This window comes from Dendropsophus ebraccatus, chromosome 6, assembly GCF_027789765.1.
Source record: "Dendropsophus ebraccatus isolate aDenEbr1 chromosome 6, aDenEbr1.pat, whole genome shotgun sequence".
Lineage (NCBI taxonomy): Eukaryota > Metazoa > Chordata > Amphibia > Anura > Hylidae > Dendropsophus > Dendropsophus ebraccatus.
In genome coordinates, this window is record NC_091459.1 from 146,145,633 (window position 1) to 146,206,580 (window position 60,948).

The following is a 60,948-nucleotide window of genomic DNA, read 5'->3' on the forward strand; positions in this document are numbered from 1 at the left end:
GCTGCCCCTGGATCACTGCTGCCCCTACATCACTGCTGCCCCTACATCACTGCTGAACCTACACTACTACTGACCCTACACTACTGCTGCCCCTACATCACTGCTGCCCCTACATCACTGCTCCCCCTACATCCCTGCTGCCTCTACATCACTGCTGCCCCTACATCACTGCTGCCCCTACACTACTGCTGCCCCTACATCCCTGCTGCCCCTACATCCCTGCTGCCCCTACATCACTGCTGCCCCTACACTACTGCTGCCCCTACATCACTGCTGCCCCTACATCACTGCTGCCCCTGGATCACTGCTGCCCCTACATCACTGCTGCCCCTACATCACTGCTGCCCCTACACTACTGCTGCCCCTACACTACTGCTGCCCCTACATCACTGCTGCCCCTACATCACTGCTCCCCCTACATCCCTGCTGCCTCTACATCACTGCTGCCCCTACATCACTGCTGCCCCTACACTACTGCTGCCCCTACATCACTGCTGCCCCTACATCACTACTGCCCCTGGATCTCTGCTGCCCCTACATCACTGCTGCCCCTACATCACTGCTGCCCCTACATCACTGCTGCCCCTACACCACTGGTGCCCCTACATCACTGCTGCCCGTACATCACTGCTGCCCCTACACTACTGCTGCCCCTACATTACTGCTGCCCCTACACTACTGCTGCCCCTACATTACTGCTGCCCCTACATCACTGCTCCCCCTAAATCCCTGCTGCCCCTACATCACTGCTGCCCCTACATTACTGCTGCCCCTACACTACTGCTGCCCCTACATCACTGCTGCCCCTACATCACTGCTGCCCCTACATCACTGCTGCCCCTACATCACTGCTCCCCCTACATCCCTGCTGCCTCTACATCACTGCTGCCCCTGGATCACTGCTGCCCCTACATCACTGCTGCCCCTACATCACTGCTGCCCCTACACTACTGCTGCCCCTACATCACTGCTGCCCCTACACTACTGCTGCCCCTACATCACTGCTGCCCCTACATCACTGCTGCCCCTACACTACTGCTGCCCTTACATCACTGCTGTCCCTACATCCCTGCTGCCCCTACATCCCTGCTGCCCCTACATCACTACTGCCCCTACATCACTGCTGCCCCTACATCACTGCTGCCCCTACACTACTGCTGCCCCTACCCTACTGCTGCCCCTACACTACTGCTGCCGCTACACTACTGCTGCCCCTACATCACTGCTGCCCCTACATCTGCTGCCCCTACATCACTGCTGCCCCTACCCTACTGCTGCCCCTACACTACTGCTGCCCCTACACTACTGCTGCCGCTACACTACTGCTGCCCCTACATCTGCTGCCCCTACATCACTGCTGCCCCTACATCACTGCTGCCCCTACATCACTGCTGCCCCTACACTACTGCTGCCCCTACATCACTGCTGCCCCTACATCACTGCTGCCCCTACACTACTGCCCCTACACTACTGATGCCCCTACATTACTGCTGCCCCTACATTACTGCTGCCCCTACATTACTGCTGCCCCTACATCACTGCTGCCCCTACACTACTGCTGCCCCTACATCACTGCTGCCCCTACATCCCTGCTGCCCCTACATCACTGCTGCCCCTACATCCCTGCTGCCCCTACATCACTACTGCCCCTGGATCTCTGCTGCCCCTACATCACTGCTGCCCCTACATCACTGCTGCCCCTACATCACTGCTGCCCCTACACTACTGCTGCCCCTACATCACTGCTGCCCCTACACTACTGCTGCCCCTACACTACTGCTGCCTCTACATCCCTGCTGCCCCTACATCACTGCTGCCCCTGGATCACTGCTGCCCCTACATCACTGCTGCCCCTGGATCACTGCTGCCCCTACATCACTGCTGCCCCTACATCACTGCTGCCCCTACACTACTGCTGCCCCTACATCACTGCTGCCCCTACATCCCTGCTGCCCCTACATCACTGCTGCCCCTACACTACTGCTGCCCCTACACTACTGCTGCCTCTACATCACTGCTGCCCCTACATCTGCTGCCCCTACATTACTGCTGCCCCTACATCACTGCTGCCCCTGGATCACTGCTGCCCCTACATCACTGCTGCCCCTGGATCACTGCTGCCCCTACATCACTGCTGCCCCTACACTACTGCTGCCCCTACATCACTGCTGCCCCTACATCACTGCTGCCCCTACATCACTGCTGCCCCTACACTACTGCTGCCGCTACATCACTGCTGCCCCTACATCCCTGCTGCCCCTACATCACTGCTGCCCCTACACCACTGCTGCCCCTACATCACTGCTGCCCCTACACTACTGCTGCCCCTACATCACTGCTGCCCCTACATCACTGCTGCCCCTACATCACTGCTGCCCCTACACCACTGCTGCCCCTACATCACTGCTGCCCCTACACTACTGCTGCCCCTACATCACTGCTGCCCCTGGATCACTGCTGCCCCTACACCACTGCTGCCCCTACACTACTGCTGCCCCTACATCACTGCTGCCCCTACACTACTGCTGCCCCTACATCACTGCTGCCCCTACACTACGGCCCCTACACTACTGCTGCCCTTACACTACTGCTGCCCCTACATCACTGCTGCCCCTACATCTCTGCTGCTACTACATCACTGCTGCCCCTACATCACTGCAGCCCCTACATCCCTGCTGCCCCTTCATCACTGCTGCCCCTACACTACTGCTGTCCCTGGATCACTGCTGCCCCTACATCCCTGCTGCCCCTACATTACTGCTGCCCCTACACTACTGCTGCCCCTACATCACTGCTGCCCCTACACTACTGCTGCCCCTACATCACTGCTGCCCCTACATCACTGCTGCCCCTACACTAATGCCCCTACACTACTGCTGCCCCTACATTACTGCTGCCCCTACATCACTGCTGCCCCTACACTACTGCTGCCCCTACATCACTGTTGCCCCTACACTACTGCTGCCACTACATCACTGCTGCCCCTACACTACTGCTGCCCCTACATCCCTGCTGCCCCTACATCACTGCTGCCCCTACACTACTGCTGCCCCTACATTACTGCTGCCCCTACACTACTGCTGCCCCTACATTACTGCTGCCCCTACATCACTGCTGCCCCTACACTACTGCTGCCCCTACATCCCTGCTGCCTCTACATCACTGCTGCCCCTACATTACTGCTGCCCCTACATCACTGCTGCCCCTACACTACTGCTGCCCCTACATTACTGCTGCCCCTACACTACTGCTGCCCCTACATTACTGCTGCCCCTACATCACTGCTGCCCCTACACTACTGCTGCCCCTACATCACTGCTGCCCCTACATCACTGCTGCCCCTACATCACTGCTGCCCCTACATCACTGCTGCCCCTACATCCCTGCTGCCTCTACATCACTGCTGCCCCTGGATCACTGCTGCCCCTACATCACTGCTGCCCCTACATCACTGCTGCTCCTACACTACTGCTGCCCCTACATCATTGCTGCCCCTACATCACTGCTGCCCCTACCCTACTGCTGCCCCTACACTACTGCTGCCCCTACATCACTGCTGCCCCTACATCACTGCTGCCCCTACACTACTGCTGCCCCTACATCACTGCTGCCCCTACATCACTGCTGCCCCTACACTACTGCCCCTACACTACTGCTGCCCCTACATTACTGCTGCCCCTACATTACTGCTGCCCCTACATTACTGCTGCCCCTACATCACTGCTGCCCCTACATCACTGCTGCCCCTACACTACTGCTGCCCCTACATCACTGCTGTCCCTACATCCCTGCTGCCCCTACATCACTGCTGCCCCTACATCCCTGCTGCCCCTACATCACTACTGCCCCTGGATCTCTGCTGCCCCTACATCACTGCTGCCCCTACATCACTGCTGCCCCTACACTACTGCTGCCCCTACATCACTGCTGCCCCTACACTACTGCTGCCCCTACACTACTGCTGCCTCTACATCCCTGCTGCCCCTACATCTGCTGCCCCTACATCACTGCTGCCCCTGGATCACTGCTGCCCCTACATCACTGCTGCCCCTACATCACTGCTGCCCCTACACTACTGCTGCCCCTACATCACTGCTGCCCCTACATCCCTGCTGCCCCTACATCACTGCTGCCCCTACACTACTGCTGCCCCTACACTACTGCTGCCTCTACATCACTGCTGCCCCTACATCTGCTGCCCCTACATCACTGCTGCCCCTGGATCACTGCTGCCCCTACATCACTGCTGCCCCTGGATCACTGCTGCCCCTACATCACTGCTGCCCCTACACTACTGCTGCCCCTACATCACTGCTGCCCCTACATCACTGCTGCCCCTACATCTCTGCTGCCCCTACACTACTGCTGCCCCTACATCACTGCTGTCCCTACATCCCTGCTGCCCCTACATCACTGCTGCCCCTACACCACTGCTGCCCCTACATCACTGCTGCCCCTACACTACTGCTGCCCCTACATCACTGCTGCCCCTACATCCCTGCTGCCCCTACATCACTGCTGCCCCTACACCACTGCTGCCCCTACATCACTGCTGCCCCTACACTACTGCTGCCCCTACATCACTGCTGCCCCTGGATCACTGCTGCCCCTACACCACTGCTGCCCCTACACTACTGCTGCCCCTACATCACTGCTGCCCCTACACTACTGCTGCCCCTACATCACTGCTGCCCCTACACTACGGCCCCTACACTACTGCTGCCCCTACACTACTGCTGCCCCTACATCACTGCTGCCCCTACATCTCTGCTGCTACTACATCACTGCTGCCCCTACATCACTGCAGCCCCTACATCCCTGCTGCCCCTACATTACTGCAGCCCCTACATCCCTGCTGCCCCTACATTACTGCAGCCCCTACATCCCTGCTGCCCCTACACTACTGCTGCCCCTACATCACTGCTGCCCCTACTTTACTGCTGCCCCTACACTACTGCTGCCCCTACATCACTGCTGGCCCTACACTACTGCTGCCCCTACATCACTGCTGCCCCTACATCACTGCTGCCCCTACATCACTGTTGCCCCTACACTACTGCTGCCCCTACATCACTGCTGCCCCTACATTACTGCTGCCCCTACATCACTGCTGCCCCTACATCACTGCTGCCCCTACATCACTGCTGCCCCTACATCACTGCTGCCCCTACTTTACTGCTGCCCCTACATTACTGCTGCCCCTACATCACTGCTGCCCCTGGATCACTGCTGCCCCTACACTACTGCTGCCCCTACACTACTGCTGCCCCTACATCCCAGCTGCCCCTACATCACTGCTGCCCCTACATCACTGCTGCCCCTACACTACTGCTGCCCCTACACTACTGCTGCCCCTACATCACTGCTGCCCCTACATTACTGCTGCCCCTACATCACTGCTGCCCCTACATTACTGCTGCCCCTACATCACTGCTGCCCCTACACTACTGCTGCCCCTACACTACTGCTGCCCCTACACTACTGCTGCCCCTACATCACTGCTGCCCCTACACTACTGCTGCCCCTACATCACTGCTGCCCCTACACTACTGCTGCCCCTACATCACTGCTGCCCCTACACTACTGCTGCCACTACATCACTGCTGCCCCTACACTACTGCTGCCCGTACATCACTGCTGTCCCTACACTACTGCTGCCCCTACATTACTGCTGCCCCTACACTACTGCTGCCCCTACATCACTGCTCCCCCTACATCCCTGCTGCCCCTACATCACTGCTGCCCCTACATTACTGCTGCCCCTACATTACTGCTGCCCCTACATCACTGCTGCCCCTACATCACTGCTGCCCCTACACTACTGCTGCCCCTACATCACTGCTGCCCCTACACTACTGCTGCCCCTACATCACTGCTGCCCCTACATTACTGCAGCCCCTACATCCCTGCTGCCCCTACATCCCTGCTGCCCCTACATCCCTGCTGCCCCTACATCACTGCTGCCCCTACACTACTGCTGCCCCTACATTACTGCAGCCCCTACATCCCTGCTGCCCCTACATCACTGCTGCCCCTACATCACTGCTGCCTCTACATCACTGCTGCCCCTACATTACTGCAGCCCCTACATCCCTGCTGCCCCTACATCACTGCTGCCCCTACATCACTGCTGCCCCTACTTTACTGCTGCCCCTACACTACTGCTGCCCCTACATCCCTGCTGCCCCTACACTACTGCTGCCCCTACATCACTGCTGCCCCTACTTTACTGCTGCCCCTACACTACTGCTGCCCCTACACTACTGCTGCCCCTACATCACTGCTGCCCCTACATCACTGCGGCTACTTCTCCTCCGGTCCCCCCGGTGAGTGTGGTTGTCACTCGCCCTCCTCCCCCGGTCTCCCCGGTGAGTGTGGTTGTCACTTGCCCTCCTCCCCCGGTCAGTGTGGTTGTCACTCTCCCCCCTCCCCTGGTCAGTGTGGTTGTCACTCTCCCCCCTCCCCTGGTCATTGTGGTTGTCACTCTCCCCCCTCCCCCGGTCAGTGTGGTTGTCACTCTCCCCCCTCCCCCGGTCAGTGTGGTTGTCACTCTCCCCCCTCCCCCGGTCCCCCCGGTCAGTGTGGTTGTCACTCTCCCCCCTCCCCCGGTCAGTGTGGTTGTCACTCTCCCCCCTCCCCTGGTCAGTGTGGTTGTCACTCTCCCCCCTCCCCTGGTCAGTGTGGTTGTCACTCTCCCCCCTCCCCTGGTCAGTGTGGTTGTCACTCTCCCCCGGTCCCCCCCGGTCAGTGTGGTTGTCACTCTCCCCCCTCCCCCGGTCCCCCCGGTGAGTGTGGTTGTCACTCGCCCCCTCCCCTCACAGCGCACTGCCTTATATGGCCGGGGCTGGCGGTGCCGGAGCCTCCTCAGGGTGGTGCTGAAGGGACAGCTCCCCGGAGCCGCCGTACACACAGCGCAGTCGGTCCCTCATGGAGTCGGGGGGCAGCCATGAGCTGTCCGCCAGCCGCCGCCGCAGCCCCTGAGCCGCCCCCCGGAGCCCCCGCAGCACCATGAAGCGGCAGAACGTGCGGACCCTGGCCCTCATCATCTGCACCTTCACCTACCTGCTGGTGGGCGCCGCCGTCTTCGATGTCCTGGAGTCGGATGAGGAGACAACTGAGAGGAAGAAGCTGGAGGACAAGAGGGCAGAGCTGCGGGCCAAGTATAACCTGACCGAGGAAAACTACCGCCAGCTCGAGTGGGTCGTGCTCAAACTCAAGCCGCACAAGGCGGGGGTGCAGTGGACCTTCGCGGGATCCTTCTACTTCGCCATCACTGTGATCACCACCATAGGTAGGAGCGCCGCTCCGGAGGCAACACACTGCTGCGCTTCTTACAGCAGGAGATACAGTGGGGGATACGGGGTGGGGGATATAATGGGGGATACGGGGTGTGGGATATAATGTATGGTACGGTGTGTGGGATATAACGTATGGTACGGTGTGTGGGATATAATGTATGGTACGGTGTGTGGGATATAATGTATGGTACGGTGTGTGGGATATAATGTATGGTACGGTGTGTGGGATATAATGTATGGTACGGTGTGTGGGATATACTATACAGGCTGCGCTGTCCTGGGAGTCGCTGCTGTGGGGTGAAGGATTTCTAGGTCCTGTGCAGGAAGCGCTGACACTGAAGAGGTTACAGATACAGCAAGTTATAACTCCTAAATGTGAGGATGGAGATAGATAAACAGCAGAATGGAGTGCCAGCAATAGGGACTGGATCCACGTCCCCTCCTCAATATAAGTAAGAAGTTGCAGCACATCCAAAATCGTGAAAAAACTGGTGGTGGTTTTTTTTTAAATCATTAGCAATCATTTTCATAACACCACCAGTTTTTTCACGATTTTGGATGTGCTGCAACTTCTTACTTATATTACTTAGATAAATAGATAGATAGGAGATAGATAGGAGATAGATAGGAGATAGATAGATAGATAGATAGATAGATAGATAGATAGATAGATAGGAGATAGATAGATAGGAGATAGATAGATAGGAGATAGATAGATAGGAGATAGATAGGAGATAGATAGATAGGAGATAGATAGGAGATAGATAGATAGATAGATAGATAGATAGATAGATAGATAGATAGATAGGAGATAGATAGGAGATAGATAGATAGGAGATAGATAGATAGATAGATAGATAGGAGATAGATAGATAGATAGATAGATAGATAGATAGATAGATAGATGATAGATAGATAGGAGATAGATAGGAGATAGATAGGAGATAGATAGATAGATGATAGATAGATAGGAGATAGATAGGAGATAGATAGATAGATAGGAGATAGATAGATAGGAGATAGATAGATAGATAGATAGATAGATAGGAGATAGATAGATAGATAGGGAAATAGAGGAGATAGATAGGAGATAGATAGAAGATAGATAGATAGATAGATAGATAGATAGATAGATAGATAGATAGATAGGAGATAGATAGGAGATAGATAGATAGATGATAGATAGATAGATAGGAGATAGATGGATAGATAAATAGATAGATAATAGATAGATAGGAGATAGATAGATAGATAGATAGATAGGAGATAGATGGATAGATAGATAGATAGATAGATAGGAGAGAGATAGATAGGAGATAGATAGATAGATAGATAGATAGGAGATAGATGGATAGATAGATAGATAGATAGGAGAGAGATAGATAGGAGATAGATGGATAGATAGATAGATAGATAGGAGATAGATAGATAGATAGATAGGAGATAGATAGATAGATAGGAGATAGATAGATACTCTGGGGGTCTCAGGGGTTACATGGTGCAGCGCCCCCTATGGTCCTCCAGTCTGGGGGTCTCAGGGGTTACATGGTGCAGCACCCCCTATGGTCCTCCAGTCTGGGGGTCTCAGGGGTTACATGGTGCAGCGCCCCCTATGGTCCTCCAGTCTGGGGGTCTCAGGGATTACATGGTGCAGCGCCCCCTATGGTCCTCCAGTCTGGGGGTCTCAGGGGTTACATGGTGCAGCGCCCCCTATGGTCCTCCAGTCTGGGGGTCTCAGGGGTTACATGGTGCAGCGCCCCCTATGGTCCTCCAGTCTGGGGGTCTCAGGGGTTACATGGTGCAGCGCCCCCTATGGTCCTCCAGTCTGGGGGTCTCAGGGGTTACATGGTGCAGCGCCCCCTATGGTCCTTCAGTCTGGGAGTCTCAGGGGTTACATGGTGCAGCGCCCCCTATGGTCCTCCAGTCTGGGGGTCTCAGGGGTTACATGGTGCAGCGCCCCCTATGGTCCTCCAGTCTGGGGGTCTCAGGGGTTACATGGTGCAGCGCCCCCTATGGTCCTCCAGTCTGGGGGTCTCAGGGGTTACATGGTGCAGCGCCCCCTATGGTCCTCCAGTCTGGGGGTCTCAGGGGTTACATCATGTCACGTTACATAATAAGTGCGGATCCCGGAATATTCTGCAGGAATACGAGGGCTTCTATATTTAGCGGTGTTTCTCTCACCTCTCGGTACTATGTAACACATTAGCAGGGTAGGGGGGTCTCAGGGAGGGGCTGCCGGGCCCCGTGTGAGGAGAGGGCGAAAAATAGAGACAGCCAACTGTCACATCCCAGGGCGACTGCTACACACAATGTGTGACATCTATTCTGAGACACAGGAGGAGACACAGCCTGACCCCAGAGCAGGGAGGGAGCTACAACAGGAGCCCTGAGATGGTGACCAGAGGGGGCGCTGCCTGCACCCCACCCCACCAGGGGACACTTATTATACCAGGGTCTTCTGGGGCAAAAATCCCTCCGCAGGTACCAAGGCCCAGGTGTGACCAACACCTCTATAACCACTATAGCTACACTACCTGCTGAGAGAGAGAGAGAGAGAGAGAGAGAGAGAGAGATGGATGGATAGGAGATAGATAGATAGATAGATAGATAGATAGATAGATAGATAGATAGGAGATAGGAGATAGATAGGAGATAGATAGATAGGAGAGAGATAGATAGATAGATAGATAGGAGATAGATAGATAGATAGGAGATAGATAGGAGATAGATAGATAGATAGATAGATAGATAGATAGATAGATAGGAGATAGATAGATAGATAGATAGATAGATAGATAGATAGATAGATAGGAGATAGATAGATAGATAGATAGGAGATAGATAGGAGATAGATAGATAGATAGATGATAGATAGGAGATAGATAGATAGATAGATAGATAGATAGATAGGAGATAGATAGATAGATAGATAGATAGGAGATAGATAGATAGATAGATAGATAGATAGATAGATAGGAGATAGATAGATAGATAGATAGATAGATAGATAGATGATAGATAGGAGATAGATAGATAGATAGATAGATAGATAGATAGATAGATAGATAGGAGATAGATAGGAGATAGATAGATAGATAGATAGATAGGAGATAGATAGATAGATAGATAGATAGGAGATAGATAGATAGGAGATAGATAGATAGAACACTTGGACATTTGGCCCATTCTCCTGTGGTCACTATGTTGCTGAACCTCAGACCCCGATATCTGGCGTGATAATAATTCAGCAGCACTTTATACACTCCATCTGCTACCTCAAATCATCCTCCTCTACCGCTTCTTGGAAGATGTTATATAGGAGCTGTAGGTGTTATGGAGGAGATGTAGATGTTATGGAGGAAATGTAGATGTTATGGAGGAGATGTAGGTGTTATGGAGGAGATGTAGATGTTATGGAGGAGATGTAGATGTTATGGAGGAGATGTAGATGTAGAAGTTATGGAGGAGATGTAGATGTTATGGAGGAAATGTAGATGTTATGGAGGAGATGTAGATGTTATGGAGGAGATGTAGATGTTATGGAGGAAATGTAGATGTTATGGAGGAGATGTAGATGTTATGGAGGAGATGTAGATGTAGAAGTTATGGAGGAGATGTAGATGTTATGGAGGAGCTGTAGATGTTATGGAGGAGATGTAGATGTTATGGAGGAGATGTAGATGTTATGGAGGAGATGTAGATGTTATGGAGGAAATGTAGATGTTATGGAGGAGATGTAGATGTTATGGAGGAGATGTAGATGTTATGGAGGAGATGTAGATGTTATGGAGGAAATGTAGATGTTATGGAGGAGATGTAGGTGTTATGGAGGAGATGTAGGTGTTATGGAGGAAATGTAGATGTTATGGAGGAGATGTAGATGTTATGGAGGAGATGTAGATGTTATGGAGGAGATGTAGATGTTATGGAGGAGATGGAGATGTTATGGAGGAGATGTAGATGTTATGGAGGAGCTGTAGATGTAGATGTTATGAAGGAGATGTAGATGTTATGGAGGAGATGTAGGTGTTATGGAGGAGCTGTAGATGTTATGGAGGAGATGTAGATGTTATGGAGGAGATGTAGATGTTATGGAGGAGATGTAGATGTTATGGAGGAGATGTAGATGTTATGGAGGAGATGTAGATGTTATGGAGGAGATGTAGATGTTATGGAGGAGATGTAGATGTTATGGAGGAGATGTAGGTGTTATGGAGGAGATGTAGATGTTATGGAGGAGATGTAGATGTAGATGTTATGGAGAAGCTGTAGATGTTATGGAGGAGATGTAGATGTTATGGAGGAGATGTAGATGTTATGGAGGAGCTGTAGATGTTATGGAGGAGATGTAGATGTTATGGAGAAGATGTAGATGTTATGGAGGAGATGGAGATGTAGATGTTATGGAGGAGATGTAGATGTTATAGAGGAGATGTAGATGTTATGAAGGAGATGTAGATGTTATGGAGGAGATGGAGATGTAGATGTTATGGAGGAGATGGAGATGTAGATGTTATGGAGAAGCTGTAGATGTAGATGTTATGGAGGAGATGTAGATGTAGATGTTATGGAGGAGATGTAGATGTTATGGAGGAGATGTAGATGTTATGGAGGAGATGTAGATGTTATGGAGGAGATGTAGATGTTATGGAGGAGCTGTAGATGTTATGGAGGAGCTGTAGATGTTATGGAGGAGCTGTAGGTGTTATGGAGGAGATGGAGATGTTATGGAGGAGCTGTAGATGTTATGGAGGAGATGTAGATGTTATGGAGGAGATGTAGATGTTATGGAGGAGCTGTAGGTGTTATGGAGGAGATGGAGATGTTATGGAGGAGATGTAGATGTTATGGAGGAGATGTAGATGTTATGGAGGAGATGTAGATGTTATGGAGGAGATGTAGATGTTATGGAGGAGATGTAGATGTTATGGAGGAGATGTAGATGTTATGGAGGAGATGTAGATGTTATGGAGGAGATGTAGACGTATTTTATATTAGGGAAGAAACTAAACACAAGAACAAGCAAACACAGTCTCAGATTAGTTGGGGGAAAGATCTGAAACCAAACAAAATTTTTACTTTTCTGAAAGAATAGTAGATGCTTGGAACAAACTTCCAGCAGATGTGGTTGGTAAATAAGTAAATGTAAGGGCGGAGTGGGTAGACCAAGTGGAAAGTTTCCAATGACTTTCTTCTCTTTCTGATGATGACATTCTTCAGTAATTGTGTTGATTGATGTTACATTGATTTTGTCTCCATCAATGACTGGGGATGGCAGCAGCTTACCTTATGCTTTTATTACTCCCTCCTGTGTGTTCAGAGCTGCTTTAGGACAAGAGATTGTTTTCTGCCAGTGCTGGGGCCATAAGAGGGTGGAAATTGTTCTTGAGCAACAATGTAAACTGATGCCAGCATCGATGCATGGAGCCAAGGGAACAAGACCTATCTATGTGTTGGCAGATGATTGCAGGCAGAGTGTCAATCCTTCTATCAGCTTATGTAGAAATAAAATGTGTGGTTGCAAGGGGGCAAGCTGCTTCTTTGGTATGAAGGGTGGAAAGGCTGACACCAACATTTATCTGCGGTGGATATTGCCATGGCTGTGATCTGAGGCCTGAGGCTGGAGCATCCCCCACCCATCCAGTATGGACTTGGTAGAAGCACCAGGTCCAGGAGATGTGTTTTTGTAGTTAATGTAAGGCTAGAACCAGGGGAGGAACCAGGCTCTCTACCCATAATATATCTAAGGCATTGTTCCCCATCCTGTTACTACTCCATCTGTTGCAAAAATAAAGTTCCTAAAAACTTAGCATGTAGTCATGAGTAGAAACCAAAAGTCATGGTGATGCATCAGTCTTATGTGGAGACACAGCCTGAGCCCTTGTGTTGCCTCCACTTACTAGAACATTCTGGGCTACTGCACGCTCCCCCTCTTCTGATCCTTCTGATTAAATAAATGTGAAGTGACCGGAGTGCACCAGTTGTGTGGGCCCCTGGGCTCCATTCATTCTCTTTAAGAACATTGCAGAGTACTGCGTTCATTTGGAAATCCTGATCCACTAGTTATCCCTATCCTGTGGAATGCAAATATACCTTAAGAGCGCCATACTTGTTTAGATGGGTATATATGCAGTGGACTGGACAATAGTTTAGGCCACGTGTTTCCATCTGTATAAGACTGATGGGTGATCATGGCTTTGGTTGTCACTTTTGGCTACATCCATATTTTTTATCAGCCTTTCTTCTTCCTCCTCGTCTCCAGTGTAGGGGATAACCTCCCGATGTAAGAATACCTCCTTTTAGATAATATTGGGTTGTGTGAACCCAATGCCCCCTATAATTGCCACCTTCTCCTGGAGGAGGTAGATCCACCATCACTTGACCTTGTACCTTTAGCTAAAGTAGATGAATATTTAGAAGGTATCTGACCATCCATACACAGCAATATCTACAGAGAATTAATGAGAGTCCAATAAGCATCTGATGTCGGTCCGTATAGAAATGGAATTACAGCGAGCGATTAGCGAATAGTTAACGATGATTTTGGTGTCAGCCCCAAACGAATGATGAACGATTTCTCCTTGGTCGTTTGATTGTTGGCTGCATTAACACAAAACAATTATCCTTTAATGTCAAACGATTTAACAATAATTCACACGATAATTGTTCTGTGTAATCGGTCCCTTAGTGGTTCAGGAAGTGCTGACTTTGCCTGCAGCGCCACCACAGGAAACATCAACAATTACACAGTGTCCTTGCCCATCAATAGGTGTAATGCAGTACGGGACAGGTGACTCTCTTAGTAACCTCTCTGCCATCGTCGGACCACAATTCTCCCTCCTATATACAGCGTCTGCTGAAATTTTCTTAGATATCTGGCAACTACTTTCTCTGTAGACGTTGACACGCAGGCTTTATGGAGGGACCCGGGGTGATAACTGCTGCCCCAGCTTACAGTCTCCGGGCTCCCAGCCCAGACCTCCTGTCCACCCCCAGCCCCCAGACCACATCCAGCCTCCAGACCCCCAGTCACCCAGTCCACATGCAGCATTGAGACCTCCAGTCCTCCCCCTGTCCCCAGACCCCCAGTCCCCATACTCCCAGTCCACATCCAGCATCGAGACCTCCAGCCCCAGACCCCCAGTTCACATGTAGCCTCCAGACCCCCAGTCCTGACCCCAGGTTCTCTCCCAGTCCACATCCAGCCCCCAGATCCCTGGTCCTTTCCCAGTCCATAGACCCCCAGTCCTCCCCAGTCCAGACCCCCGGTCCTCTCCCAGTCCATAGATCCCCAGTCCAGACCCCCGGTCCTCTCCCAGTCCATAGACCCCCAGTCCTCCCCAGTCCAGACCCCCGGTCCTCTCCCAGTCCATAGATCCCCAGTCCAGACCCCCGGTCCTCTCCCAGTCCATAGACCCCCAGTCCAGACCCCCGGTCCTCTCCCAGTCCATAGACCCCCAGTCCAGACCCCCGGTCCTCTCCCAGTCCATAGACCCCCAGTCCAGACCCCCGGTCCTCTCCCAGTCCATAGACCCCCAGTCCAGACCCCCGGTCCTCTCCCAGTCCGTAGACCCCCAGTCCATAGACCCCCAGTCCTCCCCAGTCCCTCCACCACAGCTCTGTGCTATTACTCTCAGGCTTTTAGTCTTCTCAGCCACTTATTATAATGATTGGATCTCGGTAGAGACGCAGCAGAGCTGTAATAGCTGCACTCTGCTTTCCTAGAAGTCTGGATTAGATTACACCGGGCCCCAGGGGCTGCAGGTGTTACAGGATCCTTTATGATACATTCAATAGTCCAGAAAATCCATCAATTTGGAAATTCATTGCACTTGATGAGATAAATGTGGACTCTCCTATTGACTCCTTAGGGTCTGCTGTGCACATAGGGCGGCAGGAGCAGCTGCAGCTAATACCACCCCCATAGCTGCTGATGCCACCCCCATAGCTGCTGATGCCACCCCTATAGCTGCTGATGCCACCCCTATAGCTGCTGATGCCACCTCTATAGCTGCTGATGCCACCCCTATAGCTGCTGATGCCACCCCTATAGCTGCTGATGCCACCCCTATAGCTGCTGATACCACCCCTATAGCTGCTGATGCCACCCCTATAGCTGCTGATGCCACTTCTATGTCTGCTGATGCCACTTCTATAGCTGCGGATGCTACCCCTACAGTTGCTGATGCCACCTCTATAGCTGCTGATGCCACCCCCATAGCTGCTGATGCCACCTCTATAACTGCTGATGCCACCCGTATAGCTGCTGATGCCACCCCTATAGCTGCTGATGCCACCCCCATAGCTGCTGATGCCACTTCTATGGCTGCTGATGCCACCCGTATAGCTGCTGATGCCACCCCTATAGCTGCTGATGCCACTTCTATGGCTGCTGATGCCACTGGGCATCTCTCTAAGCCTTCATGCCAGGGTGATCAGTTGCTTCCGCTGCAACGCTCCTTCACCGACACATTAAAACAAACCTGAAGTGATCGATGCTGTTGGCTGTGATATGGGCAAACATTAGCGTCCGTACAATGAGCGCTGACTGCGGGATCAATAGCAATACATTATATAGATCATTGTGATAATCAGCGTCCGTCCACTGCCACCTGCCCGGGCGTCTATCACTACAGAGTCCGAGGGATGCAGCAAATCACCCCGTCCCCCCGTCATCTGACATAGTAACAGGGGTATAACTCTCACAGAACTCTCACTAAACCCCACAAGAACTAGAAAAACATGTCTGCTATATTCCAAAACAAAACAGCCCCACCACAACTGTCACAGATGGTGTGTGGTACTGCAGCTTAGTCACATTCATCGAAGCTGCAGTACCTGACCCAACCTAAGGACAGGGGTGGCGCTGTGTAAAAGAGAGCAGCCATGAGTTTATAATCCTTTTACGTACTCTTTAGCGAGTCCACCATTACTGATACTGTCCAGTCTGCTCTGTGAATTGGGTTGCACAAGGGGTGTGGTTTATTCTGATTAGTTGTGTTGGGTGGAGCCATGGGCGGGACTTAATAGTCCTGCTTTTGTCCCGAGTTTATAGCAGGTACTGTGCTTTACTTCCAGCTCTGAAGGTAGAACCTTGTCCATCAAGTTCAACCTATGACCCTACTGTGTTGATCCAGAGGAAGGCAAAACCCTTATGAGGCAGATGCCAATTGTCCCATCACAGGGAGAAAATCCCCTCCTGACTCCAATAGGACGATCAGAATAATCCCTGGATCAGCGTCCTATCTCATGTAATCTAGTGCCCATAACCTGTAATATTATATTTATCGGGAAAAGCATCCAGCTCTCCCTTATACAGTTGTGCTCAAAAGTTTACATACACAACTCCTTAGCAGTCTTGTATGAACTGTGCACTTGAGATGTCCCCGGAGTGGCTCAATGATATTTAGTGGCCACTCCAGAACCTTCACTTTGTTCTGCTGCTGCCAATGACCGTCCCACTTGACCTTGTCTTTTAGTTCATTGTCATGTTGGAACGTCCAAGTACGTCCCATGTGCAGCTTCCAGGTAGATGAATGCACATTTGCCTCCAGTATTTACTGATAACCGGCCGCATTCATCTTTCATTCACCTTTGACCACGTTTCCTGAGCCTTTGTAGCTCACACATCCCCAAAATATCAGCGATCCACCGCCGAGCTGTAAGTATGAATGGTGCTCCTTCCATCACAGGCCTTGGTGAGTTCTCTCCAAATATAACGTTTATGGTTGTGGCCAAAAAGTTTGATTTAGGTCTCATCCCTCCAAATGACCTTGTTCCAGAAGCTTTGCGGCTTGTGTCTCTGTGTTGTTTGGCGTATTGTAGGCCAGATACTTTGTGGCACTTGCGCAGTAATGGCTTTCCTCCTCCTTATTCTGCATCCTGAACCAGCCGCACCGCTAGTTTTCAGAGAGTCCGTCATTTCAGCCGATGTTATTTGTGGGTTTTTCTTTGCATCCCAAACAATTTTCCTGGGATGCAAATTTTTGTTGGTCTACCTGACTGAGGTTTGTCTTTTTACAGAGCCCCTGATTTTCCATTTCTTAATCACAGTTTGAACACTGCCGACTGGCATTATCAATTCCTTGGATATCAGAACAAAGTGAAGGTTCTGGAGTGGCCATTTTTGCTGGATAACCTATTTAAGAACTGGGGTATGTAGCTGATCAGGGTCATTTGAATAATTTTGTTTGTCATCATGATTTACATAGTAGTGTAAATGGTGTCACCCGACCACTAATTATGAGGGGGGGGGGGGAGTTTTTGTGTTATTATTCATATTCTCTGAAAAAAATTCTGCTGTGGTATGAAAACTTTTGAACACAACTGTGTAATATATATATATATTTGTATAATATGTACACAGAACACTAAAAAGGACCAATCCTGACAGTGAGAACTACTATATAGCAGTATATGTACACTGAGCAATTCTTTGCGGAATTCCACAGTAAAAAGCTTGCGGAATCCACATGGAATTACTTCCGTTTGAATGCAATATTTCTCCTTTCCATAGGGTAAAATGGGATTTCCGTCTGTCCGTGCACACAGCGAAAATTTCTGTCGGGCATCCTATCCGGAATCCATACAGAATTGCGCTGGCAGAATTCCATAAAACTGAATGGGAGCCTATTTTTCATGTGGAATTCTGCATCAATTCCGAAAGCGCCATAAAATGCGCAGAATTCTGCGTGGAATCCGTCAGCACGGAATTCCGTGAGAATTGCTCAGTGTGCATATACACTAACTTGTACAAAAGTTATGACAACAGTAAAGTAAGTTTGGGAACGCGGTCATGCGGAAACGGTAAAGCATTTGTGCCGCCCCATTGGTTTTGCCTATAATAGATTTTTTTTTTATTTGTTTTGTGCTTTTCCTTTGGAGTTTATGATTTATGACTTCTGGTAAGCGTTGAGTAATGAGGCGCGTCCTCAGCCTTTTCTATACTGGCGGTAAATGGCGTTTTTGTTTCTTTTTATATAGCCGTGTGTATCGATCAGAGCCCCGACTCTAAATGACTCGGAGCAGAACGAAGGGCAGGATATACCGACTCCATCAGATCCCGTCTCTAATGTTACGTAACAATAATCCTGTCAGAGAGAATTTGCTCAGATAGAACAATTCCAGGATGATTTAGCGCATCAGTAAGTGTACGGGCGCAGCGTCCTAATAAGCTGCTCACATTACTCACGCGGCCGCCATGGATGTGGGGCAGGGTGGGCGGCCCACGCAGCAGTGGATTTAGATTTGGGCTGACAACAATTTGTTTTGTTATTTTACTTACAGAAAATATTACGTCCGAGGTCTAAATATAAACAGAGAAACAAGAGTCCAGGGGCTGGATATGTGTATGGGTTATCCTCTATGTATCTGAGACAATACCAGGCCCTGGCCTCAGGAGGTCAATGGAGGCCGACGGAGCTGCTCCTCCCCTGCAGCTTCCATTCACTTCTGTCCATTCTTCCCTCTGCTTGCTCAGCCAATCACAGGCTGTACAGCGTCCTGTATTGGCTAGTGATTGGTCTTGGTCTTGTAAGCAGGATGAAGAGAGAAGATCAGGCACTGGAGGAAGGCGATCGGGAGAATCGGGGGAACAGGGATAGATTAGTATCTTTTTTTTCCCATTCACCCCATCCCGGCAGTATGAAATATTTTACGCTATATATATATATATATATATATATATATATATATTTATATATATAGGAATATATATCTATATATGAATCCAAATGTAATCCATGTAATTGGATCCGAAATGACCCGAAGCTCCATTCATTCTCTATGGAGCAACTGGACATAGCTAAGTACAACACTTTGCGCTTTCTGGCGGCTCCATAGGGAATGAATGGAGCTGCAGGTCACGTGCCGACCTGTAGCTCCATTTATAACACAGGAGATGGGCTGCCCATCTAGAGATCCTCAGGGGGGGCACGGAGGTCGGACCTCCCACAATCTCAGACCTGTCCCATATACTGGGGAGAGGAGACGAGTAAGTTTAAATCGGAAAACCCGATTCTACTTCTAAAATGACACCAAGGCAGAAGGGGAAGGGGTAATTCTGCTCCCAGATAACCCCTTTAAATTTACACCAGCCCTGTTGTCTCCCTAGACCTCTTAATCCCTACTGATTTATAGATTGAGATGGTGTCCTGTGGATTTCACTGAGCTTCGGTTCATTCTACTAGAATCGGCACATCCCACTGACAGTCATAATCCCCGGCTGCAGGACTGGAAATGCTCGATAATCCAACATTGTAATGAGCAGCTCAATGTCAGGAGGCTGCTGGGAAAGCTGAGCACTGCAGATGGTAGAGTTTATATTGAAGTGATGTATTCTTTCTAGTCTGACACAGTGCTCTCTGCTGCCACCTCTGTCCATGTCAGGAACTGTCCAGAGCAGCAGCAAATCCACATAGAAAACCTCTCCTGCTCTGGACAGTTCCTGACATGGACAGAGGTGGCAGCAGAGAGCACTGGAGACTGGAGAGAATACACCACTTCATGCAGGACATACAGCAGCTGATAAGTAATGGAAGACTGGAGATTTTTAAACAGAATTAAATTACAAATCTGCATAGCTTTCTGACACTAATTCATTTAAAAGAAAAATGCGGGAGTACCCCTTTAAATTCTGATGATGAATTAGAGGACGGAGTCTGTAGATTGGGAACCATGACGGGTCGTCATCCAGCGACGTGGAATCCCCCATCTGGCTGCCGGTAGTAAGGCGCATAGGAGACCTTGATAGAGAGGGTCCTGAGATGACTGACAGTAACAGCGATGCAGGGTCGCAATGCATTCTGGGTCACCACAGTCCAGTATTGACTCTTGGAGATATACTGTATATTAGGGAGGTATCCCGACTATCATATGACCAGGGCTCTGTATGCTGTATATTAGGGAGGTATCCCGACTATCATATGTCCAGGGCTCTGTATACTGTATATTAGGGAGGTATCCCGACTATCATATGACCAGGACTCTGTATACTGTATATTAGGGAGGTATCCCGACTATCATATGACCAGGGCTCTGTATACTGTATATTAGGGAGGTATCCCGACTATCATATGACCAGGGCTGTGTATATTGTATATTAGGGAGGTATCCCGACTATCATATGACCAGGGCTCTGTATACTGTATATTAGGGAGGTATCCCGACTATCATATGACCAGGGCTCTGTATACTGTATATTAGGGAGGTATCCCGACTATCATATGACCAGGGCTCTGTATACTGTATATTAGGGAGGTATCCCGACTATCATATGACCAGGGCTCTGTATACTGTATATTAGGGAGGTATCCCGACTATCATATGACCAGGGCTCTGTATACTGTATATATAGTCTTAGTCCTTGGGGATGACGCTTGTTGTGAAATCATCAGGTTTTGCCAATAAGTCTGAACATCGTGAAAAAGACAAAACCTTCGATTTACTCTGAGGTCGTCATCATTTCCATTACTATCCCGCTGAGCGATGACCCCATACAGGAGAACTCCGCCCCACGTACACAGTGACCGGGATGTTCTGGGGATGGAGTCCTGGTCACACCGAGCACACAGAGTATTATCCGGCGGGGTACAGCTAATCCACAGAGAGAGAGCAGGGGTAATAGAGATCATACAATGCTGTGTACTCTAGGATGATAGGGGATCACATCTAGAGTGCCCCCATAACAGAGCCAGCTGCAGGGCCCCCATAACAGAGCCAGCTGCAGGGCCCCCATAACAGAGACAGTCACAGAGCCCCCATAACAGAGCCAGCTGCAGGGCCCCCATAACAGAGACAGTCACAGGGCCCCCATAACAGAGACAGTCACAGGGCCCCCATAACAGAGACAGTCACAGGGCCCCCATAACAGAGACAGTCACAGTGCCCCCATAACAGAGACAGTCACAGGGCCCCCATAACAGAGACAGTCACAGGGCCCCCATAACAGAGACAGCCACAGTGCTTCCATAACAGAGACAGCTGCAGGGCCCCCATAACAGAGACAGTCACAGGGCCCCCATAACAGAGCCAGCTGCAGGGCCCCCATAACAGAGACAGTCACAGGGCCCCCATAACAGAGACAGTCACAGGGCCCCCATAACAGAGCCAGCTGCAGGGCCCCCATAACAGAGACAGTCACAGTGACCCCATAACAGAGCCAGCTGCAGGGCCCCCATAACAGAGACAGTCACAGTGCCCCCATAACAGAGACAGTCACAGTGCCCCCATAACAGAGACAGTCACAGGGCCCCCATAACAGAGACAGTCACAGGGCCCCCATAACAGAGACAGTCACAGGGCCCCCATAACAGAGACAGTCACAGGGCCCCCATAACAGAGCCAGCTGCAGGGCCCCCATAACAGAGCCAGCTGCAGGGCCCCCATAACAGAGACAGTCACAGTGACCCCATAACAGAGCCAGCTGCAGGGCCCCCATAACAGAGACAGTCACAGAGCCCCCATAACAGAGCCAGCTGCAGGGCCCCCATAACAGAGACAGTCACAGTGACCCCATAACAGAGACAGTCACAGTGACCCCATAACAGAGCCAGCTGCAGGGCCCCCATAACAGAGACAGTCACAGTGACCCCATAACAGAGCCAGCTGCAGGGCCCCCATAACAGAGCCAACCACAGTGCTCCCATAACAGAGACAGTCACAGTGCCCCCATAACAGAGACAGTCACAGTGCTCCCATAACAGAGACAGCCACAGTGCCCCCATAACGGAGACAGTCACAGGGCCCCCATAACAGAGACAGCCACAGTGCCCCCATAACAGAGACAGTCACAGTGCCCCCATAACAGAGACAGTCACAGTGCCCCCATAACAGAGACAGTCACAGTGCCCCCATAACAGAGACAGCCACAGTACCCCCATAACAGTGCCAGATACAGTGCCCCATAACAGATCATGCTAGAGTGCCCCCATAACAGACCCAACCACAGTGTCCCAATAACAGAGCCAGCTAGAGTTCTCCCATAACAGCCAAGTACAGGGCCCCCATAACAGAGCCAGCTAGAGTGCCCCCATAGCAGAGACAGCCACAGTGCCTTATAACAGAGACAGCTAGAGTGCCCCCATAACAGAGAGAGCCACACTGCACTGCCACCATACCAGCAAGGTAGAGGGCCCCCTATGTAACAAAGGCACACAGGGCCCCATCCATGTGCCAGCTGAGTGACTGTAGAAATAGGAACAAGTGCCCCCCACAGCTACTGCAGAACCTCTTTATAAACCAGAAGAGGTCTGATGATTGATCTGCTCATTGTACACATCCCAGCTCTATAGAACCTCTTTAATAAGACATGAAGCAGCTTGGGGGCCACACTGCTCCGGGGCCCCTATCTCTGGATCTCAGAGCAGGTTTCTCCTTTATATGTGCAGCTCAGACCCAGAACCAGTCAGTGATGCCGGGGTGTTATGTAATAAGACATGAAAGTCCCGCGAAGGTCCTGACCATGCGGGCTGGGGGGGATGGTGGGGCCTGTAAATCTAATGTGACTGTCCTTCTCTATCAGATTGTATCTTTGTAACACGGTTACGAGAAGTGAATTGCTCTCCTGTAATTGCTTCTTAAAATCTCTAGTTGGTTTTGATGAACGGTGCGATCGTGACGAAGAGCCGGAGTGACAGAGACACAGAGCAGGCCGCCGCCTAATGGCTCTTATATAACCACCAGGAAGGGTCCAGCTCCGCTTTATGGGCCACTCTAATGGACGGACAGATGGCCTCTTTATAATTGGTCTAAGTTTACAGCATTTACTACATCGTTGGACCAGATGGAGGACAATGAACAGCAGTGCCATGATGTATCCATCACCTCAATCATTTCTTCATAAAAATCTCATAAAATCTCAGTAAAACCTGGTCTACTAGAAGGATGGTCTTCTCAAAGATACGGCCAATATAAATGAAATGTCTGAACTAGATCAATGACCATCCAGAATCCAAAACTGGTCTATTAGAAGGATGGTCTCCTCAAAGATACGGCCAATATAAATGAAATATCTGATCTAGATCAATGACCATCTAAAATTCATATCTAAGCTTTTAGGGGTCTGGTCTTCTCAAAGATGAAGCTAATGAGAAATCTCATCTAGATCAATGACCATCAAAATCCAGTCTTCTAGAGGGGTGGTCTTCTCAAAGATTATGCCAATGAGAAATCTGATCTAGATCAATGACCACCCAAAACCGATCTTCTAGAGGAGTGTTCTTCTCAAAGATGAAGCCAGTAAAATCTGATCTAGATCAATGACCATCCAAAACCAGTCTTCAAGAGAGGTGATTAGATTAGATCAATGAGAAATCTGAGATCAAAGATTAGATCAATGAGAAATCTGATCTAGATCAATGACCATCCAAAACCAATCTTCTCAAAGATGAAGCTAGTGAAAAATCAAAGACCATCCAAAATCCCAAACTGGACTTTTAGAGGGGTGGTCTTCTCTAACCTAGGGCCAATATAAATGAAACATCTGATCTAGGTCAAAGATCATCAATATGCCGAAAACAATTTTCTGGAAGGATGGTCTCCTTAAAGATGAGGCCAATATACAATAAATGCAACATCTGATCTACATCAATGACCACCCAAAATTCAAAACTCGTCTTCTAGAGGGGTTGTCTTCTCAAAGATGAAGCCAGTGAAAAATCTGGTCTAGATCAATGACTTTCCATGATCTCAGTCAAAACTGGTCTTTTAGAAGGATGGTGTTCCCCAAATATTTCCTTCAATATTAATGATTTTTTTATGCAGGTTTAGACAAAACAACAATCCAAAATGTAAGTGAAAACTGTACATCTAAAGAAGTGTTCTTCTTAAATGAGAGAGCAAAACCCATTAAAAAATGATGTCTAGAGAAGTAACATCCTAATAGTTTAGTAAAAATGAGTCTACTACAAGGGTGGTCCCCTCAAAGTATAGGCCAATCTCAAAGAAAGTTCCAGTCTCAATCTACTACCCTCTAAAACTTACGTAAAAACTGGCTTTCTAGAGGGGTGGTCTTCTCAAAAAAGACACCAATGTCAATGGAAAATGTAATACAGATCAATGAGTACCTAAGTTGTCCAACTGGTCTGCTTGGGGGGTGGGGGGCTTTCTAAAATTAGAGGCCAATACAAGTGAAAAACAATCACAAAAACCACAGCCACCAAACAATGTTAAGAGAAACAAGTCGTCTAAAGGGTCTTCAACCACCCAAAATCACAGTGAAAACTAGATTTGCATTTCCAGGGAAATACATAGTGCTTGAAAAGAGTGCCCCTTTAACCCTTAGAGGACCGGGCCAATTGAAATTTTTGCGTTTTCGTTTTTTCTCCTTCTGCCTAGAAGGCCATAGCACTTGCATTTTTTCACCTAGAAACCCGCATGAGCCCTTATTTTTTGCGCCACTAATTGTACTTGGCAATGACAGGCTGAATTTGTTTTTTTCGTTTTTACGCCGTTTGCCCTGGGATAAAACTGGCTTGTTATGCATGTTCCTCAAGTCGTTACGATTACAATGATATGTAACATGTGTAACTTTTCTTTTATCTGATGGCCGGTAAAAAAATTCAAACCATTGTTAACAAATATACGTTCCTTAAAATCGCTCCATTCCCAGGCTTATAGCGCTTTTATCCTGTGATCTATGGGGCTGTGTGAGGTGTCATTTTTAGCGCCACGATGTGTTCTTTCTATCGGTACCTTCATTGCGCATATACGACTTTTTGATTGCTTTTTATTACAATTTTTCTGGATTTGATGCGACCAACAATGCGCAATTTAGCACTTTGGAATTTTTCGCCTAGGGGTTAACAGTGACTTCCCTTTAAGAGAAACTTTAACCCTTAATACCCTCCCTTTGGTACAGTCCCTTTAAGAGCGATGTTGGTACCGTCCCTTTAAGAGCAACTTGGGTACTGTCCCTTTAAGATAGACTTGGGTACCGTCCCTTTAAGAGCTACTTGGGAACCGTCCCTTTAAGAGCGATTTGGGTACCGTCCCTTTAAGAGCGACTACCCTTTAAGAGAGATTTGCTACACAGCTGCCTCAGCTCTGCTACATAGTGCGGGTATCGGCTCTGCTACACAGCTGGCTCAGCTCTGCTACATCACTGACTAACCTCTGCTACTTATAATGGTAAAGATCATTGCTCGGTTACCATGACAATCTTACTCATGTCAGTGAGACAAAATCGTTAAGGACCTTCCCTCTTCTACATCTTCTATTGGCCAATAGTGGACATGTGACTGTGTGGATGTTGTAGACATTGCCTGACAAGACCTTAGAGTTCCTATTGGCTGCTATATTTCAGCTATTTGCATATGGGCTGTGATTGGCTGTTGGCGGTTAGAGTGTGGCCATTATTTCCAATGGGCCATTATTTCCTATGGGAAATTAGGGGTCTTTAAATGTCAAATCCGATCGAAACCAAAAATAGATAGCACACCTGTCACCGCCGAGGGCTTCGAAATGCAGTTTGAATGGAGTCTGTGTGCAAAGGCGGGAAGAAGTGGAAGAAGAAGAATACGGATTACAATATAGGGATTTTTCAAGCACTATAATTAGTCCTTTAGTTGTTTTTCTAGAAGTAGAGGCCGCTAGCAATGAGGATCTTGGTATAGGTTAAAGTTTTTCCTGCGGAAACTGGCCTTCAGGTGGGGAGGTCATCTAACAGTAGACGCCAACCTCAATGCTACATCTGATATGGAAACAACTACAACCCAGAATCACAGAGGAGAGGTTATCTAGAGAGGTGGTCTTCTGGAAGAAGAGGCCAAAATCCACAGCGTCTGGTCTGTGTAGGTTTGGATCCTTGTAATTGTATCTGTGAACCAGGAGGCTCAGGATGAGCAGTATAATGTTAGGAGGTGGTCTATCTGTGAACCAGGAGGCTCAGGATGAGCAGTATAATGTTAGGAGGTGGTCTATCTGTGAACCAGGAGGCTCAGGATGAGCAGTATAATGTACGGAGATGGTCTATCTGTGAACCAGGAGGCTCAGGATGAGAAGTATAATGTACGGAGGTGGTCTATCTGTGAACCAGGAGCCGAGAGAGGATCTGTGGATCTGTGAGCCTGGAGCCGATTCCCCACCATCTTGTTTGCTACCAACTTTCCACTTTCGGTCTGACGTCTTCTCAAGCTCCTCAAGCTCAGCCAGATCCTGTATAGTCCATAATACCACGTCCTGGTTCTAGGTTTATCAACCTGGTTATTCATGAACCTAGAACATGAGACAGTACAGGATTCTTGGAGTTACTTCCAGTGGTTTGGGGTTGTTTGCTGTATCTGTCGTCCACCCTGGGATGATGAAGCTGTAGAACACGGCCAGTATCTGCAGAAATAAGCCGATTACCGCAGAACCGAGAGATTAGGTGGCAGAACACCGACAACCGGATAATTACAGGTGGAGGATGAATCCCGGGCAGGTGGATGGAGCCGGAAATCACAGATGGAGAAGCCGTATATAACTATACAGGGGGTCAGGAGGTATATACAGGGGGTATATACCGGGGGTCAGGAGGTATATACAGGGGGTATATACCGGGGGTCAGGAGCTATATACAGGGGGTATCTACAGGGGGTCAAGCGGTATATACAGTGGGTATATACAGGGGGTCAGGGGGTATATACCGGGGGTCAGGAGGTATATACAGGGGGTATATACAGGGGGTCAGAGGGTATATAAAGGGGGTATATAAAGGGGCTCAGGAGGTATATACAGGGGCTCAGGAGGTATATACAGGGGGTCAGGAGGGTATATACAGGGGTCAGGGGGTATATACAGGGGGGTCAGGGGTTATATACAGGGGTCAGGGATTAATACCAGGGCCTGCTCTAGGGTTATAGATAATAAAGTATCGGAAGTATTTCGGTCTAATTGGAGTCTGACTATTCATAGCCGCGTCCATGTACTGTATATAACCCCGACCCCTCAGAGACCCCCGGCTCAGATATCACCCTGTGACCCCAACGGAGGTCAGGAGGAGGTGACAGACATTAGGGAAGGGGTCACGTCTCATAGTCTCCTCCAGGCGGCCGCCACTCATCATCGACTCCCAGTCTCCTGTCATTAAGATTTCATGAATTATCCGGATTGTTCTGTCTGTAGATTTCACTGTCCGGAGCGTTCATAGATATACAGCGTATACTGAGAGAGGGGGAGGGGGGTACACTATAACAGCAGGGGATCTCAGCTACCACTGTGTTATCCGTGGTGTTACATAGGACTGCAGGTGACATCTCCTACATTATCTGTACTCTGAGATATCACTGTGTTATCTGTGGTGTTACATAGGACTGCAGGTGACTACTACATTATCTGTACTCAGAGATATCACTGTGTTATCTGTAGTGTTACATAGGACTGCAGGTGACTACTACATTATCTGTACTTAGAGAGATATCACTGTGTTATCTGTAGTGTTACATAGGACTGCAGGTGACATCTACTACATTATCTGTACTCAGAGATATCACTGTGTTATCTGTGCTGTTACATAGGACTGCAGGGGACAGCTACTACATTATCTGTACTTAGAGAGATATCACTGTGTTATCTGTGCTGTTACATAGGACTGCAGGTGACTACTACATTATCTGTACTCAGAGATATCACTGTGTTATCTGTGGTGTTACATAGGACTGCAGGTGACATCTACTACATTATCTGTACTCAGAGATATCACTGTGTTATATGTGGTGTTACATAGGACTGCAGGTGACATCTACTACATTATCTGTACTCAGATATATCACTGTGTTATCTGTGCTGTTACATGGGACTGCAGGTGACATCTACTACATTATCTGTACTCAGAGATATCACTGTGTTATCTGTGGTGTTACATAGGACTGCAGGTGACATCTACTACATTATCTGTACTCAGAGATATCACTGAGTTATCTGTGGTGTTACATAGGACTGCAGGTGACTACTACATTATCTGTACTCAGAGATATCACTGTGTTATCTGTGCTGTTACATAGGACTGCAGGTGACATCTACATTATCTGTACTCAGAGATATCACCGAGTTATCTGTGGTGTTACATAGGACTGCAGGTGACTACTACATTATCTGTACTCAGAGATATCACCGAGTTATCTGTGGTGTTACATAGGACTGCAGGTGACTACTACATTATCTGTACTCAGAGACATCACTGTGTTATCTGTGGTGTTACATAGGACTGCAGGTGACTACTACATTATCTGTACTCAGAGATATCACTGTGTTATCTGTGGTGTTACATAGGACTGCAGGGGACAGCTACATTATCTGTACTCAGAGATATCACTGTGTTATCTGTGGTGTTATATAGTTCCTTAGTATATAGTGTATCCTCAGTATATGCTGTATCCTCAGTATATGCTGTATCCTCAGTATATAGTGTATCCTCAGTATATGCTGTATCCTCAGTATATAGTGTATCCTCAGTATATGCTGTATACTCAGTATATAGTGTATCCTCAGTATATGCTGTATACTCAGTATATAGTATATCCTCAGTATATAGTGTATCCTCAGTATATGCTGTATCCTCAGTATATGCTGTATCCTCAGTATATAGTGTATCCTCAGTATATGCTGTATCCTCAGTATATAGTGTATCCTCAGTATATGCTGTATCCTCAGTATATAGTGTATCCTCAGTATATAGTGTATCCTCAGTATATGCTGTATACTCAGTATATAGTGTATCCTCAGTATATGCTGTATCCTCGGTATATAACATCAGTATATACTGTATCCTCAGTATATAGTGTATCCTCGGTATATAACATCAGTATATGCTGTATCCTCGGTATATAACATCAGTATATACTGTATCCTCAGTATATAGTGTATCCTCGGTATATAACATCAGTATATACTGTATCCTCGGTCTATAGTGTATCCTGGGTATATAACATCAGTATATACTGTATCCTCGGTGTAGCCTCCACCGTCTGCTCGGTCCGGGCCCCTCGGCTTCATCACTCCTGTCAGTCCTGGTATTGGCATGGCTCAGGGCCCCGGGCACCGTCTGGTTATTGGAGTTAATTACCTGCCCGGGACGTGGTGCCAGCTGCTCGCTCCGGCTCTGTCACATGATTGGAGGATCACGTCCGTCTATCGTCTCCCTCACCGCTAATTGTTACTGGAAACAAAAACATTATTAAACATTTAAGGAATTATTTTTGGAGCAGAAACCATTTCCTCCTGTGTGAGGTCTGTACGTGTGTATGCCACCTCCGTCTGCTCAGTTACTGCTCCGCCTATGGCAGTGCCAGTCTATACTGCAATGCTACTGCCATTCTACTCAGGCATCAGGAAGCACAGGATGAGCAGGGATTGTGGGAGGATCCATGGATGATAGGAAATAGACTGGATGATGCTCATCAATATTATAGCAGGGTAATAATGGACAGTTCCTGACATGGACAGAGGTGGCAGCAGAGAGCACTGTGTCATACTGGAAAGAATACACCACTTCCTGCAGGACATACAGCAGCTGATAAGTAGTGGAAAATTTGTACATAGAAGTAAATTACAAATCTATATAACTTTCTGACCCCAGGTTGACATTGCCCATGTGTGTGAGGGATGGGCCGTAGCTGGGACCAGCCATTCTCCGAGTCCGCGGGATACAAGGCCGGAGGTGTTGGAGTAGACGTCTCGTCTTGATCAAAGCTTCTTCCTTAGTTATATGAGTTATATCACTATAACCCCGAGAGGCCCATCCCCGGGGGGGTACAGCCATCACTATGGTGACCATAGGACGACACCCCGACCCCTGCAAACTCCACTCCCATGAACTCTATCACAGGCCGCCATCGCTGCTGCCCACCTAAATATAGAGAAAGTAAAAATAAACATGGGACAGTATAGGAAATAGGAGAAGCGTTATACGGGAGGCCGGGAAGGGGAAAACGGGGGAAGGAGACAACCTAAAGACAGGCCGGATTATTACAGACATCAAGGGGAGAAAACTGGCTCCTAAAACCTTACATCTGATGACTGGGAGTTACAGGCCCAAAGCCTGAGGCTGCACTACTGACACATCCCGATGACGGCCAGTGTTGTCATGGAAACCCTGAGTAGATTCAGATCACTATTCACATCTATTGTACATCTAGTGTACGCATCTATTGTACACATTAGGTCAGTCAGGATGTGGACATTGATGTTGATGGTGCAGCCTCAGGCCTAGAAGTCAGATAGTGCTGCTATTACGTCTGGGGCCTCAGATAGTACTGCTATTAGGTCTGGGGCCTCAGATAGTGCTGCTATTACCTCTGGGGCCTCAGATAGTACTGCTATTACCTCTGGGGCCGGCTGTAGGGCCATGTCACCCATGGGGTTACACAGGACTGCTGATTGTGACGTGATCACTATATGTTAAAGGTATTAGTGCTGTATATGGGGGTATATATTGTGTCATACTGCTGTGTTACCCATCTACTGTATATTATTTCTATAGTATATAGGTGTGGGGGCACTGTATGGGGGTATATATTGTGTCATACTGCTGTTACCCCTGTATTGTATATTATTTCTATAGTATATAGGTGTGGGGGCCCTGTATGGGGGTATATATTGTGTCATACTGCTGTTACCCCTGTATTGTATATTATTTCTATAGTATATAGGTGTGGGGGCACTGTATGGGGGTATATATTGTGTCATACTGCTGTTACCCCTGTACTGTATATTATTTCTATAGTATATAGGTGTGGGGCACTGTATGGGGGTATATATTGTGTCATACTGCTGTTACCCCTGTATTGTATATTATTTCTATAGTATATAGGTGTGGGGGCCCTGTATGGGGGTATATATTGTGTCATACTGCTGTTACCCCTGTACTGTATATTATTTCTATAGTATATAGGTGTGGGGGCCCTGTATGGGGGTATATATTGTGTCATACTGCTGTTACCCCTGTACTGTATATTATTTCTATAGTATATAGGTGTGGGGGCCCTGTATGGGGGTATATATTGTGTCATACTGCTGTTACCCCTGTACTGTATATTATTTCTATAGTATATAGGTGTGGGGGCCCTGTATGGGGGTATATATTGTGTCATACTGCTGTTACCCCTGTACTGTATATTATTTTTATAGTGTGGGGGCACTGTATGGGGGTATATATTGTGTCATACTGCCTTTACCCCTGTATTGTATATTATTTTTATAGTGTGGGGGCACCGTATGGCTGGTGGTGACAGTACTGTATAGTATAGTACCATGGAGGTGTTATTGAGCCATGTATGGCGCTGTTATATGGGCTCCACACTGTACAGGTCTTATAATCCGGCACTGTATATGGGGTCACTACACCCAACTAAAGTAACTGGTCCCAGATCCTTCTGTTACAGCTTATTGACCTATGATACCAAACCACTGAAACCACTCCCCCTAGTGTCATGTGACTCTGGGGGCGGAGTGATGAGTAGAAGTCTCCTCCCCTGAGGATCAGAGCCCTGCTGTACAGGAGGAAATACTATTACTATAGGCTCCATCAGCTTATAATAGATGTGTACAGTGATATATACAGTGATATTATCCTTATAGAGAAGACATTACTGAGCAGTAGTAGTGCCCCCTCCCCATATCTTATTGATATTCCCCATCCCTATCTCCCTGTGTATCAGCCCCATCCATCCTGTGGATAGAGATCTCTCCTTCATGCGCTGACGCATCTTCCTTCATTACATAGAGGAGGTGTAAGGAATAAAGATTCACTTCAGTCTCTTACAGGCGTCTGCTGCTTGTATATGACCCGGGGGTCCAGCAACCTCAGATACCCCCACTGCACATGACCTGGGGGACTGAGCATTGTCTTTAGACAGGACTAGCTATGTACAATGTATCAGTCTAAGTCTAGTTTGTTTAGCTCACAGAGCATTGTCTAGACTGTGTTTGACCCTTCTTGTTATCGCTTGGGGCCCTCATCAGCTCTTAGTCCTTCAGTTATTGAAATCAGAGGAGACGCAGGAAGATCTGTATACGGCTTTACTATTTGGGGGCTCTAAGTGATTATACCTGCAGGGACCCTATGACAACACTTACTGTCCTGGTCACTGCTCTGCTCTATTGCCTTTCTCTTATAGTAGTTTGGGTTGCAGGAGCATTGTACTGACTAGGATTGGGAGAATGTTGATGCCCCCCAGTGACAGGACATGTAGGCTCCTTCCCCTTTAAGGACCGACACTGTCACAGACGCAGGAGCAGCAGTAAAGCTCCCACTAACATGTCGTCCTCCTCCACCTTGCCAGTGTAATAGGGATCTCATTGCTAGGATACTCGGAGTGATAAGTCATCATAACACCCCTCCCCCCCCCCCCCCATTATATCAGGAGATACCGAAAATAATGATGTTTGTTTTTTATAAGGAAAAGTCTTATCATAGAGCGCGGCAAATAGCAGACGGCGACGGGGAACTGGTCACTGACCGGGGACATAATACAGAGGAAGCGCTGCAGAGTAGTTGCAGACTTGTTGCCCGATCCCCCCCCCCCCCCCCCCCCCTTCCCCCGCCGGATCCCCAGTGATGACCGGTGGTCCGAGCCGGGGGGGTCCTGACACCATGCTTCATCCTGTGTATTAGCTGGTGTCACTATATATGTCTAGGTTCCATCTATAGTTAGTCTTTGGCTCTTCTCGTTTCGTCTTCCCGGTGGTGACCCGTAGGGAGCTGATGGGGGACATGTGTCCTCCTCCTCCTCCTCCTCCTCCTCCTCCTCTAATCTACAAGATGTTTAATCTCACTATTTGTTCTTTAACTACAAAGCTGAGTCAGTAATGGGGGAGCGAGGCCGCCACTTACTGCGCTGTGATCACCTGGAATAGGGAGCGAGGCCGCCACTTACTGCGCTGTGATCACCTGGAATAGGGAGCGAGGCCGCCACTTACCGCGCTGTGATCACCTGGAATAGGGAGCGAGGCCGCCACTTACCGCATTGTGATCACCTGGAATAGGGAGCGAGGCCGCCACTTACTGCGCTGTGATCACCTGGAATAGGGAGCGAGGCCGCCACTTACTGCGCTGTGATCACCTGGAATAGGGAGCGAGGCCGCCACTTACCGAGCTGTGATCACCTGGAATAGGGAGCGAGGCCGCCACTTACTGCGCTGTGATCACCTGGAATAGGGAGCGAGGCCGCCACTTACTGCGCTGTGATCACCTGGAATAGGGAGCGAGGCCGCCACTTACTGCGCTGTGATCACCTGGAATAGGGAGTGAGGCCGCCACTTACCGCGCTGTGATCACCTGGAATAGGGAGCGAGGCCGCCACTTACCGCGTTGTGATCACCTGGAATAGGGAGCGAGGCCGCCACTTACCGAGCTGTGATCACCTGGAATAGGGAGCGAGGCCGCCACTTACTGCGCTGTGATCACCTGGAATAGGGAGCGAGGCCGCCACTTACTGCGCTGTGATCACCTGGAATCGGGAGCGAGGCCGCCACTTACTGCGCTGTGATCACCTGGAATAGGGAGCGAGGCCGCCACTTACTGCGCTGTGATCACCTGGAATAGGGAGCGAGGCCGCCACTTACTGCGCTGTGATCACCTGGAATAGGGAGTGAGGCCGCCACTTACCGCGCTGTGATCACCTGGAATAGGGAGCGAGGCCGCCACTTACCGCGCTGTGATCACCTGGAATAGGGAGCGAGGCCGCCACTTACCGCGCTGTGATCACCTGGAATAGGGAGCGAGGCCGCCACTTACTGCGCTGTGATCACCTGGAATAGGGAGCGAGGCCGCCACTTACCGCGCTGTGATCACCTGGAATAGGGAGCGAGGCCGCCACTTACCGCGCTGTGATCACCTGGAATAGGGAGCGAGGCCGCCACTTACTGCGCTGTGATCACCTGGAATAGGGAATGAGGCCGCCACTTACCGCGCTGTGATCACCTGGAATAGGGAGCGAGGCCGCCACTTTCCGCGCTGTGATCACCTGGAATAGAGAGCGAGGCCGCCACTTACCGCGCTGTGATCACCTGGAATAGGGAGCGAGGCCGCCACTTACCGCGCTGTGATCACCTGGAATAGGGAGCGAGGCCGCCACTTACCGAGCTGTGATCACCTGGAATAGGGATCGAGGCCGCCACTTACCGAGCTGTGATCACCTGGAATAGGGAGCGAGGCCGCCACTTACTGCGCTGTGATCACCTGGAATAGGGAGCGAGGCCGCCACTTACTGCGCTGTGAGCACCTGGAATAGGGAGCAAGGCCGCCACTTACTGCGCTGTGATCACCTGGAATAGGGAGCGAGGCCGCCACTTACCGAGCTGTGATCACCTGGAATAGGGAGCGAGGCCGCCACTTACCGCGCTGTGATCACCTGGAATAGGGAGCGAGGCCGCCACTTACCGCATTGTGATCACCTGGAATAGGGAGCGAGGCCGCCAGGTTGAATAGAGAGTGAGTAGAGCAGTAACCAAGCAGCGAGGCAGAGACTGGGATGGACAGACTGCTCCCTGTGCCCCCATCTCTCACAGACTGATCCCTATGCCCCCATCTCTCACAGACTGCTCCCTATGCCTCCATCTCTCACAGACTGCTCCCTATGCCTCCATCTCTCACAGACTGATCCCTATGCCCCCATCTCTCACAGACTGCTCCCTATGCCTCCATCTCTCACAGACTGCTCCCTATGCCTCCATCTCTCACAGACTGCTCCCTATGCCTCCATCTCTCACAGACTGATCCCTATGCCTCCATCTCTCACAGACTGCTCCCTATGCCTCCATCTCTCACAGACTGCTCCTTATGCCTCCATCTCTCACTGATGGATCCCTATGCCTCCATCTCTCACAGACTGATCCCTATGCCTCCATCTCTCATAGACTGATCCCTATGCCTCCATCTCTCAAAGACTGCTTCCTAGGCCTCCATCTCTCACAGACTGCTCCCTATGCCTCCATCTCTCACAGACTGCTCCCTATGCCTCCATCTCTCACAGACTGCTCCCTATGCCTCCATCTCTTACAGACTGCTCCTTATGCCTCCATCTCTCACTGATGGATCCCTATGCCTCCATCTCTCATAGACTGATCCCTATGCCTCCATCTCTCACAGACTGATCCCTATCCCTCCATCTCTCATAGATTGATCCCTATGCCTCCATCTCTCACAGACTGATCCCTATGCCTCCATCTCTCACAGACTGATCCCTATGCCTCCATCTCTCATAGACTGATCCCTATGCCTCCATCTCTCACAGACTGCTCCCTATGCCTCCATCTCTCACTGACTGCTTCCTCTTCACACAGACTGCTCCCCATACTCTCATATCATCCAGACTGCTCCCCATACTCCCATAACACACAGACTGCGTGCTCTTCATACAGACTGCTCCCCATACTCTTATCACACAAACTGCTCCCTATACTCCCATATCACACAGATTGCTCCCTCTTCATACAGACTGCTCCCCATACTACCATATCACACAGACTGCGCCCTCTTCATACAGACTGCTCCCCGTACTCCCATATCACACAGATTGCTCCCTCTTCATACAGACTGCTCCCCATACTACCATATCACACAGACTGCGCCCTCTTCATACAGACTGCTCCCCATACTACCATATCACACAGACTGCGCCCTCTTCATACAGACTGCTCCCCATACTACCATATCACACAGACTGCGCCCTCTTCATACAGACTGCTCCCCATACTCCCATATCACACAGATTGCTCCCTCTTCATACAGACTGCTCCCCATACTACCATATCACACAGACTGCGCCCTCTTCATACAGACTGCTCCCCATACTCCCATATCACACAGATTGCTCCCTCTTCATACAGACTGCTCCCCATACTACCATATCACACAGACTGCGCCCTCTTCATACAGACTGCTCCCCGTACTCCCATATCACACAGACTGCGCCCTCTTCATACAGACTGCTCCCCATACTACCATATCACACAGACTGCGCCCTCTTCATACAGACTGCTCCCCATACTACCATATCACACAGACTGCGCCCTCTTCATACAGACTGCTCCCCATACTCCCATATCACACAGATTGCTCCCTCTTCATACAGACTGCTCCCCATACTACCATATCACACAGACTGCGCCCTCTTCATACAGACTGCTCCCCATACTACCATATCACACAGACTGCGCCCTCTTCATACAGACTGCTCCCCATACTCCCATATCACACAGATTGCTCCCTCTTCACACAAACTGCTCTCCATCTCTCACATCTCATCTCACATAGACTGCTACCTATATGCCCATCTCACACAGACTGCTCCCCATACTCACATATCTGCAGTGATGATAGAGAATGAGTATAGAGAGGACCATCACACAGTCCTCTCTATGATAAAGCAGACACTTTCTTTGGTTCTGATCAGCCTGACCATCAAGGAAAGGGAATTTCCCATCATGCCTGTAGTGACGAGGCTTTCCTTGTTGGGGGTAGTAGTCCAGTAGGTTCTCTGCCCTGGAGGGTCCTTACTCAGTAGCACAGCATCTTCTCCTTTTCCTGATGGATCCTGAGCCGGGATAGAGCGGCCAGCAGCGAAAGCTCAGCCCTCCGTGCCCTCTGGCTCTCCCTCCCCGCTCTCCAGCTCTCCCTCCCTGTTCTCCGGCTCTCCCTCCCCACTCTCCGGCTCTCCCTTCCCACTCTCCGACTTTCCCTCTCTGCTCTCCCTCCCCGCTCTCTGACTCTCCCTCCTCGCTCTCCGGCTCCCCACTCTCTGGCTCTCCCCACTCTCTGGCTCTCCCCACTCTCTGGCTCCCCACTCTCTGGCTCTCCCTCTCCGCTCACCACTTCTCCCTCCTCGCTCTCCGGCTCCCCACTCTCCGGCTCTCCCTCCCCGCTCTCCGGCTCCCAGCTCTCCGGCTCTCCCCACTCTCTGGCTCTCCCTCCCCGCTCTCGGGCTCTCCCTCCCTGCTCACTGGCTCTCCCTCCCTGCTCACTGGCTCTCCCTCCCTGCTCTCCGGCTCTCCCCACTCTCCGGCTCTCCCTCCCCGCTCTCCCTCCCGGCTCTTCGGCTCTCCCTCCCCGCTCTCCGGCTCTCCCTCCCCGCTCTCTGGCTCTCCCTCCCTGCTCTCTGGCTCTCCCTCCCCGCTCTTCGGCTCTCCCTCCCCGCTCTCCGGCTCTCCCTCCCCGCTCTTCGGCTCTCCCTCCCCGCTCTCCGGCTCTCCCCACTCTCCGGCTCTCCCTCCCCGCTCTCCCTCCCGGCTCTTCGGCTCTCCCTCCCCGCTCTCCGGCTCTCCCTCCCCGCTCTCTGGCTCTCCCTCCCCGCTCTCCCTCCCGGCTCTTCGGCTCTCCCTCCCCGCTCTCCGGCTCTCCCTCCCCGCTCTCTGGCTCTCCCTCCCCGCTCTCCGGCTCTCCCTCCCCGCTCTTCGGCTCTCCCTCCCCGCTCTCCGGCTCTCCCTCCCCGCTCTCCGGCTCTCTCTCCCCGCTCTCCGGCTCTCCCTCCCCGCTCTCTGGCTCTCCCTCCCCGCTCTCTGGCTCTCCCTTCCCGCTCTTCGGCTCTCCCTCCCCGCTCTCCCGCTCTCCCTCCCCGCTCTCCGGCTCTCCCTCCCCGCTCTCCCGCTCTCCCTCCCCGCTCTCCGGCTCTCCCTCCCCGCTCTCCGGCTCTCCTCCCCGCTCTCCGGCTCTCCCCACTCTCCGGCTCTCCCTCCCCGCTCTCCGGCTCTCCCTCCCCGCTCTCCGGCTCTCCCTCCCCGCTCTTCTGCTCTCCCTCCCCGCTCTTCTGCTCTCCCTCCCGCTCTTCTGCTCTCCCTCCCCGCTCTCTGGCTCTCCCTCCCCACTCTCCGGCTCTCCCTCCCCGCTCTCCGGCTCTCCCTCCCCGCTCTCCGGCTCTCCCTCCCCGCTCTTCTGCTCTCCCTCCCCGCTCTCCCGCTCTCCCTCCCCGCTCTCCGGCTCTCCCTCCCCGCTCTCCGGCTCTCCCTCCCCGCTCTCCGGCTCTCCCTCCCCGCTCTCCGGCTCTCCCGCCCCGCTCTTCGGCTCTCCCTCCCCGCTCTCCGGCTCTCCCTCCCTGCTCTCCGGCTCTCCCTCCCCACTCTCCGGCTCTCCCTCCCCGCTCTCCGGCTCTCCCTCCCCGCTCTCCGGCTCTCCCTCCCCACTCTCTGGCTCTCCCTTCCCGCTCTCTGGCTCTCCCTCCCCGCTCTCCGGCTCTCCCTCCCCGCTCTCCGGCTCTCCTTCCCCGCTCTCTGGCTCTCCCTCCCCGCTCTCAGGCTCTCCCTCCCCGCTCTCTGGCTCTCCCTTCCCGCTCTCTGGCTCTCCCTCCCTGCTCTCCGGCTCTCCCTCCCCGCTCTCCGGCTCTCCTTCCCCACTCTCTGGCTCTCCCTCCCCACTCTCTGGCTCTCCCTCCCCGCTCTCTGGCTCTCCCTCCCCACTCTCTGGCTCTCCCTCCCCACTCTCTGGCTCTCCCTTCCCGCTCTCTGGCTCTCCCTCCCCGCTCTTCGGCTCTCCCTCCCTGCTCTCTGGTTCTCCCTCCCTGCTCTCCGGCTCTCCCTCCCTGCTCTCTGGCTCTCCCTCCCTGCTCTCTGGCTCTCCCTCCCTGCTCTCCGGCTCTCCCCACTCTCCGGCTCTCCCTCCCCGCGGCCTCTTTTTGGCAGTCGAGACCCTTGAGAATGTTGTTCGCTTCCCCTGCAGTTTTTACTATGTGTTAGGCTGCCATCGTACAATGTAAAACTGCATGAAGTAGATATGTCTGAGTCCCTGCTGGAAAAGGACTTTTGTGGTCGGATTTGGGCCCCTCGCCAGCGGCTGCCAGGGGTCACCGTGTCACTTAAGGTCTTCTGTCTACTCTGTATGGGAACTCGCACACTGGAGTCTACAATCAAGGACATGTACTGAGGAACCGATGGGCCCCTGACCCAATCAAAGGGGCCACAAGGGGTCGCCTCCTGAGAATGCCTCCTAGTCCCTACAGCAGGGATCGGGTACCTCCAGACCTCTAGTTGTTGCAAAACTACAATTCCCATCATGCCTGGACAGCCAAAGCCTTCGGCTGGGGGCCACAGGTTCCAGATTCTTGCCCTATAGTCTTGTTATTTATTGGGGTCCATGAAGGTGACCCCCCGCCATGAACTTTCTAATAGCAAGTATAGTAGGTGTCGCCCCTAGTGATCTCCCTCACATCTATCAGGCAGAATCCGCCAGTCACATGACCTTAATCTGGAATTTAATCAAAATGAACATCTTGGCTGATCCGGCGGGTACACGGCCGCGGGGGAAGCAATCTGCTTACATAAAGCACAACCACTTATTGAATGGAGCAGAAGATTAGCGGCGATTGCTGCAGCACCCCAGGATCCATGTATGTATAAATACTCTGTGCTGCTGTGGAGCATCGTATCTGCTGCACAAGTCCAAGAGTTCTACAACCAATATACTGGACCCGCTGATGTCTGTGATGGAACCTGCTGTAGAGCTCAGACCGCCTGCAGCACCCCCGCAGGGGAGGAGAAGTATTACACAGGGACTGGCGGTGTAATGGGCGTAGGAAAGAAAGGAAACATAGATTCAATAAACAATAACTAAATAACAAACATTAAAAATACAGTTACTAAATAACAAAACAAATACAATAAACAATAAATAAATATTAAATAAAATTAAAAATAAACAGAACATAAATAAATAACTAAAAAGAGAATTTTCCCATCGTGCAAAAAGAGGAGCCTCTATTGCTGACTCTTCAGTGACTCTCCAGCCTGACCCCGGACTCCTCGCCCGGCCGGGGGCGGGGCCTGATCCCATTAGGTACTCGCTCAGTATCAGTACTTACAGATTTTTCAAAGTAACAAAACGTTTAAAAAAGTCCTGGGGCTGTAGGGGGCGCTGTTATGGGGTGATACTGACAGATGTAGGAAGGTGGCACTGTTACGGGGGGGCACTGATAGATGTATGAGGCTGGCACTGTTACAGGGGTGGCACTGTTATGGGGGTGGTACTGTTATGGAGGTGGCACTGTTATAGAGGTGGCACTATTATGGAGGTGGTACTGTTATGGAGGTGGCACTATTATGGAGGTGGTACTGTAATGGAGGTGGTACTGTTATGGGGTGGCACTATTATGGAGGTGGCACTGTATGGAGGTGGTACTGTTATGGGGTTGCACTGTATGGAGGTGGTACTGTTATGGAGGGGGTACTGTTATGGAGGTGGCACTATTATGGAGGTGGTACTGTTATGGTGTTGGCACTATTATGGAGGTGGTACTGTTATGGGGTGGCACTGTATGGAGGTGGTACTGTTATGGAGGGGGTACTGTTATGGAGGTGGTACTGTTATGGAGGTGGTACTGTTATGGAGGTGGTACTGTTATGGAGGTGGTACTGTTATGGTGGTGGCACTATTATGGAGGTGGTACTGTTATGGTGGTGGCACTATTATGGAGGTGGTACTGTTATGGGGTGGCACTGTATGGAGGTGGTACTGTTATGGTGGTGGCACTATTATGGAGGTGGTACTGTTATGGGGTGGCACTGTATGGAGGTGGTACTGTTATGGTGGTGGCACTATTATGGAGGTGGTACTGTTATGGGGTGGCACTGTATGGGAATGATACTGTTACAGCGGTGGCACTGTTAGGGAGGTGACACTGTTGCGGGGTGGTGGCACTGTTACAACGGTGGTGGCACTGTTAGGGAGGTGGCACTGTTGTGGGGTGGTGGCACTGTTATGGAGGTGGCACTGTAATGGCAGTGGTGGCACTGTTATGGAGGTGGTACTGTTATGGAGGTGGCACTGTTATGGAGGTGGCACTGTTATGGAGGTGGCACTGTTACGGCGGTGGTGGCACTGTTACGGTGGTGGCACTGTTATGGAGGTGGTACTGTTATGGAGGTGGCACTGTTATGGAGGTGGCACTGTTACGGCGGTGGTGGCACTGTTACGGTGGTGGCACTGTTATGGCGGTGGTGGCACTGTTATGGAGGTGGCACTGTTACGGTGGTGGCGTTGTTGATGTGTACTGTTCTCAGGAGTAATGAATCAGTGCTGGACACTCTCTGCCAGGCTGGGCATCCATCAGCCGCCATCCTCACCTTATCACTCCGCACCGCCGCCACCGCCGCTGCTTTAATGGATTTCTCGTGCTCTTTACAAGCCGGGGAAAGCAAACATTTATAAAGTGCTCTCCATGCTGCGCACTGTGGCCAGCCGCTCCCTCATCACAATCCTAAGGAAAGGCTTCATAATGGAAGATGGGGGCACAGGATGGCGGATTTATCTCCTCACTCATCAATCATTAACATAGATCTGTATATACCGTCACCTGTCACCTCCAGGGCTCTTCCTGCCGCTAATAAATTCCATAAATTAACCCCTTAGGGTTGTGTTCACACACGTCGTAGTCCCATTGCAGTAATGTCACAATATACAGAATCCAGAGCAGGAGAGGTTTTCTATGGGGATTTGCTGCTGCTCTGGACGGTTCCTGACATGGACAGAGGTGGCAGCAGAGAGCACTGTGTCAGACTGGAGAGAATACACCACTTCCTGCAGGACATACAGCAGCTGATAAGTACTGGAGAGAATACACCACTTCCTGCAGGACATACAGCAGCTCATATGTACTGGAGAGAATAAACCCCTTCCTCAAGGACACAGAGTATACAGCAGCTACTATGTGGGCACTGTAAGGCTGTATTATGTGGCAATATGTTGTAGTGTCTGTCTCCGGTATAGCAGAGCTGTGATGTAGTGTCTGTCTCCGGTATAGCAGAGCTGTGACTGATGTAGTGTCTGTCCTCAGTATAGCAGTGCTGTGATGTAGTGTCTGTCCCCGGTATAGCAGAGCTGTGACTGATGTAGTGTCTGTCCTCAGTATAGCAGAGCTGTGATGTAGTGTCTGTCCTTGGTATAGCAGAGCTGTGATGTAGTGTCTGTCCCCGGTATAGCAGAGCTGTGATGTAGTGTCTGTCTCCGGTATAGCAGAGCTGTGATGTACTGTCTGTCTCCGGTATAGCAGAGCTGTGATGTAGTGTCTGTCCCCGGTATAGCAGAGCTGTGATGTAGTGTCTGTCTCCGGTATAGCAGAGCTGTGATGTACTGTCTGTCTCCGGTATAGCAGAGCTGTGATGTAGTGTCTGTCTCCGGTATAGCAGAGCTGTGATGTAGTGTCTGTCCTCAGTATAGCAGAGCTGTGATGTAGTGTCTGTCTCCGCTATAGCAGAGCTGTGATGTACTGTCTGTCTCCGGTATAGCAGAGCTGTGATGTAGTGTCTGTCTCTGGTATAGCAGAGCTGTGATGTACTGTCTGTCTCCGGTATAGCAGAGCTGTGATGTACTGTCTGTCTCCGGTATAGTAGAGCTGTGATGTAGTGTCTGTCCTCGGTATAGCAGAGCTGTCACTGATGTAGTGTCTGTCTCCGGTATAGCAGAGTTGTGATGTACTGTCTGTCTCCGGTATAGCAGAGCTGTGATGTAGTGTCTGTCTCCGGTATAGCAGAGCTGTGACTGATTTAGTGTCTGTCCCCGGTATAGCAGAGCTGTGATGTAGTGTCTGTCTCCGGTATAGCAGAGCTGTGACTGATGTAGTGTCTGTCTCCGGTAAAGCAGAGCTGTGATGTAGTGTCTGTCTCCGGTATAGCAGAGCTGTGACTGATGTAGTGTCTGTCTCCGGTATAGCAGAGCTGTGATGTAGTGTCTGTCTCCGGTATAGCAGAGCTGTGATGTAGTGTCTGTCTCCGGTATAGCAGAGCTGTGACTGATGTAGTGTCTGTCTCCGGTAAAGCAGAGCTGTGATGTAGTGTCTGTCTCCGGTATAGCAGAGCTGTGACTGATTTAGTGTCTGTCTCCGGTATAGCAGAGCTGTGATGTACTGTCTGTCTCCGGTATAGCAGAGCTGTGATGTAGTGTCTGTCTCCGGTATAGCAGAGCTGTGATGTAGTGTCTGTCCCCGGTATAGCAGAGCTGTGACTGATGTAGTGTCTTTCCTCGGTATAGCAGAGCTGTGATGTAGTGTCTGTCTCCGGTATAGCAGAGCTGTGATGTAGTGTCTGTCTCCGGTATAGCAGAGCTGTGATGTAGAGTCTGTCCTCGGTATAGCAGAGCTGTGATGTAGTGTCTGTCCCCGGTATAGCAGAGCTGTGATGTAGTGTCTGTCTCCGGTAGAGCAGAGCTGTGATGTAGTGTCTGTCCCCGGTATAGCAGAGCTGTGATGTACTGTCTGTCTCCGGTATAGCAGAGCTGTGATGTAGTGTCTGTCTCCGGTATAGCAGAGCTGTGATGTAGTGTCTGTCTCCGGTATAGCAGAGCTGTGAATGATGTAGTGTCTGTCTCCGGTATAGCAGAGCTGTGATGTAGTGTCTCTCTCCGGTATAGCAGAGCTGTGAATGATGTAGTGTCTGTCTCCGGTATAGCAGAGCTGTGATGTAGTGTCTGTCCTCGGTATAGCAGAGCTGTGATGTAGTGTCTGTCTCTGGTATAGCAGAGCTGTGATGTAGTGTCTGTCTCCGGTATAGCAGAGCTGTGATGTAGTGTCTGTCTCCGGTATAGCAGAGCTGTGATGTAGTGTCTGTCCCCGGTATAGCAGAGCTGTGATGTACTGTCTGTCTCCGGTATAGCAGAGCTGTGATGTACTGTCTGTCTCCGGTATAGCAGAGCTGTGATGTAGTGTCTGTCTCCGGTATAGCAGAGCTGTGATGTACTGTCTGTCTCCGGTATAGCAGAGCTGTGATGTACTGTCTGTCTCCGGTATAGCAGAGCTGTAATGTAGTGTCTGTCTCCGGTATAGCAGAGCTGTGATGTACTGTCTGTCTCCGGTATAGCAGAGCTGTGATGTAGTGTCTGTCCTCAGTATAGCAGAGCTGTGATGTAGTGTCTGTCTCCGGTATAGCAGAGCTGTGATGTACTGTCTGTCTCCGGTATAGCAGAGCTGTGATGTACTGTCTGTCTCCGGTATAGCAGAGCTGTGATGTAGTGTCTGTCTCCGGTATAGCAGAGCTGTGATGTACTGTCTGTCTCCGGTATAGCAGAGCTGTGATGTACTGTCTGTCTCCGGTATAGCAGAGCTGTGACGGATGTAGTGTCGGTCCTGGGCGATGATGCTGAATAACATTATGGATCTGGATAATCCTGTTTCATTCAGATAGTGAAGCTGTAATGTAATAAGCAGATAATAGCGCTGATCCCCAGATATATGACCGCTCTGCACCTATTATATGATGATTACACTGACATCAGCGCTGACTCCAGGATAATGGCCTCACTGCCGGCCAGCTCTCTCCTGCTAATAGAACTACAACCCCCAGCATGCTCTACCAGTGCCGGAGAGAGCTTTAAGGACGTGTTCACACTGAGGAATCCGCGTAGAGAACATCCCACAGATTCCGCCGCTCGCCCCTGTCTGCGCCTGTCCGCATCTCCACCCGTCCCATAGGCTCCATTCTATGGTCAGGTGGATTCCGCCATCTGTGGTGAATATTTGTATCCTCATGCACTGTATGGTACTGCTGTGTGACGACTGGAGGAAAGTCTTATATACAACACAGACATATGGCACTTATATACAGCACTGATATATGACACTTATGTACAGCACTGATATATGGTAGTTATGTACAGCACAGACATATGGCACTTATATACAGCACAGATATATGACACTTATATACAGCACAGATATATGGTAGTTATGTACAGCACTGATATATGACACTTATGTACAGCACTGATATATGGTAGTTATGTACAGCACTGATATATAGTAGTTATGTACAGCACAGATATATGACACTTATATACAGCACTGATATATGGTAGTTATGTACAGCACTGATATATGGTAGTTATGTACAGCACTGATATATGACACTTATGTACAGCACTGATATATGACACTTATGTACAGCACTGATATATGGTAGTTATGTACAGCACTGATATATGACACTTATGTACAGCACTGATATATGACACTTATGTACAGCACTGATATATGGTAGTTATGTACAGCACTGATATATGGTAGTTATGTACAGCACTGATATATGGTACTTATGTACAGCACTGATATATGGTAGTTATGTACAGCACTGATATATGGTACTTATGTACAGCACTGATATATGGTACTTATGTACAGCACTGATATATGGTAGTTATGTACAGCACTGATATATGACACTTATGTACAGCACTGATATATGCTAGTTATGTACAGCACTGATATATGGTAGTTATGTACAGCACTGATATATGGTACTTATGTACAGCACTGATATATGACACTTATGTACAGCACTGATATATGGTACTTATGTACAGCACTGATATATGGTACTTATGTACAGCACTGATATATGGTAGTTATGTACAGCACTGATATATGACACTTATGTACAGCACTGATATATGACACTTATGTACAGCACTGATATATGGTAGTTATGTATAGCACTGATATATGGTAGTTATGTACAGCACTGATATATGACACTTATGTACAGCACTGATATATGACACTTATGTACAGCACTGATATATGGTAGTTATGTACAGCACTGATATATGGTAGTTATGTACAGCACTGATATATGGTAGTTATGTACAGCACTGATATATGGTAGTTATGTACAGCACTGATATATGGTAGTTATGTACAGCACTGATATATGGTAGTTATGTATAGCACTGATATATGGTAGTTATGTACAGCACTGATATATGGTAGTTATGTACAGCACTGATATATGGTAGTTATGTACAGCACTGATATATATGACACTTATGTACAGCACTGATATATGGTACTTATGTACAGCACTGATATATGACACTTATGTACAGCACTGATATATGACACTTATGTACAGCACTGATATATGACACTTATGTACAGCACTGATATATGGTACTTATGTACAGCACTGATATATGGTAGTTATGTACAGCACTGATATATGGTAGTTATGTACAGCACTGATATATGACACTTATGTACAGTACTGATATATGGTACTTATTTACAGCACTGATATATGGTACTTATGTACAGCACTGATATATGGTAGTTATGTACAGCACTGATATATGGTAGTTATGTACAGCACTGATATATGGTAGTTATGTACAGCACTGATATATGACACTTATGTACAGCACTGATATATGGTAGTTATGTACAGCACTGATATATGGTACTTATGTACAGCACTGATATATGGTAGTTATGTACAGCACTGATATATGGCACTTATGTACAGCACTGATATATGGTAGTTATGTACAACACTGATATATATGACACTTATGTACAGCACTGATATATGGTACTTATGTACAGCACTGATATATGACACTTATGTACAGCACTGATATATGGTAGTTATGTACAGCACTGATATATGGTAGTTATGTACAGCACTGATATATGACACTTATGTACAGCACTGATATATGACACTTATGTACAGCACTGATATATGGTACTTATGTACAGCACTGATATATGGCACTTATGTACAGCACTGATATATGGCACTTATGTACAGCACTGATATATGGTAGTTATGTACAGCACTGATATATGACACTTATGTACAGCACTGATATATGGTAGTTATGTATAGCACTGATATATGGTAGTTATGTACAGCACTGATATATGGTAGTTATGTACAGCACTGATATATGGTAGTTATGTACAGCACTGATATATATGACACTTATGTACAGCACTGATATATGGTACTTATGTACAGCACTGATATATGACACTTATGTACAGCACTGATATATGACACTTATGTACAGCACTGATATATGACACTTATGTACAGCACTGATATATGGTAGTTATGTACAGCACTGATATATGGTACTTATGTACAGCACTGATATATGGTAGTTATGTACAGCACTGATATATGGTAGTTATGTACAGCACTGATATATGACACTTATGTACAGTACTGATATATGGTACTTATTTACAGCACTGATATATGGTACTTATGTACAGCACTGATATATGGTAGTTATGTACAGCACTGATATATGACACTTATGTACAGCACTGATATATGGTAGTTATGTACAGCACTGATATATGGTACTTATGTACAGCACTGATATATGGCACTTATGTACAGCACTGATATATGGTAGTTATGTACAGCACTGATATATGGTAGTTATGTACAGCACTGATATATGACACTTATGTACAGCACTGATATATGGTAGTTATGTACAGCACTGATATATGACACTTATGTACAGCACTGATATATGGTAGTTATGTACAGCACTGATATATGGTAGTTATGTACAGCAATGATATATGACACTTATGTACAGCACTGATATATGGTAGTTATGTACAGCACTGATATATGGTAGTTATGTACAGCACTGATATATGGTAGTTATGTACAGCACTGATATATGGTAGTTATGTACAGCACTGATATATGGTAGTTATGTACAACACTGATATATATGACACTTATGTACAGCACTGATATATGACACTTATGTACAGCACTGATATATGGTACTTATGTACAGCACTGATATATGGTAGTTATGTACAGCACTGATATATGGTAGTTATGTACAGCACTGATATATGGTAGTTATGTACAGCACTGATATATGGTAGTTATGTACAGCACTGATATATGGTACTTATGTACAGCACTGATATATGGTAGTTATGTACAGCACTGATATATGGTAGTTATGTACAGCACTGATATATGGTAGTTATGTACAGCACTGATATATGGTACTTATGTACAGCACTGATATATGGTAGTTATGTACAGCACTGATATATGACACTTATGTACAGCACTGATATATGGTAGTTATGTATAGCACTGATATATGGTAGTTATGTACAGCACTGATATATGGTAGTTATGTACAGCACTGATATATATGACACTTATGTACAGCACTGATATATGGTACTTATGTACAGCACTGATATATGACACTTATGTACAGCACTGATATATGACACTTATGTACAGCACTGATATATGGTACTTATGTACAGCACTGATATATGGCACTTATGTACAGCACTGATATATGGTAGTTATGTACAGCACTGATATATGGTACTTATGTACAGCACTGATATATGGTAGTTATGTACAGCACTGATATATGGTAGTTATGTACAGCACTGATATATGGTAGTTATGTACAGCACTGATATATGACACTTATGTACAGTACTGATATATGGTACTTATTTACAGCACTGATATATGGTACTTATGTACAGCACTGATATATGGTAGTTATGTACAGCACTGATATATGGTAGTTATGTACAGCACTGATATATGGTAGTTATGTACAGCACTGATATATGACACTTATGTACAGCACTGATATATGGTAGTTATGTACAGCACTGATATATGGTAGTTATGTACAGCACTGATATATGGTACTTATGTACAGCACTGATATATGGTAGTTATGTACAGCACTGATATATGGCACTTATGTACAGCACTGATATATGGTAGTTATGTACAGCACTGATATATGGCACTTATGTACAGCACTGATATATGGTACTTATGTACAGCACTGATATATGACACTTATGTACAGCACTGATATATGGTAGTTATGTACAGCACTGATATATGGTAGTTATGTACAGCACTGATATATGACACTTATGTACAGCACTGATATATGACACTTATGTACAGCACTGATATATGGTAGTTATGTACAGCACTGATATATGGCACTTATGTACAGCACTGATATATGGCACTTATGTACAGCACTGATATATGGTAGTTATGTACAGCACTGATATATGACACTTATGTACAGCACTGATATATGGTAGTTATGTACAGCACTGATATATGGTAGTTATGTACAGCACTGATATATGGTAGTTATGTACAGCACTGATATATGGTAGTTATGTACAGCACTGATATATGACACTTATGTACAGCACTGATATATGGTACTTATGTACAGCACTGATATATGGACACTTATGTACAGCACTGATATATGACACTTATGTACAGCACTGATATATGACACTTATGTACAGCACTGATATATGGTAGTTATGTACAGCACTGATATATGGTACTTATGTACAGCACTGATATATGGTAGTTATGTACAGCACTGATATATGGTAGTTATGTACAGCACTGATATATGACACTTATGTACAGTACTGATATATGGTACTTATTTACAGCACTGATATATGGTACTTATGTACAGCACTGATATATGGTAGTTATGTACAGCACTGATATATGACACTTATGTACAGCACTGATATATGGTAGTTATGTACAGCACTGATATATGGTACTTATGTACAGCACTGATATATGGCACTTATGTACAGCACTGATATATGGTAGTTATGTACAGCACTGATATATGGTAGTTATGTACAGCACTGATATATGACACTTATGTACAGCACTGATATATGGTAGTTATGTACAGCACTGATATATGGTAGTTATGTACAACACTGATATATATGACACTTATGTACAGCACTGATATATGGTACTTATGTACAGCACTGATATATGACACTTATGTACAGCACTGATATATGGTAGTTATGTACAGCACTGATATATGGTAGTTATGTACAGCACTGATATATGGTAGTTATGTACAGCACTGATATATGGTAGTTATGTACAGCACTGATATATGGTAGTTATGTACAGCCACTGATATATGGTACGTATGTACAGCACTGATATATGGTGTTATGTACAGCACTGATATATGGTAGTTATGTACAGCCACTGATATATGACACTTATGTACAGCACTGATATATGGTACTTATGTACCAGGACTGATATATGGTAGTTATGTACAGCACTGATATATGGTAGTTATGTACAGCACTGATATATGGTAGTTATGTACAGCATGATATAGGCTAGTTATGTACAGCACTGATATATGGTAGTTATGTACAGCACTGATATATGGTAGTTATGTACAGCACTGATAAGCATGCTTGTGAATATGGTACTATGTACAGCACTGATATATGGTAATTATGTACAGCACTGATATATGGTAGTTAATGTACAGCACTGATATATGACACTTATGTACAGCACTGATATATGGTAGTTATGTATAGCACTGATATATGGTAGTTATGTACAGCACTGATATATGGTAGTTATGTAACAGCACTGATATATATGACACTTCATGTACAGCACTGATATATGGTACTTATGTACAGCACTAATATATGACACTTATGTACAGCACTGATATATGACACTTATGTACAGCACTGATATATGACACTTATGTACAGCACTGATATATGGTACTTATGTACAGCACTGATATATGGTAGTTATGTACAGCACTGATATATGGTAGTTATGTACAGCACTGATATATGACACTTATGTACAGTACTGATATATGGTACTTATTTACAGCACTGATATATGGTACTTATGTACAGCACTGATATATGGTAGTTATGTACAGCACTGATATATGGTAGTTATGTACAGCACTGATATATGGCACTTATGTACAGCACTGATATATGGTAGTTATGTACAGCACTGATATATGGTAGTTATGTACAGCACTGATATATGACACTTATGTACAGTACTGATATATGGTAGTTATGTACAGCACTGATATATGGTAGTTATGTACAGCACTGATATATGACACTTATGTACAGCACTGATATATGGTAGTTATGTACAGCACTGATATATGGTAGTTATATACAGCACTGATATATGGTAGTTATGTACAGCACTGATATATGGTACTTATGTACAGCACTGATATATGGCACTTATGTACAGCACTGATATATGGTAGTTATGTACAGCACTGATATATGGTAGTTATGTACAGCACTGATATATGGTACTTATGTACAGCACTGATATATGGTACTTATGTACAGCACTGATATATGACACTTATGTACAGCACTGATATATGACACTTATGTACAGCACTGATATATGACACTTATGTACAGCACTGATATATGGTAGTTATGTACAGCACTGATATATGGTACTTATGTACAGCACTGATATATGGTAGTTATGTACAGCACTGATATATGGTAGTTATATACAGCACATATATATGGTAGTTATGTACAGCACTGATATATGGTAGTTATGTACAGCACTGATATATGACACTTATGTACAGCACTGATATATGGTAGTTATGTACAGCACTGATATATGACACTTATGTACAGCACTGATATATGGTAGTTATGTACAGCACTGATATATGACACTTATGTACAGCACTGATATATGGCACTTATGTACAGCACTGATATATGGTAGTTATGTACAACACTGATATATGGTAGTTATGTACAGCACTGATATATGGTACTTATGTACAACACTGATATATGGTAGTTATGTACAGCACTGATATATATGACACTTATGGACAGCACTGATATATGACACTTATGTACAGCACTGATATATGGTAGTTATGTACAGCACTGATATATGACACTTATGTACAGCACTGATATATGGCACTTATGTACAGCACTGATATATGGTACTTATGTACAGCACTGATATATGGTAGTTATGTACAGCACTGATATATGGTAGTTATGTACAGCACTGATATATGGTAGTTATGTACAGCACTGATATATGACACTTATGTACAGCACTGATATATGGTAGTTATGTACAGCACTGATATGACACTTATGTACAGCACTGATATATGGCACTTATGTACAGCACTGATATATGGTACTTATGTACAGCACTGATATATGGTACTTATGTACAGCACTGATATATGGTAGTTATGTACAGCACTGATATATGGTAGTTATGTACAGCACTGATATATGACACTTATATACAGCACTGATATATGGTACTTATGTACAGCACTGATATATGGTAGTTATGTACAGCACTGATATATGACACTTATGTACAGCACTGATATATGGTAGTTATGTACAGCACTGATATATGACACTTATGTACAGCACTGATATATGACACTTATGTACAGCACTGATATATGGTACTTATGTACAGCACTAATATATGGTAGTTATGTACAGCACTGATATATGGTAGTTATGTACAGCACTGATATATGACACTTATGTACAGCACTGATATATGGTAGTTATGTACAGCACTGATATATGGCACTTATGTACAGCACTGATATATGACACTTATGTACAGCACTGATATATGACACTTATGTACAGCACTGATATATGGTACTTATGTACAGCACTAATATATGGTAGTTATGTACAGCACTGATATATGGTAGTTATGTACAGCACTGATATATGACACTTATGTACAGCACTGATATATGGTAGTTATGTACAGCACTGATATATGGCACTTATGTACAGCACTGATATATGACACTTATGTAGGTGTCAATGTTTGGGGTCCAATCCAGGTTTTCCAAAAAACAAATATTGTTCAGAAGCAGCGACAGAGGCCGCACCATGTGACCTGTCCCCCTGATGAAGCTTCAGGCTCCGCTGACATCTGACTTATTACTGTGGAGACAATGGAGAATGTCAGGCCGCTGCGCTGTACGAGCTGTCACCCCGGAGGGATCCGCCTCATCCAGGAGAGGAAGCTTTTGTTTTAGGAAATAACACCTCTCCCTATTCTAACCTATCATTACCATCAGAGAGAGCGAGAGAGAGAGACAAAGACGTCACCGAGGGAGAGAGGCCGTATATACCCTCACTTTGTGAGAAAGAGAGAGACCGTATATACCAACACTCTGCCAGAGCGAAAGAGAGAGGCCGTATATACCACAACTTACATATCAGAGAGAGATAATAGATAATAAACATGCAACGTTTCGGTCACCTCTTACGGCCATTTTAAAAAACAAGGGCCGCGAGAGGCGACTGAAACGGCACATGTTTTTGATGGAATAAATTCACTTATTTATCTTTACGCATATTGGAGTGCTGCGGATGCATATTTATATAGATAGATAGATAGATAGATAGATAGATAGATAGATAGATAGATAGATGAGAGATAGGAGATAGATAGATAGGAGATAGATAGGAGATAGATAGATAGATAGATAGATAGGAGATAGATAGATAGATAGATAGATAGATAGATAGGAGATAGATAGATAGGAGATAGATAGATAGATAGATAGATAGATAGATAGATAGATAGATAGATAATAGATAGAGAGATAGATAGATAGATAGATAGATAGATAGATAGGAGATAGATAGATAGGAGATAGATAGATAGATAGATAGATAGATAGATAGATAGATAGATAGATAGATAATAGATAGATGAGAGATAGGAGATAGATAGGTAGATAGATAGATAGATAGATAGATAGGAGATAGATAGATAGATAGATAGGAGATAGATAGATAGGAGATAGATAGAAAGAAGATAGATAGGAGATAGATAGATAGATAGATAGATAGATAGATAGATAGATAGATAGGAGATAGATAGATAGATAGGAGATAGATAGAAGATAGATAGGAGATAGATAGATAGATAGATAGGAGATAGATAGAAGATAGATAGGAGATAGATAGATAGATAGATAGATAGATAGGAGATAGATAGATAGATAGGAGATAGATAGATAGATAGATAGATAGATAGATAGATAGATAGATAGATAGGAGATAGATAGATAAATAGATAGGAGATAGATAGATAGATAGATAGATAGAAGATAGGTAGATAGATAGATAGGAGATAGATAGAAGATAGATAGATAGATAGATAGATAGATAGATAGATAGATAGGAGATAGATAGATAGATAGATAGATAGATAGATAGATAGGAGATAGATAGATAGATAGATAGATAGATAGATAGGAGATAGATAGATAGATAGATAAATAATGAAGGAATCCGCGGCACAATCAAAATCGTGAAAAAATCCCAAAGTGTATTTATTCCATAAAAGTAAACAAATTCATGCAACGTTTCTGTCTCTTCCCGAGACCTTTCTCAAGCATGAGAGGGAACTGAAACTTTGCATCTCTGTATTTTTTTGCACTTTGCAATAAACCACTACTTTCTTTCACTTATGCTGGAGTGCTTGGGACTTTCGTTTTGTATCTGGGGATCCCTCCTGCCAAGGGAATTACATCCTGCAGCACCCGCTACATCCACTAAGAAGTGCGGCTCCTACTTCTCCTCTACCTAGATAGATAGATAGATAGATAGACCCATCACTGAGCCTTTGCAGAGAGTTAGCCTGCTGTGACGCTGATCTCTAACTGAATGTTTCTGGTTTCCTCCAGGTTACGGACATGCTGCTCCCAGCACAGACGGAGGCAAAGTCTTCTGCATGTTCTACGCCCTTCTAGGAATCCCGCTCACTTTGGTCATGTTCCAGAGCCTTGGTGAGAGGATTAACACCTTCGTCAGGTATCTACTGTACCGTATCAAGAAGTGCCTTCGAATGAGGCGGCCGGACGTATCTATGGCCAACATGGTCATCATCGGCTTCTTCTCCTGCATCAGCACCCTGTGCATCGGGGCTGCGGCTTTCTCCTACTATGAGCAGTGGAGCTTTTTCCATGCCTATTATTACTGCTTCATAACTCTCACCACTATCGGATTCGGAGACTATGTGGCCCTCCAGAAAGACGCTGCTCTCCAAAACAAGCCCCAGTATGTTGCCTTTAGTTTTGTGTACATCTTAATGGGACTGACGGTCATAGGAGCTTTCCTCAACTTGGTGGTTCTTCGATTCATGACCATGAACGCGGAGGACGAGAAACGGGATGCGGAACATCGGGCTTTACTGAACAGGAACGGGCCCTCCAGCATACACACCACCGACTCCAGCTCTTCCACAGGTGGCTTTAGAAATGTGTATGCGGAGGTTCTTCACTTCCAGTCCATGTGCTCCTGCTTGTGGTATAAAAGTAGGGAAAAACTACAGTATTCCATCCCCATGATCATCCCTCGGGACCTGTCCACCTCAGACACCTGTGTAGAGCAGAACCACTCCCCCGGTAGATGCATGGGCACGCCATCCAATGGATGTATCTGTAACAACCAACATTCAGCCATCAGTTCTGTATCCACAGGACTGCACAGTCTCTCGGCATTTCGAGGACTCATGAAGCGGAGAAGTTCTGTGTAGTCCTCATCGGTCCACAGTATAGACTTTTCTTACAAATTGCCTACTGAATGCTGAGTGTTCACACCGACGTACAGCGCTCTTTATGTTCTTAAATTGGAGCCCATCACATGGAGAGGCTGCGGGTGATTGGGGCCGAACAATGGGGGGGGGTTCATATATCAAAGAGCGTATGAGAAAAAGAAAAAGTCTAGTACTAGAAGAATCCAGGTGCCATGGCTTAGATATCATCTCATTGCGCCAATTCTATGTGCCAAAATAAGAGAATGGCGTCATATACACCTAGCTTTACCATTTCCAAAATTGTGTCCAAATTGTGAAAAACTTTAAGGGTAGAGCGTCTTTAATCATGGCCACCAAAAGGTCAAAATGACTCATTTGATATATGACCCCCACCACCACCACCATTTCACACATCATTGATACCAACAGGTTATGACTAGCACTGAGCAAAGTTGGCAAATTGTTTTGGTTCAGCAATGTTCTCTGAACTCGACTCAAATGCTCGGCATTTAATGCCCAGTGTTTGGAGATGTTGGATACCACCAAAGAGAGTCCTGGAAAACATAAATGCAGCCATAGTCCATAGGCTCTATCCACAGTTTCCTGGCAGCCTTAGAGCAGCAACCAATGTCTCCAATCAAATGCCAAACATTTGGCTTTGGAGAATGTTGCCGAACCCGAACAGTTCAGCAACCGAGCTCAACTAGTTATGACCTCTAGGTTGAGCGTTATTGATGGGTCTGCTCTCCCAACATTCATGGTTGACTGAACCCATTTATCTAAAATATGTTGAGATCAGAGATCAGGTCCCTTAAACAAATGTCATGGATCTGCCCCCAAGGGGCAACATTTCGAGGGGTCAATATCAACCATGAATGAAACCCAGATGGCCATTTCCGGTCAAGCACATTCAGATTGCCTTTATTTATTATAACTAGTGTTGAGCAAACAGGTTCGGAGAACATTGCCAAATACGAACAAAGTACTTGGCATTTAATTTCGGGTGGCTGGAGAAGTTGGATGCCCTGCTAGGGGTTGGACATGGTCTATGGCCTATGGCTGTATCCATGTTTTCTAGGACTCATTAGGGTGGCATCCAACTTCTCCAGCCACCGAGAGTCAAAAGCAGAACGCTCAGGTTTGGAGAACGTTGCTGAACCCAATCAGTTTGGCAAGTCTGCTCTATGCTAATTATAATGCTGAGCCATCTTTACCCATCGCTCAGAATATTCCGGCCCTGCGACAGAACAGTCCACCTGAAATGCCGCTGTCCCGCATGTAGCATGTGTATTCTCTATGTCCAATAAGAGCAATCCCAGGGCTAACTTATTTCCACTTGTACTATAAGTATTACACCTCTTTTGTATTCATACCAAATGCCATATCTTTGTACACAAAAACTTAGGTTATGTTTTTTGAAAACTTTTTGATTCTAGATAACAGACGCCGGCATGAAGCTTAAGTGGCACTGTACGCACAACTTTATTAACCCAAAAGTAGATATTTGTAATCTTAAGGAATAGGAAGAGATTCTCAGGGAGAGATGGAATAATAATAATGGAGCGATGTGCAAAAAAAAATAAAAAATCCAAAAATAGCAATGTTTATAAACCATGTCTGATCTTTAGGTTATGGTTTAACTGTAGTCAGGGACAGGCACATTTTGTTGGTACTAACCTCAAGACAATGGCCATACACCGTATCACCAATGGTGGGTTTGTCTTCTCTGTGTCTGTGGAGGTTCCTTTGTATTGTCATCACAGGGTATCGTTCTGCTTCACGTTGTACAATATTGATTCCTTATTCTCATCTAACGTCTCCCTCATGATCCCGGTCTTGGTGGATTAGGTTGGACGCTGGTTGAAATATTGGACAAGTATGGAGTAGCCATTTTCAGATTCCAGGCTGAGGGTCTTTGCTGGTCTTTTATATCTTAAATGAGACTAAATCTGGCGAGTCCAAGACCATTGGGCCATGAGTGATATAAATCTTTGTTTTTTGGGGTAACAGGAAGGATCAAGATCCTTCTTGTTCAGATATCTATAGAAATCTGTTCCTATGGTGGGAACTTGCCCCCAGGTATCCTCGGGGATAGTCCTGCCCATCGTATCATGGACCATAAATGTTTTCGCCATTGAAGCAGATTTCTGTGGGACAGAGGAACCTTCACAGCAACAACAAATACGGTTATAGTTACCAGAAGCCATAAAGCCCACAGAGAGTGAGGACATCAAGTCTTAGTATCCATTAAAAAAGCTCGGTGGTTATATTACCTGCCGTCAGTAATGGTTAACCCTATAGTGTACCTAGTCCTGACCATAAACCTTGTTATCATGCACCTTAACCTTAAATACCTTATACCGAACCCTATTTATAGCCCTACACTATAACCCCAAACCTTATCTTTATCCTTACCTACACCTTACCTCAACCCTTCTCCTAACCCTACACATTACCCCAGTCGTAACCTATTATCAAAGTCCAAACCCTTGACCTCACCCTATACCTAAACCATAACCTTCCTCCTTACTCCATAAATCTATCCCTTCCCCTAACACTATATCTTAACCCTTAAAGTCCCCATACACCTTATATTTTTCTCGAATGTTGTCAGGGAAAATAGGGGTCGGGTGTGATGGAAAGTCATTGCCTATTCCCTTGTTCTAGGAGAGCTCGCTGGCTGCGGCTTAACCCTCTCCATAGAGAACACAGGAGCACTTGGCTGTGCCAAATATTTCTGTGTATGGAGAGGATGGGGGCTGTCAGTTATGGAAGGTGTATGGTCAGCTTAACTTCTCCTTATCCTAACCCTATACCTTAACCTAGCCCCCTTATCCTATACTGTAGCCCCCAACCCTTCCCCTTAACCCAGCCCTATACCCTACCCTATACTGTAGCCCCAACCCTTCCCCTTAACCCAGCCCTATACCCTACCTATACTGTAACCCTAACCCTCTACTTTAACCTAGCCCTATACCTTACCCTATACTGTGACACCAACCCTTCACCTTAACCTAGCCCTATACCTTACCCTATACTGTGACACCAACACTTCACCTTAACCTACCCCTATACCTTATCCTATAATGTAACCCCCTCCCTTCCCCTTACCTAGCCCCTAACTGTAGCCCCAACCCTACACCTTAAGCTAACCTTATACCCTACCCCTATTAACCTCACCCTAACTTTAGCTTTATAACTCAACATTTGTTGATAGAATTAGGTCTAATAAATTTGAGAGGTCTTCTGCTCCAATGATGTCATCAGATCCTCGTGACTTCTAGTGACATCACTGGTTGTTGTTTTTTGTGTTTTTTTTTAGTTATTAACAACATGGATGCCTTTATATTTTGGTAGCATAAATGTTATGTTGGGAGACGTCTATGTCATGGTTCTCAGGCGGACGAGCTTTAGCTTTAGAGGGGACCGTACACTGATACCATAGACGTATAATGCAATATGTTGTAGTGTTATCGATGCTGAGATGAATGAATCAGATGTACTGTATGGTGGCTGTAACAAGTGGGTGTGGGGTCCATCAGACCAAGAGCATCATCAGTGGCCAAATAATTGAAGGATTGGAGAAGTTCTGGTTGTGGCAGCTCCACCATCCTGTTCGCGTCTTATCATTGGTCTACCTACTTTTACCCACAGACATAGTCATTGTCTCATAATCACCAGGGACCCAGAGTCTCACCACCCCAAGGTTCCGTCCCCCATACCTACCGGGACTTCATGTTTTGGTTTGTCCTCATTGACTACTCAATGGTTTATGTACATAAGAGTGAACTTTGACCTGGATGTTTTTACAATAGACGCCAATAACCTAATGATACTTGCCGACAGTTCACCTGGACACTCATTCACACAGGCCCTGATGGACCTTTCACAAAAACGGCCACTTTGTGAACGGTCACAGACAATATGGGGATTGGGATGTTCTGGAGCTTATTGCAAGTGAACACTTAGAATAGGTGTGGGGTAAGTGTCAGATCTCGTAGGCCTCACTGCTGGGAACCTCCATTATCTTCAGAATGGAGCGATGTACTGGGCGAACTCTGGCAGCCCCATAGACCTTGTGGATAGGGGATAAATGTTTTATCTTGGAAACCCCCTTTAGATTTCAATGTTGGCAAATATGACTGTATAATACTATTACGCTAAGAGTAAGAGGTAGTGTGATGTGAGGCCTACAGTATAGTATGGTCCGATGTAAGATTATATGTATATTTGCACCTTATCTCATGCTGTATACACAATAGGTGCCCATACACCTAATAAAGTGAAACCATCAGACAGAATATGATATATGGGGGTCTCCCGACTCTCCACCGACATCATCTGTAAAAAGGGCAGTAGGTATGCTCACTCCTCCCTTCTATAGCTGCAGTGGACATTTTCCACCATTGTAACCAGCACTATCACCCGGACAATGCCTCCTCTATATGTGCCCCCTTGTGTACTGCCTTATACCCCTCTAAACATCCCTGTTTCCCCTACATAGAGTCATTGGAAATCACTGTCCTCTTTGCTTCTATATTTGTCCTTCCGATTGCAGGAAAGTCTCCGTTTATTCACTTATATTACGGAGTAAGAGGTATATTAGCAAATCCCTTTCCTCCATGAATTCATTAAGCTCCTCGGGCTCGGAGTCGTGTATCCTGCTGCACTTCCATTGTTTCTTCAAACAATTAAATTAAACAATTATTAGAATAGCCAGAGACCCGTAATCATGAGGACAAGACAAGTGTAGTCTGCCTAATGTGATCAGCACGGGGGTATGATCAGCTGCTCACAGAGGACTGGCACACCCAGCAATATCCAGCATAGAACGTTCAGCACAATGAGGCCGAGGGAGCCGGCATCACTAGGACGGACTCGGGAGAGAATAGTGCCCTGAAACTGTCTATAACCATCAGCTCATGTCCCTGTAATATAGAAATTTAATTTATAAAATCTTTCATGAATTATGATTGATTCCAAAAATTTTCCAAAAATGTAATAACCTTTAATACAATACCCAAGATACTGTGTATATAGTAGACAAGGAGTACTGAAAAATATCTTTATCCTTATGGCCCCCCCTGTAGTAGCAGGTAAGGTGAGAAGGCGTAAATGAACCCTCCATGGAGCTGGTTTACGCCACTAATACCCTCCACTGGAGATGAGCGAAGCGCTCATCTAAGCAAAGCGAATAGCTTAGTTTGATCAGCGCTCCGCGCACCACGCGCCGGGATTTCAGCAATGTTCCACTCCCTGCCGCTCCACTCCATGTGCCATGGAAAAGCTGGATCCAATCCTGGGAAACTGGGAAAAGTTTTCCAGAATTAGATCCAGCTTTTTCTGGCATCCTGGGAGCAGCGTGGTGCGCGGAGCAGCGTGGTGCGCGGAGCAGCGCGGGAAGCCCGGCGGCGTGGTGCGCTGATCAAACTAAGCGCTTCGCTTCGATAAGCGCTTTGCTCATCTATACCCTCCACCTTTTATG

The 60,948-nt window shown here is 47.3% G+C and overlaps 1 protein-coding gene across 1 annotated transcript; it reads left to right on the forward strand.

Annotated features, from left to right (window-relative positions):
- The first annotated feature begins 6,899 nt into the window (after positions 1-6,899).
- On the forward strand, positions 6,900-60,747 carry KCNK3 (potassium two pore domain channel subfamily K member 3). Its single transcript, XM_069973175.1, has 2 exons — positions 6,900-7,291; positions 54,613-60,747. The coding sequence occupies exons 1-2, from the start codon at positions 7,009-7,011 to the stop codon at positions 55,461-55,463; spliced, it is 1,134 nt and encodes a 377-aa protein (XP_069829276.1). The 5' UTR covers positions 6,900-7,008; the 3' UTR covers positions 55,464-60,747.
- The last annotated feature ends 201 nt before the right edge of the window (positions 60,748-60,948 follow it).

Excerpts from the sequence above, each read along its gene's own strand:
- KCNK3 (XM_069973175.1), top strand. The coding sequence starts at position 7,009 with ATGAAGCGGCAGAACGTGCGGACCCTGGCCCTCATCATCTGCACCTTC. Across the intron at positions 7,292-54,612 it reads CACTGTGATCACCACCATAG|GTTACGGACATGCTGCTCCC; the intron begins GTAGGAGCGCCG and ends GGTTTCCTCCAG.